This window comes from Lycorma delicatula, chromosome 1 (assembly GCF_047948215.1).
Source record: "Lycorma delicatula isolate Av1 chromosome 1, ASM4794821v1, whole genome shotgun sequence".
Lineage (NCBI taxonomy): Eukaryota > Metazoa > Arthropoda > Insecta > Hemiptera > Fulgoridae > Lycorma > Lycorma delicatula.
The window spans coordinates 304,841,714-304,913,802 of NC_134455.1; positions in this window are offsets into that span (position 1 = coordinate 304,841,714).

A 72,089-nucleotide genomic window follows, 5' to 3' on the forward strand; every position below is an offset into this window, starting at 1 on the left:
GCAGGTTGCATGGGTATGCACCCAGTGGGCGGGGATGTTAGACTTCACCTATGCCATAAGATGCGGCGTCTGCTTAGCAGACGCCGCATCAGCCTTCCCCCCCCCCCCACCCGACATCCCATCGTCAATGATTGGCCGGGGAATGGCTTTGCAGCACATTCGGGGAGAGAATGTAAGACCGTTGCCCCAGTGGGGCATCCCTTTGAGGGTTCCTCATTAGAGGCAGGGGGTAAAGACCGGAGACCGCCCCATTGGGGGGTCCCCCAATGGGGCGTGGCACGCAAATAAAGACCGTGTCCCGGCTACCTGGGTGGGACTTTGTTTCTACCGACGTAGCTTGAGGCGATGGTATCCCCGCAGCTGAGTTTATGCTTGGTTGCTGATCCGGTTGTGAGGGGGGAAAATAGATGTAAGAAAAAGAGGTTTTACTGGCATATCTCAAAATCCAGTAGTTATGAAATAATTTCCTTAATATTACAACAAATATCTTATATTCCACCAAACTCTAAGAAAATTAACATGCTCATATAACAAATTGAAACGGGAGTAGGAGAGAAGATGAGTCTAAACTACAACCCGCTAATGTGTCAGGGTACTCTATTAGGCAATCTCTACTGTACCTCTATTATTTAAAAGATTAAGAGCATTCATATCTGAATTTCTGGAATAGTTGCACGTTTTCAATCTAGAAAATACTAACCCTAAATTAATTGGAGTAAATCCTATTTAAATTTAAGGATTATGTTTTATCGGTTTAAGAAAAGTTAAAATAATTTCTGGTTTTTCTTGTTGGTGATTTTTACATAAACTCATTGCCTGAAATAATGTCATAATATACACATAAGAATATACTTTTCTATGTTTGTATTCTTTACTTATTTAACAATTATTAAAATATTTCTATTTTATAAAATCATTTTCGGTTACAACTTTTTAGTGTTTCGTTTTTAAAACCATTTTCCCCTTTCGAACAAGCATAAATATGACAAAATATTTCCATACTGTAAGTCATTGCTTTTAAAAATTTAACAATTTTTCCAAAAAAACTTTACTTTTAGGTCAAAACTTTATTTTTTATTTTACATTGATATCTCTTACAAAGTAAATCCTTCAATTTGGATTGTAAAGATATTACGCCTTTTAAACAGAATTATCTTTTCGGTTATAGTCCAATCAATAATATATTTAAAAAACAATATATGCAAATTTTTAGATAATCTTAGTTTTATTTTGTTGATTAATTAATCCCTTTTTATATTTATAAAATCATTTTAAGATTTTTGAAAAATTAAATTTAAAAATATTTTAATTTTTCAGTTATTATAATTCAAACCGAAAAACAATTGTGTTTTCCGTCACTAAATTTTCTGTTTTACGTTTGGTATTGTCGAGTGTTTGCGGCTCGATCAGGATATGGAGAGATTGACAATTTAAAATGTTTATATAATTACAATTTATTAGTTTAAGAACATAAATAAAATAAGACATATCAATAATAACAATGTCAATAAAAAAACAACTCACAATAATCATCAGGATAATAACAGTAATGACAATGGAAAACACTAATAATAATAAATGTTAATAATAAACAAATAGTAACAGTGATTACAACATCAACAACAACAGTAACAATTATAGTAATAACAGACAGTGATTACGTACAAAACAGAATTAAAAGTAATCGTTAGGATTTATTCACAGGTAGTTAAAGATTGAAAAGCAGAATTCAATTCCACAGACAAAAGACCTTATCATGATCGCTAGTCTTAACACTTTTAACGAAAAGTCTTGTATTAACAACAAAATAGTACAATAGATAAGCCAAGTATAAATTTCTTACACTTCAAATACCTTCGCTGTTCACCAATAAAAGTACTCTTATAATTTATGAATGAAATTAAATTACATATTTCTTATAGTCTAACAGTAACTCACCGAACCATTTCTTGTTTTCGTGTACTAGAATTTCTCATGATGTCACCTTAATCGCGTCGAACTTAATTCACTAGAAATTTGCTCTTTCACTGACCTCTTCGCAGGATACTCTCGCTTCAAACTCGCATAATAATTCCTCGCGTTTAGAACTCTCTCGTAGCACTCTCTCTCAGACTTTCCTCGCAGACTGACATCTCACAGACTGATATCATAAAATCTCGCTAAGACTGATTGTCAACTGGTCTTCCTCGGAGTATTTATACTCCTATCCTCTTTATCTGCAGGACCGGACCCAACTCGAAGCGTAAGAATATCGTCCGCCCCCACATTTTCCTATAAAATTCCAAACTTGGGTTCGGTAAGTCTTCTCACGGATCAACATCTGTTTAGGTTTTTCAGTGCGCATTATTACAAAAGACGATTGGTAAACGGATCTTTTACCTTTACTAAAAGGATTTCTTTTAAACGATTACTGGATACCTTCCATTATTATATTTTCTACTCTTTCTTTTTAATTGGTAGGAATTCGTTACTCAGGTCCGTTTTATCGGTCTTGTTTAAATATCATGGAAACTCTAGAGATTTAGTTCTAGAAACTGTTTTATTCGATTTTTTAAGTTAAAAAATATAAGAAATCATTAAGTTTACTCTTTATATAACACCTTAAAGATAGATTTCAATATTGCCTTATTTCACCGGGGGAACTGAATGAAATCCTGACGAAATTTTTCGTTAGTCGTAACTCATGTACTAATTTTTCGCGCATATATATTACTGAACCTTTTCCTTATTTTAAGCTCTAAAATCAGTTTAAAAATTATTTTCCTTTCCTCTTGAATCATTCTCTATATATTACTCGAGATTGTTTTATGAAGATTGTTAAACTTAATTATACCTACATATAGCTGCCAGATGGAAATGCAAACTAATTTGACCATTTGCAAATTTTTTTAAATAAAATTTTTTTGTGCGAATTTGTTCATTACAGTACATTATTTTATCTCAACAATCATCTCATGTTTACGTTTCATTTTGTGTTTAAGTTTTTAAGTATTTAAATATTTAAGTTCCGATCCAGTTTATTAAATTTTTAACGACAATTCTTTATCTATGATTGTTGTTATTATTTTTAAGCCATTTGTTTTTATCGAAGATTATTTTTACATGAAAGTTATTTTAACCACTGGAAATGTTCAATCCGTAGAAAATTATTAATTTCTCCTTAATAACATACAGAAATATTAATCTCAGATCTGTACATATGGTTTCATTTGCCGAAGTTGAAAATCTCATCAACCACATGGACTAAAACAAATACAAACACTAACGCAAGTTCAATATTAATTATTTCTTATTATAAGTAGAAATTAAATTGTTATAATAGCTTGTCCGTCATGATAGTATATATTACTATATTATCAGGCTGCTGTACCAATAATGATAAAAGATCTATTGAGAATATCCTGGCAGAAGCTTCATCCTTGTCTTAGAGTAATCAATCATTATGAAATATATTCATAACCGTTTTTAAATGTGGTCATTACAGTGTATAAAATGTATGTAAAACCCATTAGTTTGGTTTAACAAATGACTCACAGAATAGGTTTTTAGTTCAAATCATTGGTTACAATCACCCACGACCCAAAATTATCTTTTTTAATATTATTTACTACTACTATCTTCATAGAATAATACAAAGAATAAAGCTACAAAATAAATAAGGTATAATTTTAGTGTTCGTTTTAACATACCTCTTTACCACTTATATAAATATATATATATATTTTATGCAAAATTCTACATGAACGGATGTGTATCCAGTTATTTTTTAGTGAAGGGAAGTTTTAGTTTCTTTTTCATTCTACAAGATCGCCTACATTATTCTTTTCTATTATAAACTATTTACCGATTATGAAATATCATATGAATTAGAATACACAATAGTTTTTTCCTTACACTAGAAAACAAATATCCCACAAAAATCACAAGAAAAATTATTTAGAAAAATTGTAATATCGTGGAAGTTGAATTGCTTTATTAAAAAAAAAAATTGATTATTCAATGAAATAATAATTATTAATAAAATGTTTCTCATTTAATTACTGCTTTATTGTCATGTTATTTTAATCTTAATGAAGATCCATTTCTAATAAGTTTTGTTTTTTTCTAAAAAAAATACCATTTATTACTATACTAATATTTCATAATTGTAACAAAAATTTATGGATTTAAAAAATCTAATTTAAAAATTATCACTGTTTACTGTTCATTCATACAGCACATGTCCATGAACAACCGTTATTTTAACTACATTGGACTGATTTTACTAAAAATTAAAATGGAAGGGTACTAAATAAAAACAATTTAATCTGGCTATACTTTTTTCTTTATTTTAACCTCCGGAACCACCGTTAGGTATTACTTCAGAAAATGAGATGAATGATTTGTAGCGTGTGAAATCGTCATGCCTGACTGGGATTTGAACCCGGGACTTTCGGATGAAACGCTACCACTCCGCCAAGGAGATCAGCTTGCATCATTTGATGAACAGTAGTAAATAAATTTTACTTACCATTAACATAATCATACATTTTTTAATTATAGGGTTTTAAATTGAAGTTTTATGACTTTCATCAGTTCTTACAAAAAAGAAAAATAAATCCAATATTTAAGAAATGGATAAAAAATACAGTTTGTGTTAGTATTTTGTTTATATAAAAAAAACTCTCCCTTCTAGTCACGTTTGTTTTTATTCACACCTTTGAATGTAAAATAAAGTTCATCAATACTATGAAAATTACGTAATAAAACACTAATGGTAAACCATTATGTACGTAATTTATCCATAGTGATATTAAAATATGGAAACGGCTTCATATATCAAAACTGACAGATAGCAGGCGATAGAAACAAGTACGGATTTACATAGTTACAAAAGTACATAGTTACCAAGTTTACATTATTACTACTTTATTGAGTGTTTGAATGTTTGTCCACCATTTTGAATAACAATTTTTTTTTTTAAATACATGGCTATTTAACATAAACGTAGCTGTAAATTTTAGTGATTAGAAAGTTTTCCGTCCAAGTTTATTTTTTTCATTATAGTATCACAAAGTCGACAGAACGATTAAAATCTTCTTCAGAAGGTTCTTTTACAAGGTGTAGTTTATAAGGGTTGAATGAGGGTAGTCAACAAAAATCTGCAAAACATATAACGATTTTGGATCGTTAGTGGCAGTTTTTGGTCTCCCGGTGCGTAGACGATTGTTTACAGTACCGGTTTTTTTCAAATCGTTTTACTGTCTTGCTTACAGTTGATTCATTTACTGGTTCTTTGTTTTGAGATCTATTATTAAATAAATCACATATCTCTTGTAAAGACCGTACTCTATCATAGTAACGTTCATTATCAACAGAATTATTTTTTTGGCTTCACTTAAAATAATACATTTTTTTTTGTTGGCAAAATTAAATGAATATACGAAGTTAATAATAATAATTTTTAATTTTAATTTTATTTTATTTGCTTTGTTTGTGCAACAGAACAGTTATACAAAACCTTTGAATGTTGCACAATATCACATAAAGTCACAAAAGAACAGCCACAAGTCAACAACCCACATACAAATTAAAAATACAATATTCAAAACACAATAATAATAACAAGAATAAAAATAATAATAACAATTATACAGTCAAATACAAAAAAATAATAATTAGAACTTTAAAAACGGTAGCTATGGAGTGATAATAAAAACACATAGACGAAAACATACAAAAACAAAAACACAGTATTACTAATACATACCAAAATAAACAAGTTATAAGCAATAATCCTTAAAAAAACAACAATAATTTTAAAATCATGAAAGTGAGCATTACACCAAGGACAATAATCCATCGCCACGTAACCCTCTCAAATTTTTAATGAAGGTTCTCTCATCTTCCCAAAAGCTTAGCTTATCCTGGAACTCCACTGCAACACTGGTACACCGCTCAATCGGAGACACGGTGAAACCAACCGGCGTCACAAATTGCCTAAAAGACCTCACCGACCTAGCCTGGTTCCGCAAGACATCATGGTAACGCGTCGGAAGTTTATTGTGCAGAGCTCTATAAAAGAAAACCAAGTCAAAGTACGTTCTTCTATCAGATAACCTGGAAAGGTCTAATCGCCTCAACATATCCTCTTTACTAGCGCCAACAAAACAATCTCCAAACTTAAAACGCATCCAGTTCAAGAACCTATTCTGAACACCCTCAACCAGATCAGAGGCAAAACTCTTAAATGATAATAACTTAATAATAATAATAATAATAATAATAATAATAATAATAAATAATAATAATAAAATTTACACTTGGGAACAAAAATTTGAACCACAACCTAATTTTCTAATACGAATTAATTTATAGAAAATCAAATACTGATGTTTGTTGAAGTAATAAGCCAAAATGAGAAGTTAATTTACATTGTAAAGTAACAATTGATATATTAAACTAATTTGTAATGCATTTCAAATTACAAAATCTTTTACATTGTTTGAACGTTTTTTCAAAACTTGTTGTATTAAGAAATTTAGGATCAAAAACATTTAACTAAATTTTAAAATTGAATATTGCGATAAAGAATGTAAATGTTAGTTAGCCTAACCACTTAATTTTTAGTAGTGTTGAAAATTATTAATTATTACTAGCATTATTATTATTTTGAAGGCTGTTGTTATTAGTGTCAGGGCCATTAATTCCAACATTAATTGATTAAAGTTTATTATAGGATGTAATCTGAAGATAACAAGAAATATAAATGTTACTACGGTTCGTTTTACTTCGTTTTATTCTGATTGCTTATAACCCAAAGATGAAGGTCTTTCTCGAGAAATGGTTTTCTCTATCGTTTTCCTCGTAAAGGTTTTTATTAAAATCATATATCACATGTCCACTTTCCTATTTAAAAAAAAAAAAATTGATTAAATATGGTGAATCCAAGATAGTGGACAAAAAATTTAAACAAAACATAAAGTAGTAATTTTGTAAATAAGCAGATCTGTACTTTTTCTACTTCCTAGTATCCTTCAGTTTTGAAATATGAAGCCGTTTCATACTTTAATATCATTCTTGTCTATAAATTACCTATTTTTAAACTAAGTAGATTATTGATCACTATTATCATTTTGTTCAATGGAACAACTTCGCTTTTATTACTTTTTACTTGGGAAAGAAAGCAAAATTTTTTCAGTTGCACATTAATAAAATTTTCTTTGAATTTTATTAAAATGTGAGAATCAATTGTAATTTTAACAAAAAAAAAAAAAAAAAAAACAATCAAAAGTAGTACACACCTGTTTCCGATTTTGCCACAATCTTTTCATATTTCAGATTTTCAAGAATTCAACAAGAACTGGTCAAATGAAGAAATTTTAACGGAAATGAACCATGGAAAAAGAATTTATTGTTTCTTGGGATTTTATTTACAGAACTTTGTTGAAGGGGAAAGTTCAGCTTCTGCAAGCAGTGAACTCATTTTTACTTAGTCTGATGAAGAAGAATCTCACTGATAAATACATAAAAATATACAATAATTAACAGAGATTAAAAATTTTGACTTATCATTTATCATACATACTGTAAAAGAGAAGCGACGAAATCGAAACTTGGCTATTTGCAGTACTTCATTCTTAAAGATATGTTGATTCGTTTGTCTGGCTAATAGTCAGACATGTGTGTTTTCTAATAAGAAAAAAAATGTTTTATATAATTCTCTTCATGTGCGGGTGGTGTAATTTTCTTTCACTAGATTAAAAATATAAAAAATTCCTTTTTATATTCATTTTTGTTTAAAGATATGATTTTAACATGTCAGGAACGGTGTTTATAGCTACCAGTTAATAAAAGTCAAACTGTATCTCAAATCCATCGATTTTCTTGTGATAATGTTATAATAATTCACACTTCCTGGCGGACCAAGAAGTGTTAATGACAATGTATAAAACACACATTAAATCAGTTCTGGAGTACGGAAGTGAGGTAACAGTCACTGCCGGCTCCACAAATGAAAATAAGATGAATCTTGTTCAAAACATTCTCAGACTAATAAACGGTGCTGCTAAATCCACCCCGGTGGCAGCTGCGGAGGCTCAGATACAAATGGAGTCTATTCATGTCCACCGTGAAAGAAGTACACTGCGGTTCTGGGAAGTTTCAAGAACGGTGTATAAGCAAAAGTCGGACAGTTACCAGCCAGCAACAAGCAGAATCAAAACCCAAACTGTAGCGCTCACTGCATATAACAACCTATATGAGAACTACGGTCTGACATCTGTAGATATAACACCTCTTAAAATCTATCAAGATTCTTCGACCACCTGCCGCAAGCCAAATGTAACTTAAAATATCATCAACTGCCAAAACACGCCTCTTATGAGGCGGAATTAAAACAGTCTACGCTCCAAACCATTCATGAAGATTCTCGGGAACAGGAATAGTTACACATTTATACAGACGGATCATCAATACCGAGAATAGGAGAAACAGGAGCCACGTACTAATGCCGCCACTTCCAGGGGCATCTCGCAGTTGGCGCTCCACAGAGCAAATATGACGGAGAGGTTACCGCGATTCAAACAGCTGCCACCCAACTTGAAATCCTTTCCACACGGGAAGCAGTTTTCTTTGTCGATTCGCAAGCAGCCATCCGGAACTTCTCATGTAATACTATAACTGACTGCACAAGAACTTTGGCGTGCAGGAAGACCTTGAACGAACCTTGGGATATCAAGGCTGGCAGTTGAAATTCCAATGGGTTCGCAGCCATGTTAATATATTTGGTAATGAAATGGCTGACAAATTAGCAAAGATGGGAACCTCTCTGCCTCAGCCATCCAGCACTCCTCTTGACTCAGCCAAAGCGCAAATAAACTGTTCAGTCAATATATGGATTGGCAAAAACAGCAAAGAATCAGCGGCAGGCAAGAAGGGGGAGAGTCTTGTCACACATGGCCCTATAAGATATAGTCTTCCTCGACCAGTCAGTGTTGCTGAATTTAGATTAAAAGCCGGACATGACTATCTGACCTCGCACCTGCATTGCATACGGGTTCTGACCTCTCCCCAGTATGCCAACTTTGAGGCCACGAAACTATGGATGCTGACCATCTGGGAACATGCAGAGCTCTGGACCAGACTCGCAGAGGGATGATGAAGGTCCCGTTTATACAGAAGCCCGTCTATACTGATCAGCGACGCGCTGATCAGTAACGCGCTGATAAGCGCTGATCATTTTGTGACGCACAAAATGGCTCAACAGCCAAGAGTGGGCGTTAGCTAGTAAGTAAATAAGTAATTTTTAATTAATATGTTTTTTTTCTTCTTTACGAAATAAACTCCTTATCTGTTTTTTTTGTTTTATTTTAAAGAATTATGTAATAAATTTTTTTTCCAAATAAGTTCATGATTTTTCTTATAAAATAACTTACGTATATTTTACGAGAAAATAAATTTTCTCGTAAAATATACGTAAGTTAAATATTTTTTTACGGATTGTAATAATGTTAGGCTGTTTACTTCGGTTATTAGTAAATAAAAACAATGTTAAGAAAACAAAAAAAAATCCATACGTATTTTCTGTAAGTTTAAAGTTATTTTCATTCTTAGCATATTAAATAAATAAAAGACAGCATAAATTACGCTGAAAAAAAAAAAAAATAGTTATAATACAAAAATAAAATCAAAATAATACAAGAATTCTCAAGGTTTAATGTAACTGTCGGTAAAAAAGCTAGCGTTACTTAAATCTATTCGGGAAAGTTTCTACTTATGCTTAACTTATTATATGGATATGCACACGATTTTTGAGATGTGCAGTCGGGCTTGCACGGTTTTAATTGATATTTTCGTCTTAAATCTTCCTGGATAAGTTATTCCTATCACTTAATATGATTTCAAAATTATTCAGTTAAGTTTGTGCTGCTCTAATCATTCCAATGGTACTAAACTTAAAGCAAAAAAAGCCATATGTCCAAAAATGCAAATCTTCATGGGCATTTAAAAAAAAACAAGTTTTATTAATCGAAATCCATTTTGAGGTAATAAATAGAAAATAATTAGATAAAGCACTTTCTTTAAAACTTACACATTTTTGTCTTCCGGATAAAATTCTATAGTCTCCTAAATTTAACTTACCTGAAAATCATAATATTAGCAGCAGAATTGTGCAGCACAGCATAACTGCTGTGCTGTATCTATATCACGTACCATAACTTATGTATAGATAGTAATATGAGGTCATCTTATTCTTGTTTTTGACAGCAGATATGCCAATGAAATTTGTTATATCGTTTCAAATATTATAAATAAGTATATCCACAATAACTATCCTTAGAGATGAAGATAGTTAAATGTCTTTTAATTTAAATATTTATTATAAATTCAATAAAAATGAAGGTTTCACTGGTAGTATTTAGAGGAGTTTTTAAATAATTTACAAATAAGTTGTGGGAAAGAGCTCTATTCAAATTTATTTTAGTATGAAGTGCTTTATTTTAGTACCAAATTAAATTACAAAAGATTGGAAATTTTGAAATTAAATTTTATTAATAATTTATTTTAATAATTAGATTTTAGTAAACCTTATGTTCAGGTTGGTTTAGAATGACTTTAATAAGCTTAAAATACATTTTCATGTATCAGATCAGTAAGTATTTTAATTTTTACTATAAATTTACCATAGATATAATATAAATAAAGATAAATATGATAATAAATAAAGAATAAAATAAAGAAATAAAGAAGGACAGATAACATAAGATTAGAGAAATGAAATACATTAAAGTACATATAAAGAACGATTCAGATCTCAGATAACCATTACAAATGATTTACAATTTTATGTTTTGCACAGCTTGTGTTTATTCAGGGTAGTAGAATACATGGTCATCGACTACTGTGCTTTGTTTAGAGACACAACTGTTCTCTGTCCAGGTAGGTTTAAACACCGAGAATTCTTTGAAAGCATTTTATTTTTATTTTTTTGTAGGGCATTGAAAAATGTTAGGGTGGCAATGAATTCTTGACTGGGGGGCTTTAGTTTTTGTGGTAAACAACATGTCATAGATCTCTGGTATGAGGAACCTCCTACTGTGTGCGCCCCTCGGTCAGTAATGAGGCGGCAAACGAACAGGAGCCTCACAAAACTACAGGTGTTCCTAGAATTACCTGAAAGTTGAAATGTATATATTCAAAAACTAGTAATAATAATAATTTACTAAGTTAATGGTAAATTTCTTTGTTAAGTAGGAAATATATTGTCTTTTTAAGCAGCATTCTTTTATTAAATAGTAAAACTTATTTCTGAATTTTTATTATAAATACTATTAACGTAAAGATTCTCTTTAACATAAAAGCAAATAAAAGTTTCAATGCGGCAAAAGAAACCGATTAAAGATCATAAATTCCATTATATAAGGATGAAATTTCTGATCTTAAATGGGTTAATATTTATGTTAAAAAATAATATCGGTAATTTATGAATACTGTTTGTATTTTAATGAATACTTTTTGTCTTAATTTTTTTTGTGTGTGGAGGGGATTCATGTCCTCTCCATAACCGGAATAACTTACTCAGATGAAAATCTAAATTAATTCATAAGTTATATTATGAATTTATCATAAAATTTTATATTATTATAACCATTATAAAAAGGAAATAATGTTATTGCAGCTCTGCTTAGATAAATACTGTCGTATGAATGTATAAAATAACAATTTTATATGAAGAAATTTATTATTTATATTTTTCAATTTCTTTAGCTTTGAATACCCTACATATTATACTTGTATTACGATCTAGATATCTAGTTGCAGAAGATGATATGGTGGGGGGGGTACTATTATAGTTAAATGATTACGATTTTAAAATTAATAAAATATTCTGTATCTATACCACGTACGTATTTATGTATAAACAGTAATGTAAGCTCATCTTAATCTTGATTTTTCTATGAAAATTAACCATTATGTGTTTTTGACAACAGATATGCCAAAATTTTCACATCTATTCCAATTATAGTTTTTTTGTAATTTGTTTTTTAAAGATTTCTTTTCAAATTATTAAAGCGCAATTTTAATAATTATACTCCACAACAAAGGTATGCAAGAGTATAGGTTTACGTCTGCAACAATCAAACAATTTTTGAAATACAACGAGAATTTCGATGTCACCATGTCTCAACTGCTCAAACTATAGATAGGGACTACTTTTGATCGGAGGGATGTAGAAAACTGAAGAAAACGCATCAGAAACATCTTTAATGGGCTACTCTCGACATTTAGGTATAAAAGATCGTTTCTACACCGAATAATGTAAAACGGGATTTATATTATTTATTCTTTTATAACATACAAATTATTCGCAAAATGAATCCGGCAGATAATAAAATATGACTTACTTATTGTGATTTGTTATGAAATCTTAATACTGAAATCTTTTTCAAATTTCTGATGTTAGATGAAGCTTTCCTTGAGCTGAAAGGTGAAAAAACAAAATGAAATGGTGGTTTTGAGAAAATGAAAAACACAAGAAAATTTATTCGATACCATTGTACCACCACCATAATTTTGGTGTCGAGTCATGTTCCAATCTATCATAGATCCATGTTACTTTAAAGATGGCCGAGGAAAACCTGTTACAGATTATAATGAACAATTCAAAGTAATGATACAAAACTCTTAACATATAGTTCCAACAGGATAGTGTCACGGCCCAACACAGCTTTCATAAAAACGGATACGTTGAAAGAAGTTTTCCGAAACCGCATAATTTTGAAGTAGAGGAGTTTAAATTGGATGATACGTTCACTAGATTCTGAAGGCCCCTGACTTTTTTATTTGAGGTTATCTAAATCAAAAGCGCAGATCAACAAGCTAACTACCCTTCATGACCTTAAACAAAACATTAGATCTAAAGTAGCCCATCTATCAGAAGAAATTCTTCGTAAAGTTATGGCAAATTTTACAGAAAAAAGTTCCGTTCTGTCAATAGATTAAATGGTTACAAATGTGGTATTATTATTCCATATTATAAAAAAAAACCTATTGAGATAAACATTATTCCTTCAAGAGAATAGTTTCTTTTTTTATGTTCATTACTTCAAAAGGTGTAATATAAATAAAAACAAGTAGACTGGTTCATTTAAAGACTCTTACGTTTATTTTAATTCACACACAGATGAAAACAACAGGGATTTACAAATAACTGTTGTCAAAGAATAATTTTTATAAAAAAGCAATTTCAGCTAGTTTATGATAAACATATTATTATAACTAGAAACCTTAAACAACGAAGGTGGCAGCCAGTTTTTTCTAATTCAAAACTACTGAATTAAATATTCAGCGGAAAGTTGGGCTGAATATTTAAAAATATTTTAGCGGAAAGTGTCTTTACTACAGATACGCGTTATGTTGAAAAATTGGTTATTTCTATTATTCGTCAAAGTTTAGAAGCTCAATTGACGATCAGGAATAAATTGCTGGACCGCCAATTGGCTTTTTATTACTTTCGATGTTCTGTCAAGGTACACTATCACCTCTGCTGTACTATTGGTAGCGCCAACATTATTTCAAATGCCCCAATAGAAACTACTGCGTTTATGGTTTCTAAATTTTTATAGAGTGATACTTATGGACAACAAACTCATTTTTTTCGTTTGAATTGTTTAAAGATTAAAAAATTATTGAATTTTTCGTTGCCTAATCTACGTTGAAAGATATTTATGCTTTTTTATTCCAGACATTATGAAAAATTGACAAAGAAGCAAAGTTAAATTGGATATTCAATAAAGACTTTTGTGACGTAAGTAATTTACTATATTACGAATACATCATATTAGGGGTTCAGTTAATCCAAAAGATATTTGCAACCATATTATATAATTAATTATTAATCAATATTATGCGGTTAATATTTATATTTATAGTTTTGTAAGATACGATTGGCTTAAAAACTGTACTTTAATACTAACTGTTAGTATGAGGAGTTTCTGCCATGGAATTAAATCCTATTATACAAATATTACCTCTGCTTTAACATTTATGTTTTTTTTTCATTCACTTATATGAATATATTACATGTTTGTAACATATATTTATTGATTTGTTAATTAACATATTAATCAAACACAAAAGTGTTCATATTATCCCGAAAAGGGATAGATAACTAATAATAAAATCTATTTAAAGATTAATCAATAAAAGATTTTAATCAATTTTCAGATAGCATGAAAATTGACATGCTAACAAAAGTATCGATAGGATATTTATTAAAAATAATTCTACTTGTATTTTTATTTTCTATTATTTTAAGGACTTTATTCCCTACTTCTACAGGAAAAATTAAAATTGTTTATAAATAAAGTTACACATGAAACAGATGGAAAATGACCAAGCTTTCAGGCTTGAAAGAAGAGGACTGTTTCGGTAGAGATAACTTCTGAAGAATAATTTACAGTATACTCGTAAAACTTCTTGTGACATTGAAAAAACGTCAGGAGGAAAATGACCAGATGAGCAAAAACGAAGCAATACTAAAAAAAATAGAAACTCATGGAAGAAGAGAAAAGAAGCTAGAAAGAATACTTGAATAGTTTTAAGTTGGCCTTTTCGCATAAAAAAAAATTTATGAACCATTTTTTTTTTTGAGATGACGTATGACTGCTTTGGTCATTTTGGCCTATGAGAATGGAAATTTGTAACGTATGAAAAATACCATGCCTGACCAGGATTGGAACCTAGGACCTCCGGTTGAAGAACGGTTTAGACGCTTCCATTCCGTCGAAGAGATCGGCGTTAATAGATATAAGAATTATGTTTTTTTGTAATATGAAATTAAAATTCACTCTTTTATCTGAGCATGACAAAGAGAAATTCTTGTTCTCTATATTATATTAACAAAATTTTAAATCTAAACCTTTAAGCAGTAAACATTTAATAAACCATTTAAATATTGAATGTCAGAAAAAGTATAATACATACGAAAGACTCTGGATATAAAAATAAAAAGGAAACTGTCATATAAATAATTACTATTTAAAATCCTTTTAAAACTTAAAGAGCTGTCATTTTCTATTTTATTATTTAATCCATTAACCTCATTAAGAACTACCTAGTAGAACTTCCAGAACTAACGACTTCTGAAAATTTCCTGCCTTTCATATACCATACTACTGAAAGGTAAGATTTAAATAATTGCGTGTAATAAATAAAGCAAATAAAGAAAATGTTTTCTTGTACGAAGTTAAAATGAGATTTTCCTTGCAATTTCACGAAGAAAGCTCTATTAAGGAACAACTAAATTTAAAACGAAATCAAAAATGTAATTTTTATTAAAAATTTGAGGTGAACGTATAGACATTTTTGTTTAAAAATATCGTAACTTTTAATTGTATACTAATCCACAAAAAAAATTAAAGAAAAATTTATTTCTACTTTGTTTTTATAATTAGATTAAATTTATAAGAAAATCCTATTTAGCAAAATAAAGCTAATGTATGGTTATTTTACATATTTAAAGGTTTGGGTCAGCTAAATTCTTATTAGAAAAGTTAACTAATAATAGCTTTTGTGAAGAGGAGTAAATTGAGTTTTAGTTTTTATTTATTTTTCAAAAAAGATGCGATAAAGTTTTTGATTAAGTAAAATAAGGAAACATGTTTCCAAATAGATGTTCAAAATATACTTTAAAATCAGTTTCACAATTATACTAACTATAAAATCCAGACAATAAACTCACACAAACACAATCACGCGCGTGCGTGCACACACGCATATACTCACACACAAAACAAGATTGTTAGATGGAAGGAAGAATGTAGCGGCACATTAATAGAGGACGCCACCGGTTAATTACACTCCCTTTTCCATCTCCATATTCATAATACATTTACAGGCCATAAAAACATTTAGCGCATTATTCTCCAGCAATAGACAGGAGAAGACCATCAAATATACATCATAATACAGGCAGGGCTCCACACGCCACGATTTATGCCTACACGCCTGTCTCACCGATCACCGCTCAAATTAGATTTTCAAATATATCTTCCTACCTGGTGCGCAACGTAATCACCATTATGTATTTTGTAAGCTCACCAATTTCCCTCAACATTACGGCATTCTATTCCGAAGAAACGGCCCGTAAACTAACAGCCTTAATATGAATTTATAACTATGCAATAGTCGCTTTAATTGTTCGTCGAGTATCTTTGAAAACATGCCACACACGTATACAAGCAAGAAAATATATTCTAACCCTTTCTATAATATTCTTTAGTGTAAAAAAAAAATTATATTCATGCAAAAACAAGTTTGTGTGTATGCTCTCGGTTTTGATCAGGTCATTAGCGATTTATGTTTTATGATTTAACTACTTGTATTATTGTAATTTTTGTTTCGTTGTTTCACAATGACATTACCGTTAATAACTGAAAAATATTTACCTTTACAATTATATATTTGATGCCGTAAAAAAAATAAATTGCAAATATTGAAAAATTTGGTACCATGCTGTTTTATCTTTTAATTCAAATAAAATATAAAAAACGTTTAACAATAAATTATATTTTCAAAAGAAAAAAATAGATAAAATATATGGATAAAATTTTTAAAAACATCTAGCTAAATTTTTGTATGAAAAATTATTTACATGCAAAGCTCCTAGTAATATATTACTAATGCTATTGTTATAAGTTAAAATTTATTTCATTAAAACAGAATAAAATTGTTAATAGGAACAGTATTAAATAAGCTGATGACACAGTTGTAGGACTTTCCCATCACACGGCTTTTTTCTGATGCACGGCTTATACAGACATATACACACTCAATTTAAAGTATTTATCATTGTATTTAAATATAATTTTTTTTAAATGTAATTCAATGTTTCTAACTAAAGCCCGCGTGCATACCGTATTTCATTCTAACGCTCCTTGTCTCCACAAGGAGCGTTAGCCTAGCACTGTAATCTTCAGTCTAGTTACTCTAATCTCGAGATACTGAAGTTGACTTTGGTGTACAGCCTCACCCCCTTGACCTCTTAAGTTGAAAATTTGACGGCAATATTGCCCCATGTATAGACTGACCAAGTTTGGTCAAAATAGGTCCAATAGTTCTGGAGATATAAGTTATATTTTCGTATGTACGTATGTGTACTACGAAGTTTCCATCCGCTTTTTTGGTTCGTTAAGTGTCAAAACGTGAAGATCCGATAAAAACCGAATATAACCAAATTGGATTACAATAATTTATTTCCATTCTAAATCTATAGGTCTGCTATAGCGTTAGACGGAAGGTATAAATCGGCTTTTAGTAAAAAACTGAAATTAAGTAACATTTAGTTGAAAATTGCCTAACTAGGTAATGGTGGACGAAGGTGACTTTTTCTGATGCACGGCTTATACAGACATACACACTCAATTTAAAATATTTATCATTGTATTTAAATATAAATTTATCTTTACCTTCGTCCACTCCATTTACATCATACTTATTTCAAAATCATGTAGTTGGTTCTCAGGGAACCATCTGAAAAACCCTTTCAAGCATATAATTATGGAATAAATAGATAGGTATTTAACCTTAAAAAACGTTGTTTTTGTAGACCTAGTAGGGATATTATTAAGTAACTGATTAATAGTAAACCTTAAATTGTTTAATAATTTTGTCTTTTAACACACATGTTCCTTAATGTTTTGTTGCAATTATAATACATTAAATTACACCGTAAATTTAAGTCGGTTAAATGAAAACATGTAAAGATAGCTTAAAATTTGAGTTTTCATCCAATAGCCGAACAGCGAATGGAATGGATTAATAAGTAACATTTTTATAATATTGTTACATTGTTTTCTTATATATTATTGAAAGGAAAATATAATTTTTTCTAAACGTTCAGTACTATTAATTAGAAATATTCAGTTCTTGTAAGAAAAATATGTTTGAATAATTTATAATCGTAATTTTTTAGCTCCTCCACCACCCCTTACCTTAGGGGGGGCCATCCTTACCACCCTAGGGGGACAAAAGATGGCAAGTAACAGTAAGTAACGGAAGGAATTTACATACCGTATACATCCCAACCCCGTTGGGGAAGAAGACACTCACCTTGTGACGCTTCCGGTCGTCACACCCCCCTTCCCTTATCATAGAGTATACAGCCGAAGCCAATAGTACTGCATGGTAAGAATAAAAAAAGAAAGAAGAGCAAGGGATCACCTTAAAATTATGCGACGCGATCAAACGACAAGCAGAGTCGAAGTTAGAATTAGATTCGCTTTAGATTAGATGTAACATGGTAGCGCATCGTTGAATTCTCTTCTCGCAGATAAAAACGGTTACTTATATTGGAGTCAAATATCATCGACTCCAATAATAAATATCAATGAAGTTAATGACTTAACTCGAATTTATGGTGCAGAATGATACAAAATTATTCTGGAAGACTTCAAGAAACACATCGGTGGAGACGCACGTTCTATACCAGGATGTTGTAACGTACTCTACATGATATCTTACATGCACTTTGTACATAAGAAAATATTTGCAAATCTCTTGGATGGGTCTGGATATCCATTTTATAAGTTCAAGATTTCGCTCAGGTTTATTAACGATATCAGTAATGTGATTATTCATATATAGTTCAGAGTCAAGAAGAATGCCGAGATTGCGAACAAGCCTTTCTCTTCTTATAACAAGGAAATATATGGTATAATTGAAGACAAGTGGGTTTGTCTTTCGTGAGTATGTGATACAAAAAATTTTGTCGATGTTCAATGGCATATAATTCAGCTGTGACCATCTGAAAACATCGTCAGTATTGTTGTGGAGATGATGATGATCATAATCAGAGCAGATGTGATCTTTAAGTCAACGGCGTACAGTTCAAAATCAAAACGATGACTACCGAAATACTATTTGTAAAGAGCGGAAACTCCAAGGGGTCCAGATTTGACCTCTGCGGAACTCCAACCGCATAAAGTTTTAGGGTCGGAAACGCTTTTACCGTCAATCACTAGAGAGACTAAATATTAGGCGACGTGTAATTAGAAACGTAGTACCAAACGTTTGATGGTTTGATCGACAGATTTTTTCTTGTTGACAGATATCATTATTTTTTTTCACGTTGGATTAAATTCTTCACTTTACGACGAAGATCAGAGAAAATATCGTAATTAGATAATAACTGAGACTGTTTATATAGACAGTGTGTTTTTCTTTCTGTTTTGACGGCGGATATTAGTTATTGGCAAAACCAGTTTGGAAATTTTGAATTCTTTTGCTAATAATGTAACGTTTTTCTTAAAATCATTAGAAGACTCATTTTGCAAATTCTCTATATCCTCATCAAAAGTAGAACACAAAGGATAATACGCCAAGGTGCGCAACAAATATCTTCATAAAAGGACAGAAAGTTTGCTTTTTAAAATTAAATCAAAATGAATTAAAACTACGGCACACTCAAAATTCTCGATCAGTAATAGAAGGATAGGCAATTTGGTTTAATAAGACCAGGTATTAGCCTAGAATAAATAGCCCCGTTTGTTAGAATCAGGTACACTTGCATTCCATAGAAATGTAATTTTTGTAATAAACGAAATTAAAATCTCATTCGCTTTACACTTAACGTAAGAGTGAATTTTCGGTAAAAAAAATTCTTGAAGACCATAAAGCCTGATCATTGAAATCTTCAACCATCAAAAAAAAAAATATTTCAAAGGATCAATAAGGTGCTGCGTTGATCAAAATATTTTTTTAAGCTGATGGAATTCACAAAAGGTTTTCTCCTTTTATGTAGAAGTAAGTAATGATTTCCGATAAGAAAATTTCGACCACCAACAAGCGGTGTTTCCAACCATAGGATCATAATAATAATAATAGAAAAAAACATAATAATATATAACTATTATTTTATATTAAATTGATACCTTGCTTTAATATACATTAATTACATGTATACAATACATATCATGATTAAATCTATAGATGTTTATATATACTATTATGTTAAGAGAAAAGGGTTTTTGTTTATTCCGGATAAATAAAAAAAATTACTAGTTCAATCGCCACCAAATTTTTACCCATGTTTCATGGCATAACTAAGAAAGTTTCTAGATATATTTCATCTCGAAAGTCTCGAAAAAACATGTGTATATGCATATACAATTGGTTTAATCCATATAAAGTGTAAGTAATATATATATACATATATATAACTTACATAAGCAGTATAAATTTAAATTAAATAATGTTACATTTCATTCTGTCTTTCTATTTTCTTTGCGTAGAAATATTACATAAGTAACTAAATAAAATCATAAGTTTATTGATATAATATACTAATTTTAACCAAGATGAATTCAGTTAAAACTGAAATGAATTCACTTGAATTAAACAAAAAAGAAGAAATTAATATATGTTAATAAATTACATTAAAATATTAAGTCACTTTAATAAAATAATTACATATTTTTAAATATGATATCAATTACGCGTTAAAAATTAAATTAACTTTAAAAATAAAATAATTAGAAAAATAAGGTAAGCGTCATTTCATTTACTTTGTAATTCTGTGCTTGGGTTTTCAAGTATTCAAGTTGGTTTTTGATTATAAAAAAATACAGTGTGTACACACACACACACACACACACACACACACACACACACACACACACACACACACACACACACATACACTAACAACAAAGTTTTATACTTTCTTGGCATTGGTTATTTATTCTTAGATAATGGAAAAATAATGATACATGAAAATTTAAAAAAAAATCGAAAACTATTAATAACAAAAAAAATTACAAACGACGTTAATAATTGAAAAAATCAATTTTTTTGAAAAGGGTAGAATGTTGGGGCAATTTTTTTTTTAAACGGTAAGATACACATGTACGCATGTACTGAGCTTAAAGTGGGGTTACATTTACTAATAACGAGCGGTTATATATTTGAAATTTTGAGTTAGTTGGCCCTAAAGAAACTATATACTCTACCCCTGATAATATTGAACCGACAGATTTCCTCATATGAACGAGCCTCTGAGCCAAATTTTATCAAAATCGGTTTATCCAATCAAAAGTTAAGCTTTAAGTATGCCAACACATGTACATTACCCCCACGTTTTTTTTTGTTTTTTTTTGAAGTCCCTGGGTCATAAACCATCTAGAAATGCAAAAAATCCATACCCTATGTTTTGACTGATTACCTTTCTTGCAGCAGAGCTCTAGAACTATGATACCAAGAAAGTAATATAAATTGAATATTATTAAAAAAATAATAATAAATCAATTAGTAATTTTATAATCCAAACCTTATTCAACAATAGGTAACTGTTGAGAATACCTTTGGACTGTAATTTTAATATATATTCGTGAATTAATTTTACAATGTAGATTTTATTTTATCACTAATTCTTCATTTTTTCGCTATTAATTTTATTTTTTGATGTGGGCAAATGAGAAAAAAAAGGAAAGACTAAGAGGCAGATTGTGCATAAAAGGTGAACCACAAGGAAGACTTAGAGAGAGAAAATGAATTTCATTACTTATATTTCGTTGACAAGATAAATTTATAAATTTAGGTAATTTAAAGCGTGACGTTTTGATGCAGCGGTATCTTTTTGAGTCTCTGCCCCGCGGGGCTACTGTTAACCGCCCACCCGAGTTTCCTGCTGACAGTTCCCTAAATGACAAATGCTAAAGTAGCTCTCAGAAAAAACCTCTGGTTTTGCCATTCTATTTGTAATTTCGGTTAGGTTGTAATGAGCTAACCGTAAAGCCTACCTGATCTCACCTTTTCATACCTGAAATACCCCATTTATGTTGATTTATGATAGATAGTTCGATTACAAAAATTAACTTATATTATATAATTTAATTTAATGGAAATATTATTCCATTTAAAGAACGGAAAATACTTATTCGGAAGAAGTGGGTAGAATTGTATGAATTATTTAGTAAATCTGAAATTTTATTTAGAAATGATATAAAATATGAGTAAATATGAATCAAAAAATTATAAAGTTTAAATAAATAACCTTCTATTTATTTCACAAAAATTATTGTATTAATGAACTAATTAACGTACGTGTGTATGTAGGAATTTAATTTTCCAATATATACTATTTATTAGTGAATTGGAAGGATAGAAAATTAATGAAGATATGTACCTAAATTAGAAAAACAGCTATGAAAATAAAAGTTTCTCAAGCTGCTTCGTTTGACCAGAGAATACCAAGGGAAGAGTATTACCAAATTCCAACGTTTTTAATATGTGAATTGAAAATATTAATCGAAATTTTCTAGAAGAAAATGAAGTAATCAGGTTAGAAAAAAAAATTTTAAAGTTTGAGGATGAGATAGTGTTTTTAGGTGATGACGTGTAGAATATTCAAAAGATGATTTTAAAACTGAATGACATTGTGACACAATATGGCATGAAAATGAATGTTCTCATGAGTGTCTCTTCAAAAGAACAAAGAAACGATCAACTTCTTATATTAAGAAACATATTAACAGACGATTGTAAAAATGAAAACGAAATAAAAGCAACATCTAGTAAAAACAGTTTTTATTAGGTTACATGTACTTGAAAAAATGTTTTGTAAATTGTTGTTTTTAAAGCGGTCTTCTGTATATTTATGAAAAATAGGCAATAAAAAAATTAATAAATGAAAGACTGGAAAAATTTAAGATATTGGTATAAATGATATTGGAAAAGATTAAGTGGGCAGTGATAACAAATGAATTAATAAGGCAGCTAAAAGAAAATAGAAGCTTAATCAGTACAATTCAGAATAGCAAAACAAACTGGTTCTACATGTTATGAGAGAAGAAGGATTAATCAAAACAATGCTAAAGATATTAGTAAAAAATGTAAAAAAGAGATGCAGAAAAAGTGAAAATTATAGTCGATCTAAAAATATGCTTTTAGGCACTCTGGCTGGTAATAAAGAAGAATTTAGATGGACAAAGTGCAAAATATTTATTTCAGAAAAGACAAAAAATTAATTATAATTTGTAGATTATTTTTATTATTGTATTTTTTTGTACCCTTTTAGAGATTTTATTTAACTTTATAGTAAAAAAAAAGGCTTTTCTTACTGCAGAAAAGAAGATATAATAATTACGATACTTATAACTAAGAACTTGTAGGTGACATAACAATACTTTTAAATAAACTTTCAACAATTTTCCTTTTTTTATGTTTAATTCACGTTATATACTCGAAGCTTGTGCATGGAAATATGAAATGGAAATTTTGTAGCGTCTGAAAAATATCATACCTGACCGGGATTCAAACCCCTTGACCTTCGGAGAAAGGCCGAGAAGCTAGCACTCCACCACGGAAATCGGCATTAAATTTTAATTAAATTAAATAAAATTTTCGTAATAAGGTTTTGATTTTAGTGTACCATAAGACTTTTTTAATGTAAAAACTTTATTATTAAAGATTTTATGATTGTAAGCAGTAAACCTGTTATATGTATCCTCATGCAGACCAATAAGCCTGTTGCCTACTTTTTCGAAGGTATTTGAGAGGTTATTTCTTCGGTGAGTGTGGCCTATTTTAAAGCAGAGTCTCGTTATTTCTGATCATCAGTTCGGTTTTTGTAGTGGGCACTCCATTATTGAGTAAATGATCAGACGTTTAACATCATCAGCAGGAGTTTAGAGGAGAAGGATACTGTGAGGCCTTTGAAAAAGTCTCACCTGAATGTCAACCTGAATGGGCGTTTCTCCCAGGTAAAATATAAACAAAAATTATCTGCGTTTTTCAACACTAAGTCGGGGATTCCGCAAGACTTTCTTTTCGGACCTGTCTTATACTTTAGTTGCAATACTAACCTTACGGTTGAGAATGGATCACATAACTATGCCGATGACATAACTATTCTAGTTGTTGATATCAACCTAACTGTGGCCTCAATTAATCTACAATCTGTATTAAATCTAACAAGCAGGTGGCTGGACACACGGAAAACATGAGTTTATCATTATGATAAACCCAGAAGATATTCATGGAAGATGCGGCTAAGTCGAACCGTTTCACATTCTCAATGAGGAGACGAGATTGCCTTCGGATCCATTTTTATGACATTTTAGTCCCGCATACTGAAAATGTAAGAGGTACCTGGGTCTTCACCTGGATCCTTATTTGACTCAGAAGGTACACGTAAGGGAGAAGAGAAAGCACCTTAACGTGTAGTTCATGGGAATTCACTGGTTGTCGGGCAGGAGATGAGTTATCTTTGTCTCATAAGCTAGCTACTTTTATACTCAGCAAATTTGAAATCAATATGGACATATGGCATCCAATTATGGGGCAAAACAAATGTTGAAATCATACAGCGGTTTCAGAACAAGTTAGCAAGGTGAGGCACCGAGGTTTGCTAAAAACACTGAAATCCACGAATATTTGGGTCTACGTTATGTCAAGGAAGAAATACAACGTTTCAGTTTGAAATCTGAACTTCGGCTAAATGACAACATTAAGCGCTTGGCAGTAAACCATCTAAACAATGCTAAGGATGTTAGAAAACTCAAGCGACTGCACGTTCTGGACCTTAGTAACTCTATAGTGTAATTACTCGCTGAATATTGTGCATTAATCAACCCATCAGTCTCTGTTTCTGTTGTGATTTTCATTCTTCTTTTTTGTTTTATTTTTTCTTTTTTAAAGTGTTTTATCAATCTGTTATTTTTATAATTTTGGTTACCGTTATTGTTTTCTCCAGTACTATTAGTAGTATAGTTCTTCAAGACTACCTTCAGTACGTTCTATATATTGCTAGTATGTATTCTTAGTGGAATTTCAATGGGGATCCCTTTTTAATGTGAATATGTATGATATAATTTATTTATGATTTCTACAAAAAAGTAACTGACTGTAAATATAATTTCAACCATATAAGTTCGTATAAATTTTTTCCGTTTCCTTAGAGTTTTACTGATATGTTTCAAGTGATACATTATTATACAGTACGTTAACTTTTGTAGATTAGCCAATTCTGTTTAACAGAAATTATTTTTAAATTGTTGAAAAGCAACTAATGTAATGTATTAATAATTTATGTACGCATGTTTTTTTTTCTATTGTTTCTACACATAACCAAGAAATAGACAAGTTAAAAAATGTTTATACGTTGATTTCTTCCAAAGCTTAAAATTGCTAATAGAAATTCGTAAAATAAAGTGAAATATAAGAAAGAAAAACTTCTTTAATTATATTAGAAATGTCACTTTTTGAGAATTCCTTCAGGTAAGGTAAGTTAACTTAAGGAAGATTGTGTGCTTTAATATCATAATTTTTATGTACTTGATTAGTAATAAAGAGTGTGTAGAAGGAGAAAAGAAGAGAAAGAAAAATGTTAAAATTCATCAAAAAAATAATTGAAGGTGTAGGTTATAATAAATAATTTGAGATTAAAATTTGAAACAATAAAATAAAATCAAACGAAAAAGAGTATCATTATTTATCGATGTTTCAGAAAAAAAATCAGTCCAATTAAGCATTAAAAGAAATTATTCTTACGTCGTTAGCTTTATGAAGAAAAAGTTTAATTTAATTCAAGAAACTAATTTCATTTAAACATTTTTTTTAAAATTATTCCAATTCCATTACGTTAATTAAAATTTAATAATGTAATGAAGAAGCTAAGCACACTAACTGACTAAAAAAAGAATAATTTTTCGAAGTGTGTTAAGTGCACTTGTTAGCAAAGTTGTTACATAAATGTATGTAACATGTTTGTTCAGTGATTTAGATTAATATCCCGAAAACATAGAAAACTTTCCATTTCGGCTTATAATACCATTTATACATATATGCATGTAATATATAATTTTTCAGTTTTACGTTAAATAAAAATAATTACAATTTTTTCTGCTTTTCAAGATAACTGAATTTTATTATCATGAAAAAAGTGTTGTTATTATTTAATAACAATTAATGTTCTTAATTTTCCATAAAAAGGCCAAATTTTCACCTCATATTAAGATGTAAACAAAACGTTTTTTAAATGTTTTAAATTAATTTTAGATACAAATTAGCCAAAAGATAGTTGTTAAATTTAAAATAAAAAATAATAATTAAGATTAGATACGTTATTGATTAATAAAAAAAAATTAAAAATATAACTTATTAAAATACCCACCCATTTAACACATTTATTTTTATTAGATTTTTACCGTTTTTCTTAAAAATAAAATTATCCTATTCGTGTTAAATAATACAGCACTTTAAAAAGTCAGTTGTAAAATATAGATAAAGCAATTTAATGTGTAGGTGGGTACCTAATGGTCGGATGATTTAGTCGATGAGGGGGATAACATCCAGGTTAAAACAATACCTGTGTCCAGGCGAGAAAAAGCTTGTAGGACAAATTTACTGCAAGCGCTTCCAGACCAGACTAAGGTATCAGATGTTCAAAAGATCTGGGTGGCCTGACACCTCCCAGGCGACCACACATCATACCGGTTGACTGCATGGTGTAAATGTGTTTTATGTGTGTACGAATGCGTGCGTGTATGTGTGTGTTTGTGTAGTTTATGTGTAGGTATAAATGTATATTTATTTGTTTTACTTACTCTATATATTAAATGATGGCTGAGGCTGACTATTTTATAAAATTGATAACGTTAAATTGATATGATATTACTATCCGCAAGTGTAAAATACACCATCTTGTTACGTAGTGTTAAATCACATCTATTCATATGGCAGTTCTAATTTCATTTTACACTTACTCTTCGTATAAACTATTTCGCCTTATTTGACAGAAGAATTAAATTAAAAAGTATTATATTACTTTTTTGCGCTAAATAAAATAAGGTAACATTTCTGCAAATTTGTAAGAATATATACTCAGTCGATTTGTTACAGACCTTGACTATTAATTTCCTTAAAATCAGTCAAAAAAATGATAAATTTTTATTTTATTCAGATCAGTAAATAATGAATCATTAAGATAATCTCAGGGATGGGTAAGAATAGAATACTACTCCGCCAGCATTAACCTGGACGGATACGAAAAGCATGATAAAACATCGATTGGAAAAGGGTTCAAATTATAACATTTAGTGGTATAAAATTCAAAGTAGTTAAACACTATATTACCTGGAAATGTTATCAAATAAATATACGTAATAAAGAATTTAATTTGTAAAAATATTTTTAACCTACTTCAAAAAGAAGGGGATTCTCAGTTTTATCCGTACGTATTTTTTTTTTTGCCCTGGCGTAACTCTTCACCAAGTGAGTCAATTTGGAAAAAAAATCAGAATTTTACCATCCCATGCCATTACCAAGTGATGCCGAACCATTTATTACAAAAACGTATTGGAGGAAACTCTCGGAATTAAGCAGTAGAACGTATTTATTACTTTTAGAAAATCTTCTACATGGAATACATGCTTTATATTACTAAATATTTGATGGATTCACTGTAAAAGAATATGTCTTTCATCGGCCCTTTCGTTTCGCAAGTTTTTAATATCGACAATATCTTACAACAATCGATGTGAAGAACGTTCTCCAGGTGCTTCATACAGATAAATTTATGAATTAACGAAAAACGGTATGATCTTTGTTTTTCAGTCTCATTCGAAAGGCGCTTACGAAGCAAATTATGTCGACTTTTTTTTAGTACTTCGTTTATTTTTTTAAGTTATTTTTCACTTGTTAAATTATAAACAGCCTCTGATCATGTACCATATGACTCTTGACTCCAAATTCTACGCATCACTTTTCCTCCAATTTTTAAGTTATGTTAAAGCCTATTTTATTTCAAGAGAACTTCCTTTTTTCTTATGAACAGATTCATTTGTAGGTCTGTATATATTTTCGCTTCAAAGATGATACAAAAATAATAAGATTAGAATAAATTTTGAAAAAAAAATTGAACTTACTGAAAAAAATTTCACTAAGAAAGGAAAAATAATTTTTCAATACAATTTTCCAATCTTTGTAGTTATTTTTTTCAAGTCAGTGTAAAATTTTATAAAGCATTAATTCATATAAATTACGTAATTCGTTTCTTGTTCGCGCAAATAATTCATTTAAAACTTGGAGCCGGCTTCAAAAAATAAGTTTCAAATATTGTTTTAGGGAGTAATGGATAAACTATTTTTCCTTTTCAGTGCAATATTTTATCTTTAATTTTAATTTTTATCTTTTCTCGAATCTATTAAATCTTTTTCAAAATTTTTTTATCAATATAAGTAGCAGGTCTAATAAATATTTAAGTTTAACAGAAGTTATTTTTGATTACGTACCTAAATATACCTAAAAATAGGATACAGAAAATTTAAGATTTATTTTAAAGTACTATTTTAATAATTAAAAAATTTATGAAAAGAATAATTATTGGTATAGCATAAAAATTGTTTAATTTAATTTTTTTTTGTTTAATAAAAAGGTGTAGTAACGTCATTTTAAACGTATTAATAAACTAATAATAAGGTACTAATTAAAAAACTACGGTAGTTTAACTCTCATTTACTTCATTATAGTATCAAATAAGAATACATAATACAGAATTTAAAATGATAATATAGAATTTAGTGACAAGAATTATTAAATGGTTCGGGTCGGTCATTTCCTACAAATAGCAAAGGAAATGACATAATAAAATTTGATCTAGTAAGTTCATATATTGTGCTGCTATCTAGATATTATTATTCGTCTAAAGAATTATTAAGGCTTGTCTAAAGGATGTAAGTATTTTTTTAATGAAAAAAATTATGTTTCTAATTAATTACAAACATAAAAAGTTTGAAATTTAGTCTCAAACTGCAGATTTAGAGAAATAAAATGAAAATTATCATTTTTCCCAATATTGCTCATAGTGATAAGTGACTCGGTAAAGTTATCAAGAAAGAAAGAACAGAAAACCAAATTTTCAACTGAAACATCTGCAGCTTTGTTTCCCAATCTTTAGCAGTTTACAAACTGTTAAACAAGTTATTTGAACTGTTTTTATTAGCCATTTATTTTCATTATTCTCACGTTCACTAAAAGAAAATAGATGTAAGTATGCTACGCTAATCATTTTAACAAAAAAACTTTTTCTGCACTTACCTGTTATATTTTTCTGTTTCTTTAGATTTAACCGATTTTTTTACAGTTTTGAGAGTAAGAACAAGAAAGAAGTTTTTTCTACTAATTGAAATAAATTGATGAGCATTTTTCATTGATATGATGGTTTAAATTTTCAGACATATACAATTTTCATCTTACTTGATTCTGTACTCATTAATAGCTACGTCCTTAAATTATATAGCGTTTTCACTGTGTATTATTACACTGATGGACCACCAAATCAGAATATATAATTAATTAAAATCCAACGACCGAATGGTATTTGGGTACTGTATTGAAAAGCTGTTAACATTAAAATATACTGCCATGTAAATTCAATCTCCTAGTGTGTGAATTTTTTTTTATAACTAATAAATCTTCTAAATAAAAAAATGTAAAAGTAAAATGAAAATTAATGAAACTTTCATAATCCCATAAAATCGGGATTAGTCAAGAAATAATTTTAAATACTATAAACACCTAGAGCTTCCGTCTGTTTGTGATTTTATGGAACAATACAGTATTAAATAACAACGGCGTTTAGAAAATCACGTGTCAGCCTCCTCGCAATCAATCTTGCTTGATAACAGGGAGGACGTCTGGAGGTTAAAACGTCTGTACGTGCTAGAACTGGGGAATACAGGATGACAGATTACAATTATTATCACTGATAATTTAATTATTTTTGTTTAGTTCTTTATGGTTTTGTTAATTTTTACTTGTTATATTGTTTTTATTACTATCTACATTGTTTTATGTTTATTGTCTCACTAACGGGATTTGTTGAGCTTACCTATTTACATACGTGTTTATTCTTATTATTTGATTTTTATTGATTATTTTTGTATACCACGACGTGAATTTAGATATATTCTTGTACTTAAGAACTCTGCCTATTGTAAATTTAGTTATTATTTAGTTACTGATCGAATTATTATGGGAGTTCATTAATAACCCCGAATCAAGTGATAAAATTTTACGATTTACTTGTAGTTCCACTTTAAAAAAACCAATTTAGTTTAATCTCAGGTTCAAATCCTAATTAAGGAACTACCTTTAAAACTTAAAAAACCTTTAAAACTACCTTTAAAAAAGGAACTACCTTCCTCCAAATAAAAGTAACTACTTTTATTCGGATTTGAATACTTGATCGTGGATACCGGTGTTCTTTGGTGACTGGGTTTCAATTAACCTCACGTTTCAGGTGTAGTCGACCTGAGTTTGTTCAAGACTACAGATTTACGGTACAGTTACATTACACTGATAAGTCGCTAATGACTTTAATTGCTGATGAGACTATAAATAAAATTATTAAAAAAATTTGAATAAACTAGTTGTAAAACAAAAAATATATTACCATAAACAGGGAAAGAAATAAAATTTGTTCGTGTAAAAACTATTAAAACAACTTTACATCACATACTACAAAAAATTGGATTCATATCATTTTCATGGAGAATCTATGACTAATTAAATTTAGACGTAATTATGTCAAAAAGGAGTTAAAGCAATAATAAAAAAATATTAGAATTACAAAACTGTCAGAATGATTATTTAATTATTTCACATTTTTAATTTAACAGGAAATATGTTCAATAATTAAGATAACTTTAAAGAACAAATTATTGGATTTGCAACATATTTTATGAAACAATACGGTTATTACTGGCTCGAACGGGATCTAATGGGGTTTTGTGAATTGAGAAAAATGTGAATTTGCACGTGCGTTGCATCTTGCAAACATCACGACATTCACCGTTGCGAAGCCGATTTCAAAATGTTTGTACCAAATAACAAGATAAACGAAGAATTTCTCTCTTGTTATTTAGAAAGCATAACAACCTTTATAGTAATTACAAAAAAAAAATCATTTGCATAATTTATTAAAACGTATGGTATTTATTTCTGCTTTCGGAATGTTAGATATTAGTTATTAGAGTGATTTTTAGTTTACCAACTTTTGTTTATATTACAGAAGGTAATTACTGCTATAAGTAATCACCACTTTGTATTTTTGTATTTCTGGAATTTTGAGCAAAAAATAAATTCACAAAGTTTATAAAATTCTTAGGACATTAAATTCAGTGAGTATTTACGTATGTACGCGTATTTGACATAGATTTATAAATCAGGAATGGCTTGGCATAAAATAATGAATGAAATCTGTTACCAGTTTGTGTATTCTTAGAAAAAATAACTTAAATTAAAAAAAATTAAAATTAAAATATGTAAAATTCACACAATAAAATTAATTATATAACAATTAATTGTCATTTTGTAATGTTAAAGTAACTACGTCCGTTTAATATGAGTACTGCAGTTTATCTAGTTATAGATAACAATTGTGACACTCTTATAAAACGGACGTATTTGACTTTAACATTACAAAATGACGATCATTGTTATATAATTAATATTATGTGAATTTTACATTTTGATATATTTTAATTATAAATTACTCCTGAAGATAGCAGAATAGCTGAAAGTGCTTCTGGAATTCAAATGGAGTTTTGGTAAGCTGTTCTTAAAATTATGTATAATAGTTATTTTACCAACGGTACCATGTTTGAAAACTTAAAAACATTTAGTAAAACTGTTTAAAATCTACTGATGATAAAAAACATTAATTTTTGAGAAAACTTAATATTGTTTCAAATAATAATTGTTAATTGTTGTCTCTTAATAATTGTTTCAGTGTTGTTAATCGTTTCGTTTTATTAAAAAAATATAATCATAGATTAAATATTAAATTTCTTGATTAAAGTAAAGATGTTGTGAAATATGGACGTTTATTGATTCCACCTTGATCCTGCTCGTTACTAAAAATACTTTGGTCCATGCAGAATTAATCCTAACCAGATGTTATTTCTATAAAAGTATAAAATAATAAGTTTATTATCAATTATAAATTAGTTAATTAATAATTAAATGAGTGATGACCTTTTGGTCCTTCAGGTAAATTATTTAAATAAACTGAAGCATTATAAGGATCTTTTTTATAGTCTAATTTATTATAATATGAAAATTAAAAAAAAAATAATTTTATTAGAGAAAAAATTTATATACAAACAAATATGTAAATGTTTAAATTTTTAATGAATTAAAATTGGTCTACATGAATCCTCGAATGGTATTTAGAATGGAAAGGAAATTCAAAAATGATCTTTCCCTGTAAATTAAATTTACACGGTTATCTGATCGTATAATTAATTTACTATATTAATCTCCATTAAGTAATTAGAAATGATGATACAAAGGAAGTTTAGAAACGGTTACTCAAAATTGGAAGGCGGTCTTGGTACGCTTGTAGATCAATTAGATTATAGATCAACTGATGATTAGTATAACCTATAAAATGGAAACCAAATAATGAAGATTAAATACTCGATGATCTCAAATATTAGGTTTTAAATACTTAGTTTCAAAGTATTTAAACGTATAAAGTTATAAAAAATGTTGCAATAATTCTTTTCAATTACTGCCATTTCAATGTGACATCTAAATTTCTGATTGCGTTATTTTTATAGGCAATAATTTTCTGGACTTGGTAAAAATTAGAACCGGAAACAGATAATTCGAACATCAAGAAACTTTAATAACATTAGTGTTTTCTGTAAAAGGAAATATCATGCCAAGACGGACATTCGGTTAAAGGTGTGGCGAGATGGGACTTGCCCGATAGCAGTTTAAGACACATAGGTATTTTGTTAGTCGCAAGGAACAACGGTAAAATCTACAACGCAATAAATTTTAGAACTACATTTAAAAGAGATTTTAAAGGAAGTATATGGTTGAAAATATTTTATAGGAAGAATAATTTTACATCGGATTATCCGACTGGTTTTTAAACTACAACAGAATTTTATTCACACTATTTAAATTAAGAATTTGATATCGGAGAAATAATTACTACAACTGGATAAACCCGTTCCTATTAGAAAAACAAAGAAATTTTTATTCACCAGCAATTTGTTACTAATATTAATAATACATAAATTACAATATTAATACAGTTTAAGGAATCTCTATACAGTTAGAAAATCAGATAATTATCTTAGAATTAAAGTTTACATTGGTATGCTCGTAGTATTATAAAAAAATGATTAAATTCATATTGTGCGGTTAACTCAAGACTGAACGATTATACGTATCCCAATTTACTAATAACATGCTACTTAACTGTCAGTAAGCGAACTAATACCGATCTCCGTGGACGAGTGGTAGCGTCTCGGTCTTTCATCCGGAGGTCTCCGGTATGTATCCCGGTCAGGAATGGCATTTTTCATACGCTAAAAAATTCCATTTCCACTACACTTGTAGTGGATTTTCACCTTTTTTGCTGTATGGTAATACCATGAAAAAAAACAAATTCGAGATGTAAACGCTAATAAATTTCCACTAAAAAAGAGAAAAAAGATACATACGTATGTATAAAAGGCAATGTATTGAGAAAATTTGTATATATATATATATATATATATATATATAAAAAAAAACATTTATTAATGGAAGTTAACATTTATGGATTTTAAGCAGGAAAATAAACTGAAAATTACAACAATATATTTTTAATTTCGTTCAACAAATAAAAAAAAAGAAAACATCCAAAAAGTTTAAAATTATATTCATCCTTTAGAAATCTAAAGTAAGAAATTAAATTTAATATGAATGTTATAGTAAGTAATAAGTTTCAATGATTGATAATCATCCTATAAATCTTCTTAATTTTTAAATAAAATAAAACTCAAATTATTTTCTGTTTACCCGTACAATAATCCTGTAATCAAAAAAATTATCAGTGATCTACCATAAGATGCAAATCACTTATAAAAACTGTAGTCACGTTCAAGAACAACATGTTTGAAGCATACTTGGGAAACTGAGACGTATAATAATACTTACGACCTCGTTATTACCATTAACGAGGAGTTTCTCGCTGAGGAATTCATTTCTAGCGCTTCAAGTTAATAACTGTTTTGACTTTTCATTAAATCTTAGTAAAAGTTTACACTGTTTTGTACTATATATGTTAAAAAATATTATAGTAATAGAAAGATGAAATTATAAAAGAGAATATATGAAAAAATAAAAATAAATAAAAGCATACAAAGTGATGTTACAAAATTAACTAAGGTAAATTTTTAATTAAATGTAATGAATAAATTACCGTTACAACTTAATTTGAACTAATTCATCGGTACAACGTAGTTTTGATGGAATATTAGAGAGTTAATCGGTTATAGTTAAATGTAAATAAAATCTTATATTAGTGTTATGAAGTGCGGTATTATTAAATAAATTAAATAAAAAATGGTTTCAGAAACCTTAAATACATGGTATTAAATATGTTCTTTTAAGGCATCATGAACACAATTATATTTTAAATTGATAAAATAATCATTTTAGAAATAATTAGTTTAATACATTTTATCTTAACAACAGAATATAACAGTTCTATAAAAATTTGTTTGAAAATTATTTCACTTATTACTTTTCAAATATTAATTAAGGTAAATAAAAATAAATAATCAGGTAAACTGAGTATTTTGCAGATGTCTCTAGTTTTTTTCAGAACTTTTATGGTAGATTAATTAAAAACGTAATTAAACATTTAAAATAAAGATAGGCTTTTCCCATTCAACGAAATAAAATTAATTATTTTTCTAAGCTATCTCAATAATTTTAAATATTTTAATTATATTTTTACTTCCCGGCAGTTGCTACTATTTAGCAGCTATAGCTAAAAAAAATGATAGAGAAAAAAAATTTAAATAAAAAAATAAATGAGTTTTTAGGGAATTTTACGACTACCTAGGAAAAAATTAAAAAAAAGCAAAGGAAATTTAATTTTCGCCAGTTACAATTCTCTAATTTTTATAAAATGAGTACTTTCATCGTAGAAAATCGAGATTTTCTACGATGAAAGTACTTATTAAATCATTTAAAATTCCAAAATTATAATTCAATCAAAATTAGGGCGGAAGTTAACTGTTAAACCTGTGTCTGATTTAGGACATCAACGTAAACAAAAATGTTCATCTGAAGAAATCCTTTATCTTATTTTATTTTCCCTCTGCCTATAATTTTTTTCCGGCAATAGATGCACAGAGTGTCCTAGGGGGTATCTGGCAAGAGAAGTTTCTATAAATCAAAATACACAAAATCTTCATGTAGATAAACGACCTATCAAATTGTATTTTCCCTTTATGCTCCATTTTCTTTTATTTTCTCTCAATAAAAATGTATATCTTAACGGATTGAGATATTTTAATCATTAAGGCATACTGAAATTTTTAAGGCTTTATATATGGGGTAAACTTGATGGTTTATTATGTTTATTGACCAGAGTAATCGAATAGAATATGTCCCAGAACTGTATCTCCCGTGGTTTTCATGACATCAATGTAAAAAAGAAAAATTCAGTGAAGGAAACAACCTGTGTTTTAGGTTTAAAGTACAATAACTGAAAAATTAAAATATTTTTACTTTACAGTGTTTTTAACACATTTAAATGCGTTTCGTTAACGAAATTTTCAAGAACTGTAAGAAATTCATTGCTTAAAAATTCCAGATAATTTCTTTCCGCGACACGTTGTTCTTGTACGAAAGGGCCAGTTATTTGATTGTCGACCATGCCACATCAAAAGTTCAACGAAAATCGTTGTAGGAAATTTGATTCAACTACAGCATATAGGTTTTCTTCAGACTACTGATTGAATCCCTTGTGTTGTTTATGCCATTATGCGTAAAAATAACTTCATCCAAATAAAGTATGAACGAAATTAGGTGGTAATTGTTGTTACCTCATTGACAAAACTGTAGTTGTCTGGCATAGTCACTAAGTTGATGGTGTTGAACTTTCTAAAAATAATAAGGACGCAATCCGTGAGCAGTAATGTCCACCATTCTGTACATTATGGATTGTTGAGTGGTGTGCCTCTGATCGTGAAAATGACTTAACCTCTGATCGTGGAAGACTCACAGGAATCGCTGATCAAGAATTCCAGAATCTCCTGCAAGCCATCCCATCATATATCAAGTAACCCGAAGAACTTACTCAGGTAAGCAGAAAATTTGTTAGCCTTCTCTCCAAGCCTTCTCTCCATCGCTTGGAGTCCATGACCTATCCAACGTTGTCAAAAGAGGAAATGAGATTGGAGGCAGTTCAAGATTCTTGGTGGCTCTACATATGAAATAACTATCTCTACTCAAAGAAGAAAGATTCTCGAGATAATCTTTAAATGTTTCATTTTTAATAGACCTCCGTAATTGTTTCAACCTACAAGCAGCCCTGTTCAAAGATGTCTTATCCTCTGTTCTTGTGAAACATTGCCATCCCCTGCTAAGCCTCCTTTTATCAATAATAAGTCCATCACCTCCTTCGAGTAGTTCATGCCTTCCCGGCTGATATGTCCAGTTTCAGGTGTTCAGGGCCTGGCAGCTTTATCCAAGACTGAGGTCAAATATTGCGTCACATTGTCGATGTCAGCGGACTATTTCAATGGTACAGGCACAACCAGTTCGATCTCTACATAATTTCAATACGAGCCCGAATCGGTCCTGCTTTTATGGACAGGCGTTTTCCTTTTTCTTATCACCATCGCAAGAATGGTAAGCACGACAGGGGAATGTTCAGACTTGGAATTGTAGCTGTTTCTAACCTCAGTGTATAGTGATGAAATTCCTGAAGTCAAAAACTCCAACAAATTTGCGATCTTTTTTTTGATCCGACGGCCAGAAAATTGAGGTATTATTGTATTCAATAAATTCATTGCTAATTGTTTACCATTTGAAATAGTTCATCGGAAGAGGCCATTTGTAATTTCTGGTCATTCTATTAATGATGGACTAATTTTGTGTAGTTAAGTATATTCTTTTCAAATATAAAACATTATTTATGAGTTAATGAATTTATACATTTTTTTTTTTGTTTAATTTTTCCGCGATGAAAAAGAAGTATATAAATAGCCTCATGACAGAAATTATGAAGATATAAAAAAAATAGCAATTTAAAAATATTACAGAATTATACTTAAAATATTTTAAGATTTCGGTCTTTTTAAATATTACTTCAATTAATTCATTTATTTACCAATTGTAATATTTCGGGTTTGTAACAGTAAATAAAAGAGGTTTATTTATAAACCACTTTTCTCCATTATCTCATTTTGTATAAGTTCCTTAAAAAAGGGAAGCAGTAAGTAAGTTTATGATGATTGGCAAAAAATAACCGACTTCCTTTCTGCAACAATATTTTCTTTAATGTGATCGGAGACTAGAGGAATATTATGATTATAGTTACTTAGAAGATAGGTTGTTGGTGTTTTTAAGAGGACAAAGACGAAAGGGGCGGTACAAGATATTGTAGATTTAGGGTTTCAGTAGAGTTCAAATATTTTTTGTCCCTGTATTAATTTCAAATGAGGTTTTTTTTTGGGCGGAGATGAAAGACACCTTATAAGGCGGGCGGTACCGGCTACCTGTCCCTCCGTATCGAGCTACTTGCCCCCTTGTTTTACAGGTCCACTAATAATGGTCTTCTGCAGAGAATCCGCTTCGAACTAAAATAACACTTTTATGACGGTTAGTAATTAGGCTTTCGCAAGTCGAAATTGTGCCTTTTTATGGCCTTAAAGCATCTACAATGTCATTTTGCGGCATCTAAGACTATCTCATAATTATCGTCTATATATTTCAACAAATTTCTTTCTAATGTTTCATCGGTAGTTTAAGTTAATTTAATAGATCTGAAAGCTAATATAGATTCTTTTAGAAAAATATAACAAAGTTATAAAATAAATCATTTAACATACAAATCGATACAATATTATCTTTGACAAAGAACGACCGATAGTACGAAATTATTGACCGCAAAATATAATTTCTGAAATGTAATGAAATTTTAAATTACAAAAAATTAAAGATGGATTAAGAAAGAAAACTATGATTTAAAAAAAAAATTGTATCAAGTTGAGGAAAATCTTTATAAAGCAGTAGGTAGAAATATTTTAAATTTCTCGGCACAGAAGAAATAAATAATCTGGACATGATGAAACATTACATGGCTCGAATTAGAAACGTGGAAAAAATAATTACTTTTAAACAAACTATATTACGTTTAATCGTAATCATAAATAGAAGACTAAAAGTTAAAAAAATCGTAGAAGAATTTACTTTAATATATATTGATAAAATGGTACATTTAAAGCATAAGAAATTAGACACGGAAATTATTTTTAAAGCAATAAAATAAAAGTAATATTTTTAATCAATCTACCACTGAGGTCATTAGCCTTAACTAATGATCTTACTGGTTCTAAACTACAATATGTTTAGATGGTTGAGGTATTTACACGTATTCTATCGCATTTTAATTTTTCACATCCAAGAAAAAACCGGGAATATTTAGTGCAATAGGCATTCTAACTTCTATCTGCAGCAATGAAAAAATCGGTAAAAAGTTACATCTATTATTATTATTATTTTTTTTATAATTAAAAGTAATAAAAATTATACATCAGACAACTTACATAGAAAAAAAAAACTCTCAAAGTATTTGTGACTGAGAAGAGTTTTAAGAAGATTTAATTAATATTTAAAATGAGGTAGAATATCAATAACATAAAAATGCAAAAAAAAAAAAACAAAAAAAAATAGAATATTTCTTACAAACGATTATCTTCAGATAATTTGACAATAAATATTACTTTCTTAAGTTTTCAATGTTTTACTTTCATTTAATCATATGCATACGTTGCGGGATAGTTCAAATTTTATACAGATAGTTTAGTACAATTTTCTAGACTTATTAGAGGCAGTGCACACAATGAATATTTCATAAGAGAGAAATTTCATTAATTATTAATTTACTATTGCTAACTAATTTTTACTTCCTTGTACGAAGTAAAGAATGTATTCCTATCACGAAAAATTTCGGTTACCACATTTCAAGGGACATGTCCATTTTGACCATCCCTGAATCCATTATGACTAGTTTCGGCGTGACGTCTGTACGTACGTATGCACGTATGTATCTAGCATAACTCGAAAAAATTTTGGATTTAGGATTGTTGTAATATCTTGTTGTGCTACTTCCCTTTTGATTGTAATTAAAGGCAACAAAATTATCCAAAAAAGCCCAAAATCCAAAAACAAAATGGGGATTTTGGACTTTTTCTTAACTGCAGTAATAAGTTCTCATGGCGATTTTCAACGTTATATCGTAAGTGGTACTTATTTTCACTGGTTCTAGAGTTATAGCCAGATAAATTTTAATTAATGAAATATTTGGATCTTACAAGGGGAAGGCACATCAATTAGAATTCGACTTCGAAAAAAGTTCCCTTTTTTTAACTTTTTTTTAAATTTAAATAATTATTAACCTCTGATTGTAAAAAAAATTACAATATATAATAATTCAATAGTAATAATTATAATAATAATAATAATAATAATAATAATAATAATAATAATAATAATAATAATAATAATAATTATTATTATTATTTTTTTTATTTGCTTTGTTTGTGCAACAGAACAGTTACAAAACCTTTGTATGCCGCACAATATAATAATAATAATAATAATAAAAAATATCAGAAATTTATTAATGAAATAAAATTTTATGTACTTTTCATTTAAAAAAAAAGTGCATATGTAATTTTTTTTAATGGGCGTACAAGGAAGTCATGTGGTGTCCACATCAGATTTTTATTTTATGCGATTGTGAAAGAACCTTAGGTTCAAGAAGAATAAATCAGTATATTATTTTGCAGTAATAGTGATGTTCACTATACTGTCAGACCATGCAATGAACAGTGTATTATTGCTTGGAAGGCTGACGAATTTCCCACGAATTTCGTGGTCCCACGAATTTCTATACGTTAAGCAAGCTAATGTGTCAAAAAAATACATTCAGTCCAATGAAAAGAACATGCGTACGGAAAGTAGCTGTTTACTGGAATTATGAAACTGTAATGTCGAACCTTTTTTAGTTATCAGTTTGTACTTTTATTTCATTATTTTACAGAAACGGATATTGCAATAAGTGGAATAGTTTACAAAATGTGTTGAAAATTACCTGCTCCAACATCAATACAACACTGCGCAGTATCAATTTGTTTTCAGACACATTAACCAGTTGATAAACTGGAATGTCTTGTACGTATGCCGTTGTACGGTTTTTAGACCAATCGTGCGTGGTCTGTTGCGATATAATGCTTGTTCCGCTACTCCCCGCAAAAGTAATCTAGGGGAGTCCGATCGGGCATTCGAGCAGGTCACAAACTTCTCGAAATGATTCGTTCACCGAAGACATTTCATAAGAACGTCATTGGTTAATAGCTATGTGTAATGTGGCGCCATATTTTTGGAACTAACCGTGGTTGATTTCCACTTCTGTTAATTGACTAATGAAGTTTGTTAAAACAGCACAATAATGATTACAATTAACTTTATTTAAAAAAAAATTGAACCCACAATGCGCGTTCTAATCACACCGACCTAGACTCCAGTTTTTGCTTCGTGTAATTGATGGGGGATAATTGTTGACTACCGTCGTGTATATTGTGAATTAATTCTCCCTCTCAGATAAAGCTCACTCCATCTGTAAAACAAATATGATGTTGAGGATACTTACGGAATTTTGGTCAATAAAATATTTAAACCATTGACAATAATTTAGCTTTTTGGCATGATCTGTAGGTTTCAGTTCTTTTCTTACACCTTTACGTGCGGTAGCAACTCCGATATCTAGCTGCTGTGTTAACTTACGCAGTGACTTTGATAGACTTTCAACTTTAGCATCCAAACAAGCAGGTTCTTTTCGTTTAGTTTAGGTGGTCTTCCATTTTGATTAGGAACTTCAACAAAGTCTGTTGCCCGAAATTATTTTGATAAGAGTTCAAAATACATGCGGTGAAGAACAGGAGTATTTGGAAATTTTTCAGAAAACTTGTGCTTCACTAAATCTGTATACTTATCACTTCACGAAAGACGTGTTCAACGAAAAAAATTCGTTCATTTCCCGAAGGAACAATTACGTTTTTTGCAAATATTGATTCCGATAAACAAAACAACACGAAACGAAATGAAGAACGTTCAATCACAACTCAACAATTGACTTCTTAGTTTATTACTGAGCAACGCCCAACGATCCCACAGGGCAGCTAATCTAACGCCAAAATAACAGCATGTACCATAATTCTAAAGCATATTGCACAGCGACTTTCCAAACGCACTGTATAACGGATGAATATCTGATATTTCATCCTGAATTACATCTGGAATAGGATGGTTATGTGATCAAGGATATGACATTTATAGGAATGAAATCTTATTTTTGTAGATTTTTTTTTCAGACGACATATAATGAAACACTATACGACATATAAGGAAACGGTTTTCCTTAACAAATTGTTGTTTAGTAATACTTTGATAATTAAAAAAAAACGCAGTTTTCTGAAGTGTAAGGTTGGTCAACACAAGATCGATAATCAGTAATTCTCTGGTCACGTCGTGTGTAATACACTACGTAGCATATACACTAATTTCTTAAGGCGTAATGAGAGAAGTCGTTACCTGCTAAATAGAGGAGCCTAGAAGTACTCATTTAAGTGTGAATATTTCTCTTGTCTAACAGTTCTTTGGATGGCAGATCAATTTTTTTATAATCTATACCTCTTTTTAATTTTTTCTATCAAGATCTGTTACTTTGGTACTGGGTGGTAGCCAAATGGATCTGTGCGAAAATTTTGAGAGTTGTAAAATTACTGCGTTTTTTGTGTTTGTGTGGTTGATAAAGGTGGATGATTCTGCCTCTTTTAATATTTTCCTTCAATTTTACTTTATATTCGGTGGCTAAACAAAACACCCAACATCTGTTGAGTTGCTCATTGGGAAATTAGGGTCATAATCATGTCTTTTGTGTATTTACAGAAGACATATATTTACTTGAATAAATATTTAAAGAGTTCATAATCTCTTCTAACATGTAAATGTCTGTGAATATAAGAGGCGTATAATATGACTTGTATATTTACTTGTGTATATCTGATCACAAATAAAAAATAGTACATTTGCTTTAAAATAAATTTTATAAACATGGTAATAATTGAAAGCAGATCGCGATTTATTTTTCATCAATCCACTGAATGATTTTCGAGCTACATGTAAGAATATATATTGACGATAATAAAAAAAAACAACTGTTTTAGTTTAGCACAACAACTAAGTTTACTTTAAATTGTAATAAAATAGTTGTAATAATTTGATTCTGTTTAGATCGATATAGCATACATTAGAAATGGATAATGAAATTGGCTGTTGAATAATTTTCAGTAACGTGTAAAGGCATATTCTACAAACAGACTTTCAGACAATTTATCTTGGTAAATCGTCCGCTGTTTTATACATTTGTGACACTAAAGATGTAAAGCGAGTGCGAAGGTTAAAAAACGTTTTGAAAAGAGAAGAGGAAATTTAAAACTTCGCTTGGAAATTTAAAACTACCTTTGTATATTTATATCAGTTTCATAAAAAAGAGAAAAAAAATATCTTGTATAATTTTAGAATTCTCTTGATTATTTTATAAAAATATCTATCTCTCTGGTTGAATGTTTAAAATTTCAACTCTCTGGTCTTGTAATTTATTTTCTTGTTCCTTTAAGAACTAATTCTTCTTTGTGAATCGGGGAAAATTTAAGAAATGAATTTTTATATTACATTTTAAATATAATAATTAATATGATAAAACTTCCAGTGAAGATCTTAGGCTAATTATATAGACCCAATAAAATTAACTAACAAACCAATAATTACCTCTGTTTTTACTTTTATTTTTCTGTCAATACTGAAGACTTACCATTGGGTTTATTTCTTCAGAAACATAATTGGTTATGAAAAACTATTCATAATCAAATTTATTTTAATCAAATATTAATCAATATTCATATTGGTCATATTTACTCAAATATCAGAGTTATCCTAGTTTCTGGTAGTGTTATTTGAAGTGTAAATGAAAAAAAAAAAAAAAAATTAAATTGTAAATTAAACAAATTAGCTTTGTATAGTGGTATTTGAGAATTCTATCGCTAGAGTTTTTTCCTTTAAAGCACGGGAATTTTAATTATTTTTTTTATTATAATTCTGGTTTGGTTTTGGTGTTTCTCGAGCTACTTTAAAAAGTGACTAACAATAAAAAAACGAGGAATATTTTACTTAAATTTACATATTGCGTACCCTTTAAAACTTGAAGAGGAAATAATGAGTGAATTTATTCCGGATAATAAAGTAACTGTGGGGGTTAACAATAATGACCCAGATATATTAGTTGTTACATTTATAGAAAAAGTTTTCATAATTTTCATTTTGTCTCCTACACACTAATTTCTACAATCGAATATAAAAAATAATTGTTTGTGTTTGTCATTTATTTTATAAGATTACTTCATAAAAGTTTTGTAATTTTATTCTAAGAAAAAATTACAAGAATACCATTTAAAATAAGATGGAGAGTTAACAAAAATATTACATGTTTAGAATTAATGTCATAATAATCTTTATTTAAATTTTTGTCTGTTTATAGTATAAATTTAATGAAAAACCAATAATTGAAGGATCAGTGCTTTTACTTCCATTAAATGAAATACAAAGAATGAAAAGCGGAAAAATACTTTCATAAAATTATCTTAATCTAGAACTTAAACTAAATAAATAAATGTGCTTCATTCACAACATATTCATTTTTTCTACTGTATTTTCTTCCAAAATTCTAGTATTCAATTTTTTTTGTATGATTTCGGCTTAAGGGAATTTTACTCAACTATTTTACGAAAAATTGGTTTGTTAGAAAAGGTAAATTGATTTCTTATTGAATTTTTGTTATTTAATATTTTTTATGCTTTTCTTTCTCATCTCTCTCTCTCTCTCTCTATATATATATATATATATATATATGTATATATATATTTTTTTTCTTTAATCTATTATTTGAATTTGAGCCAACTAGTTCGTAGATACTAAATTCATAGATAGTTTTCTTCTGTAGCAATTATATTTGTTATCATAACGATGAAACTATTCACAGATGTTAAAACTAAATTAAACATTGATTTGTAAATTTGTAAATCAACATCGGTAAATTTTAACAGAAGTCAAGTAGTTTAATTAATGAACTATTGTAATACTTCTTTTTCTAAATTATAGTTTTCAAATCAGCCTTAATCGATTGAGTTAGTTAATTATAGTTCGGCAGTCCTATTTGATTAGTCTACGGCTGATTATTCGTTAGATAGTGTGCGTTATACCTTTCACAAAATCGTAACGAATGTTACGAGTACTAAAAAAAATGTAACACTTCTCTATACATAAACAGAGTTTTAAATAGTGTGTTACCGTTATAACATTTTTTTTTTAATTAAAACGAAAAAAAATCCAAATTTTCTGAAACGTTTACCCAACTTTGACATCGGTGCGGTTTAATTACCGGGAGTTTAATAAAATAGAAATAGATCGGGAATTGTGCCCGCAGACCACGCCGGCGGCGCTTTGCTGCCCTATCCGCCCCCCAGTCCTTTTTCCCTTCTGGGCGCCCGGTTGTAATTATGGATCAAGGTCGGGTCAGCTTCTACAACGAAAAATCATACACTGTGTTATTTTGTACAATGATTTTTTGTCTGCGGAGGCGGGTTGTTTCACAACATTTTATAAGCTCAAATAATACGTTACATTTTAAAGACTGCCCTCTGTTAAATGTGGGTTGGTTTACAAAGTTGCTGTTAATGTGGGAACCTGATATATACTCTTCCTACAGATCCGCATGGTGGGAGCCTCTAAAGTCGGTAACGTCTTCGACAGAGCAATGAACCCTTCTCGGTAACGGTCGTCTATTACAATGTCACGGAGGAATGCACAATTTTACAACAAAAATAAAATCGAACAATTTTATGGTAAAAAATAAACAACTATTTAAATGGTAGTCGGCAATTTTAAAGAAATTTAGAAAGCAATTTACGATTATAAACTGTAATTCTATATTTTTTCTAATATCATGTTAAATTTTACTCGACGATAAGCTTGTTAAACGATTGGAATTGTTTCTTCTCTTAAAACCTATAAAACAACTTATAATATATCAGTCAAAATACATAGGTGTTACTACAAAATTTTCTTTAAGAAAGCTTCCATTGCTTTCATTTTAAATTTTTTCTGCCGTTCTTATAATCTGAAAGATGTGTAAAATTTATTGACTCTGTAGGCTGGTTCCTTAACTGATAGAGATCTAGCAAAAGTATCTCTTGAATGTAATCAGTTATTTTAAAATGACTGTCATTGCTCCTCTCTGTTCTTCATTTAAAAAAAGGCTCTAGATACATCTTACTCGGTGTTTTAATTGAAATTGTTTTAATATACAGGATAGTTTTTCTTTTGATAGAGATAGTGTATAATCATTAATACGTCATTCATTAGATTGAGAAATTATGCAGTTAAATGTATATATTACTATTTACAAATATAATTATTTAATTATTATTTATTACTCAGTGTCAATAATCTGCCAACAATAAAATGGTAAATTAATTTTATCACAGTTGACAGATTTGTAATTAACTTTCAATCAAAATATCCTATTTTTAGTTATTCGCTATTCTAAATTTTTATGTTAGTATTCGAATTCTATCGAAAATTTATATTAAATACATTTCTATAAAATAGCGAAATGACTGCTTACAACTGTCGTCTAGAATTGCGATCAGTTATGTTGGACAAATTTAATAATTAATGGTGTTCAACTTACATTAGAAATAATCATAGTTGGTAAATGGATGGAAGGAATTTATTCTAATTCTTACATATGCTTTTAAGGTAGTGTTATAAATTACTAATGGAACGTCGATTTAAAGTAAACAAAATAGAATAAATAAAACTTTCAATGGTGAATTTGACAGTATTAGTAGCTGATAATTTTATTTTAGTTCCGAATCTTAGGCAACTGAAAGTAAAAAAAAAAATAAATAAGTTAATCTATTAATACAATATTGAATAGATAATATCCATAAGGATTCTATTTAACAGTAATGATATATTCTGCATCATTACTATTAACAATAGCTCTTCATGAGCAAAAAATTAAATATAACTAATACATTAAAATTATAGATGTAAATTTAACAAATAGCATTTAAAATAAACAACAGATTTAGGATTACACAAAATGCTGCAAGTACAATTAGTTTTAATCTATTAAATGAATTTTAAACACAAAAAATTTAAAATCAATACTATACACTTAGTTATTACGGTATTTTAATTAATATATATTTTCGTCTTACAAGTATCACAAAGTAAATTTCAATTGGAAACAGTCTTGAAATAAGAAAGTGGAAAATAACTTTAATAAAAGAAGTATGAGAAAATTTACTTAGCAGACATAACCAGTTAATTAAAATTAATATACGAGTACATAATTTATCCACCGGATTTAAAATAAAGCAATTAATATTATACTGGGTATTTGTTTTAAAATGCAACCCAATCCCAATACTTTCTACAAAATTTAATGCAATAATTTCCGATGAAGTGGTTGGCAGCACTACCTATTGTTGTTATTTTATAATCAGTTTATATAATTTTCTATTATTTTATTTATGAAACGATATTTATATCTGGTTACTTGTGTTTTTTATTAAGAAGAAATGGTTTTGAACTCTGAAGAAAGGATTTTTATTGCGAAAATTATTTAAAAACTAAATTTTTGTTTTGTATCAACAGGCGTTTCAATTGCAGTTCCCGCCTAAGAATGTACCAAATTTTCAGTTCATTGTTTGATAAGGAAATATAAAGGAACTGGTACTGTTTGCTATCAGAGACATAGCCGGAATCTTTCAGTAGGCCTACTTAATGAAAAGTAATTGGAAGATTTTAGGGTAAGATTCTAAACTCACCAAAAAAATCATTATGAAAACTTCCGTAACAAAAATAATATCTTTATAAAGTACCTTTAAAGCTACCCGGTTGCTTAACTTAAAGCAATACCGTATTTATGTATCACATGAATTACACCCACTTGATTATTGCTAGCCTTCACTACCGTCAATGGTTTAATCAGTTTTTTCGGAAGAGCATTAGTGTGTTGGATAATATACCTTTTATAGATGATGCTTGGTTTCATTTGAGTGGTTACGTTTACAGTCGGAAAATTCGTCAATGGAGTCCAAAATTCCTCAAATCATCCTGTACACCCACAGAACCTCTACATCCACAGAAATAACCTCTACACCCACAGAAATTTGGTATGTGGTGTACAATTTACCGGTAAAGAATAATTGGCCCCATATTTTTGAAAACACTCTTAATGCAGACCTCTACCAAGAAATTTTAATACAGTTTATTGCAAATCTAGAATTAAGTGAGACAGATCCGTGGTTTCAACAACGTGGGGCCACATGTCACAAGGAAAGAGCAACAATAGAACTTTTGAAAAATTTCTTTGTTGAAAGAATAATATCGACTGGCTTATGGCAAGCTAGGTTTCCTGATCTTTCCTCCGCAGATTTTTTTCTGTGCGAATGTTCAAAAATAATCCACACACCATTCAAAAAATCCAAATAATTAGAAGAAGTACATTTCGAATGGTTGCACGTAAAAATGAAAAAGAGGGTAATAGCTTACATTGATGAAAATGGGAACTCTTATAAAAAAATTTGCTCTCAGTGTTTTGCACAAATAATTATAATATTCATAACTAATCGCATTAAATAAATCGCACTATTTTTCTTTAAATTATGTTGTTTTTTGGATTACGTTTTAAATCGAACAATCTATATTAAAAATTTTATTAAAAAATTTTACAGACTACACTAAATTTATTAAATACATATTATATCATCTACATTGAACATAAATAGCTGCTTAATCAAAACAATTCAGGACAGAAAATTCAACTAGTTGGGACGTACTATAAAAAAAGAGTAAAATAGATTAAAACCCTTTTTTTTAATTATGCTAATCCCAGAAGGATCAGTAGGAAATATAAAAGAATATAATGAAAAAAAGCACAAATTTTAGACGATCTGATTTGCAAGTGGGACCAACCCGGAAATCCAGAGTATAGTTGGAAGTACAAAATAATGGAGACCGACAAAAGGCAAAGAACCCATTCATGTTTGGTATAAATATTATCATGTTGATATATATAGACAAATAAATGTTACAAAACAAAATTCCTTGACATTAAAATTCGGATTACCACAATTCTAGTCTGCAGATATACAAATTAAATATTTTATTTATTTATTCTTCTTTTCTATTGGGGTTAAGTTACATAATAGTTTTCAGATTTTCCAAAGTAAAAAATAAGAACTGATCCTGGTACTATCCTCCATAAATTAATTTTCGTTTAACATACGCATCATCCACAATCGTTTTAAAAAAATCGTTATAAAGTAAACTTGTTATAAACATGAGTTGTTAAAAATTTACTAGTAAAACAAAATTATTGTTTCTGTCTAATTATTGTTAATTAATGTTCAAATTCGCTTCTTTTAGGAAAGAAATCTAGATTTAAAAAATCTTTTCAATTCCAAAAAAAACCATTAATAATAGTATTATTTATTGAAAATGTATTATGTATTGAAAAACGTTTATTTTAATTATAATTAAAATAAACCTAGAACGATAAATGTCTCATAAGAAATTTGTTAAGAAATATAACAAACTGTTTCGACCCGACAAAATAAAATGTAAATAATTTTAATCTGACTTTAATTCAATAAAATTAGAATCAAATTAAGAAATAAGTTACAGATCTAGTATTATCTATCGATTAAAAAACAATCTAAGTACATTTATCAAAAATGAAATACCAATTAATAGTTTAGTGTTTAAAATATAATACTAATCTACATCGGTTGTAAAAATAAGTTATCTGTTACAAAACTGCGTGAATTAATTTAGAGATATTGATAAAATGAAAAAAAAGTTATGAAATGTGAAAATTAAATTCTGTTGTTAGATAATTTTTAAGAATTTTTAATCAGTAAACTTTGGGCGGGATTTAAGCCACGTATATAGGATATAATAAATTATTTTTTTATTTTAATTGTTGGTTATATATTTTTTTAAAGGGAGGGGGTAGTGTTATACTGAAATGATACGTAGGCAGTATAGTGGGAAATTTCCCTGCAAAGGAGATAGTACGGGAATGCGGGGGTGGGAGGTCCTCTTGTGAGGAGGGTGCCCGCGGCAGGTTCTCACGATGAGCGCGTGCGGCCTCCATAGTGCACCTTCATCAGGACATAACTCTCCTTCTTCTTCTTACTCTTCTTCACCCTCTTCTTTAAAACAATTGCTATCCTCGAGCAATAGTTTTGTCTCGCAGGATCTATAAGCTCAATGAACTACGAACTCGACCTAAGCATCTTCAGTAGAACCAAGGTTAACAAAAGAACTGACTACCCGATCGTTCATTTTTAACTGATGGGAACCCGGGTCATCAAGAATGATATCTACCGTGATAACTCTAAAAGAAGGAAATTAGATAGTGCCAGAGCTTACCGTAAAAATTTTACTTACACCACTTTATCATCTCATCCACTTTAAACAAAATACAACTTCTGCATTAAGTTTTTTGATATATAGATATTTTCTGATTATTTTAATTTACTTAAGAAAATTAAAAAAAAAATAAACAAAATGTTCCTTTAGAGTCTAAAGAAAGAAGCTATGGATTAAATAAATATTGGATCATTTTTTTTAGGCAATGTTTAATTTACAACCGGTGCCAATTTTCCGGAACCGTAAGTGAATTTGAGTACAAAAAAACGACATTCAGAGAGAGGTTTCCATTGAAATCAGTCAATGTACTGTATTGTGTGCATATATATCTTATACTGTACACATAAATCTATAATTAATGTAAATAAGTACATTCAAAGATCAGTCCAAAGAACACTGACAAAGTTCAGAACATAAAAAGCAAAGAAAATATTAAATAATAGTCTTATAAATTACACAAAGGATAACTAATCAAACAAAGAAACATTGAAATAGATAAAAGAATCAACAAAAGTGGCGAAATTAAATGAAGAATATTACCGATGCACAACACCCAAGAGTAGCTGACTCACCTCAGATCTCGGAGAAATTACAAATCTATATATGCAGTCGCTTTAGGTGTCTAACATCCTCGCTGTTATCCAGGAGGTTAAAAGCGAGGCGGTTCACATGTTTGTTCAGTCTCATTTTGTATCTTGCACCAAGTCGTCGTATCTTGAACGGTTCGTATCTCTTGAACGGTTGGCAATTACAAATAATCGTGTTTTTCATAAAATACGGCGCTTCTGTTATATTTCTCAATAGTTTGTTCTGGAATCGCTGTACGAGTTTGATGTTACTCTCGCTTGTCGTACCCCAACGTTGGATTCCGTAGGTTCAAATCAGTTTCAGGTTCGAGTAGTCATGTTGTTTGTTGCTTGCTGGATAATGATAATTATGAACCCCTGCTTAGCAACCAGACATCTTCCTGAAAGTTAGATCATGTTAAACAACATTAAGTGAAAAATTTACAGTTATATACATATACAGGTAAAATTTATAAAATAAAATCTCACTTAAAAAGGGGAAAACTTAAAATTTTCAAATAAAAGCAAGAAAGAATATGCAGATTTATTTTTTTGGCTAAAATTAAATAATGTCTGCGCATTTTATCTATCATAACCAAATAATTTGATGCCAGTCATTGCCAAACATAACAAATAACTTGTCAGGATTACAAAAGGAAAGAGGATGAAAGTCACCTGAAATTAGAGTTTAAGTCTAACCTTGGGAACTAAGCCACTAAGAATAACAAGCAACTTATTTTTGGAGGAAGGGAAGAAATTTTGAGAGGAATTTTTTTTGGTTGTTTTCTAAATAGAGCTGGATATATTGTTAAGCCCATCGAAATCCACGGGATATTTATTTCTGGACGTGACACTATCACAAGTTTTGGCCTTTCAATGAAAATCATTAATTTCAAAATATAAAATGCCTTAAATTAGTACTACGTTTGAACTTCTGGAACTTTACACATCTTACCGATATCCATACAATTGGAAAATATAGAGTAAAGCAACAAATGTATGAGCTTCTTTCTGTAATAAAATAATTTATTTCATGGATTTTTCAATTCATCGGGCGAAATTTATTCATAAAAATTACTGAATTAAGAGTAAGTACAAAGTTACTCCAGTTTAAGTATAATAAACACATGCTATTTTTAATTAGGGTACGAATAGGCTTATCTTATCCATCAGTTTTATAGGCTTATCTTTATGCGATCCAAAAACAGGATTTTATAATCATGCTCTTTTTCAACAAATGATGTTAATCTATTTTTATTAATTATGTAACGTCATTTATTAGATTAATGCAGCAATTTTCAATATAAAATTCCATATTCTATTTATTTAGAGAAAAACAGGCATTTCTGTAATGTTCAAGGAGAAAATTATAAAACTTTGTTGCCACTTTTCTTTATAATTACCTTAAAACAGTTGCTTGTAAAATAGACGATTTCAAAGTTTAATATTTTTTCATACTCATACATATTTTTTCCCCAAAATATTATATTTTTCTCTTTTTTCCTTCAACGATTTATCTATTTAATTTACGGACATTATTGTAGACTGTAATAATATTGTTTTAACATTATTATTCATTAAAATAAAAGGAAATAACTTCTTTAGAAAAAATAAAAGATAAAAAAATTAAAAATTAATTGTTCTTTCTAATTAATATTTGGGATTTGAAACCAGATTAATTTATAAAAATAATAGCTAAGTTTCATAGTTAGAAAGAATTTCTAATGGATGAGGAGAGTTAATTAAAATATAGCTGGAATATATACAAAATTTACAATATTAGCTCGAGATTATTAATTATTTCATTTCCATATTAACAAAATTACTTAATATTGTTTATGATAATTACATAGAAGCGTTAATTTACATACTGGGCTAAAGTAGACGAAGGAAGAGCATCTGATTGCAAAATCAGATATTTATATAATTTATTTTTTACTTTTCACTGCATTTTTATATTTGTTAATATATTATATTTTTTTGTTTAAAATTCTCAATTTGATTTAATTCTTATTTTTTACTTTTTAGAGGGGTTTTCTAATTTGTTTCCTTTTTTTATTAATGTTAATAATAATAATATTAGTTAAATAAAAGCATTTTTTAAATAATTTTTTATATGTAATCAAATATATTTTTGTTTTTTGTGTTTTTTTGTTTTTTTTACTTTTTAGTCTTAATGAACAATATAAACTTTTTACATCCAAAAAAAATATTCTTAATAATATTTATATCTGAATATTATTGTTTGTTCAAGTTTGTTTGTTTATTAAGATTAAAAAGTAAAAATATTTATTTTTATTTTTACACATCGAAGTTATGTACGTGTACCAAATTTCAATCATTTTCATACGATAGTTCATGAGAAATGAACATTTTCAACTAAATGCATGAATTTAGCGTAGGGGTAGCGCGTCGGGGCGTGGGAGTGGATCATATCAAATTCCGACATCGTAGTATTGTATTGTCATCGAAGTTACGTACGTGTACCAAATTTCATTGATTTTGATACGATAGATCAAAGATACGCAGTTGCAAGATTTGATTATAACTAAAGCAAGTTAAATAAAAGCTTATAATAAAACTTAATTATTTTTTTTTAATTCACAAATGGTAACAATTAAATCAATCGATGAGCGCTTGAAATATCTTTCCGGAAAATTCTCATTACTAAATTCTATCGTTAAAATAACATTTATTTTCTCTTACTCAAATGCGGTTATTTGTTTTGATTAGAAATGATGGAGGGGATCATGCAACCCCCTCTCGACTAACGTAATATCGGCCTAATGTAACATGACCGTTGTTCTCATGCAATAGAGTAAATCACACGGCCATTTGACTCCAACAAACTCTGAGTAATAATATAAATTAAACCGTCCGTCGTACTTGCTATTTTCTATAAAAAGTATTCAGAAGAAAAGAGCACGAAAGTAATACATTTTAAACGATTTCGAGTTTGTTAAAGTCTCAAGACACGAACGCTGGTGCTGCCCCGAGGCTTGTTGAACGTGAGAGCGAATCCGCTGTGCACGTGCGCGTCACGACGTACAGCGGTACAAGACTCAGCGGGTCCGAGAAGTTCGCGCCCTGGGACTACCCCGGGCGGCGGTTCTGTTTAGAGGGGAGAGCGAAGAAATAGTATGGAACCGTAAGTATCACAACCCGCTACGCCTTGAACATCTTTTTATACAGATAGGAATATGATTTACATAATTTGATCTCAAATAAGCGTAATATCTATAAGTTCTGTCAGCTGGACGTTTCCCAATTATATATGAATGAAACACTTTTATTACCGCGGTTACAGTAAATAAATTCACTGGAAAAATAATAACCGAGTCGGACAGAGCTAAGAATATTGCACGCATTTATAACAAGAGTTATCGCACGCTAACTTCAGGAGTTACGGAAAAAATTGCTCTATCATATTTAGTGATTTATTTCCGTTGACCTTTCTACACGGTACTTTTCCTACAAAAGTAATATTAATAAGTACAGTTCACAGGAATGATGTATAATTACATTTGCTTAACTGGAACTTCAGCAACTTGAGTATTTATAACTCAAATAAAATACTTTTATCCGATACGAAATAATAATAATTCATTTTTTACATCTAAAATAGGTAATACGTTATAATATTGAAATAGTATATATATATATATATATATATATTTTTTACATTTGCATGTTAAAATAAAATAAATTAACAATTAAGGAAAAGTTATTGAAGAATATAACTAATAAAATTAATATTTTTTGAATCCTACATATTTTTAATTTTGTTTTAAATATGTTTTTGTTAAATAAAAGTATAATTAAAAGTGGGGTAAACAAAAAGAAATAGGGCAAGAAAACATGAAAAATCAGAGAATGACTCAATGTTGTCCTTTCAATTTTTATCAAATAAAAAAAAATATCTATTCTACGTTCTCTTCAACTTCCTGTGTTGATTACCTGATAGAAATCTTGATATTGCTTGTAGTTTTTTTTTATATTTTCCAACATTAAGACAAAACTCCGGAAAATGCTTTTTAAATATCATAGTTATTTAGATATTGCATAATACGTTTAGAAACTCGTTTCTGGCATAAAATTGTGAGTTCGTTATTAGTCACTTATATATTGATGAACTAATCGCAAACGAGCTGCGTTCGATTGTTTATCATTTCTAAATACAATTTTCTAAATACATTTCTAAGTACACGTCAGAAATTTGTCAAGACTAGTGATGAACGTGTTATTAGTAGAGGACGTATTTTAAACAAGAATTTTGCTAATTACAGGGTTATCAAAAAATAGTGATTATATTTTGTGATATTTATTTGTAAATACGTATCTTTACAGTGAATTTATTAGACAGTGGTAAAGAGTATATGCCGAATATGCCAAATCGAAGTTTACTATTAAAATGATTGTAATTGAATGAGGTTTTTCAAATTTACATACTTGTCAATATAACTTGTATAAAACTTGTTATACTTGCCATTATATACCTACATTTTTTACAATACTGGAATGGAAAATAGTTATGTTATTAATATAAATAGACCATTTACAGGTTGTAGTAAAAACATGAAGGATTTATAGAATTTTTCTGGTTAAATTTTTTTTCTATTTACTGAAATAGTTTCATAGTTCTTTTAGAAATGCTTTGAATTAAGGTGGAATAATTGTTTCATTTATAATTGCACGTCTGCTATAGTAGTGAATGCGGGCAGTCGATGTTTTAGGTAAGAATTTTTTTTTTCAAATAATACAATGTAAATTTCAATTAAACTTTTTGTCATGCCTTAGGGTGCTACGGTAATATTTTGGATAGTTGGTTTTTACTTTCTCGGGTGTTAGAAAATCTAATAGGAAGCATTGTATACAGTAAAAAATGGCACCCTCAGTTTTATCTATTCTCATCTAATACTTAAGTTTGAATGTAGAATATATAGAATATATATGAAATATATATATATAGAATATATATTGTTAATATATAGAATAAATATATATTAACAATTACTCCGTTATAATTTCGGTGTAGTTGAACCTTTGCCTTATCATAAGAAAGATTCTGAGATCAAACCCAAGATCAGAATCTTATTTTTCTTATACTAAAAAAAAAACTGTTTTCATTTCCATACGTAATTTTTATCGAACATCGGTCTGGTTTTACGGAAGAAGATTAATATTGCTACAGTTATATGTATTACCATATAAGTTAATAGTTTAGCCGGTCCACGTGGCGCCAGTGGTAGCGTCTCGGCCTATCATCCGGAGGACTCGGGTTCGAATCCCTGTCAGGCATGGCATTTTCACACGCTACAAAAATTTTCATTCATGTCATCCTCTGAAGTAAATATCTAACGGCGGTCCAGGAGGTAAAAAAAAAAATAGTAGTTTAAGTATTACGGATACTAGTTTTTAATCAATTTGAAATTGTTGAACAAGAATATCGGAAGGTATATTAGGTTAGTGCTATTTTTTTGAATAAGGATGATGTATATTTTTAAATTTTATGAAACTTTTATATAGGTACATATTTTTAAACTTATAAAATAATAGACTAAAAATAGTTTTTAAACTTATAGAACTTAACTGAACTTTTTTTGAAAAAAAAAATTCATTAACTTTACAAATTTTTTATGGTCAAACCTATCAATTACTATTTAAAAATAGTTTTACTTTAAATGTATCTTTATTGTGAAGAAAATAATTTTCATTTTTTATCTCAACGGCAAAAGAAAAATCTACTAATTTTTCTAAAGATTAATTTACCTATGAAATGGTACGTTAAGGAAAGTACAATATGAGATAATGTTTTGTTTTATTTTTGTGTTAATTCTTTTAAAACCTACAATAAAGATAGCAGGCCTAAAAAAAATAAACTCCTGATAATAAAGAGCAAAATTTTTGATATATGTTTCAGGCTACATATACATCACAATTATCTAGGTAAATCACGCTCATTAAAAATCCCATACCCTATTTCTTACGTGCTCAAAAGATTGCTAATTTAACACCCATTTTCCAGGTATATTTTTGCTTATTTAATATAATAGAAAGTGAAAATTTTTTTCTTAACTATTAACTATGTCTTAGTTATTAAATTTTTAACTATTATTTGAATTAAATATCTGGAACCTTTTTCTAGTACACGATTATTTTTCCCTTATCGTTTAAAGCAATTATATTTGATGATTTACAAGGAAATTTGTATTAATCAATAACTTTTATTGAAAAAATAATAACAGTAAATCGTTGTTGTGTTTAAAACTAACAAGTCAGACTAATTTCCCTTATAAATCATCTAATAAAATTAGATTGAACAACGCTGGTAAAAAATTGCACGCAAAAAGTGGTTTTTGTAAGTTAATTAAACCTTTTGATTGATTTAAAATATCGACCATCCATCATTTATTCCTTTTAAAACATCTTTCTTTCTCTTGAATTAATAATATTCTTGAAAACATTTAAAGTAAATAAAAATCATTAATATTTACTTTTCTTCACTATTTTACGAAATAATAATTAGTTAAATTTACTGATCCTTCAGTTAATTATTTAATAAGTTGCTTTTGTTTTGTCTGATTTTTTGCAAAAATCCTGTCAATATCAACAAACGTTATTAATTTTTTTTTTTAATCAGTATTTTTTGAAGATAACACGTTTTCCATATATGTTGATTGTGGATAAATATTTTGTGAGCAAAATCTTTCAACTGCTCGATGGAAAAGGTTTTGGGTATGGTCCGGTAAGGACTTGCCTACCTGCAGAAATTTTATTTATGCATAGGCAGGCTTAGATTTATTTTGTCAATTCGAATCCACAACAGAGTAGCGGTCGATAGATAACATTAAGATGAAACTGGTCAACGTCAGATCCAGAACAGTCAGCCTTCCGTACGTATAAGCGCTAACTCTCTTTATCATCCGAATACACGCTATTTTAATAAAAGTCTGATGTATTGTTTGAAATTTTATTTAGACTAGGGTAATGGAAATTTATATATTCTTACAAATAAACTAATACAGGGACTCAATTTTATCCAAAAAAAAATCGAATCTCCATGTAGTTTACGTTAAAATAAAGTATAGTTAGAAGTGTAATCCGGTTAAAATCGAGGGATCTAATAACTTAAATAAACGAATGACATAAAAGAATAAAAATTCTTAAATAAAAGAATGACAACTATCACCTTAAGCAGGCTCCATACTTACATTTCTATTTTTTCCCCACTTTTAACTATAATAAACCTAAAGGCGTTTATCTTCTTTCAGGTATCTAAATATTGCCGGCCTCCGTAGCGCGAGTGGTAGCGTCTCGGCCTTTCACCGGAGGTCCTGGATTCGAATCCCGGTCAAACATGAAATGACATTTTTCACACACGGTACAAAGCACTCATCTCATCCTCTGCGGAAAAAATGCTTAACTGTGGGCCCGGAGGTTAAACAAAAGAAAAAGTATCTAAATATTATTTTCTAGCTGAAAAACCTGATACACATGATACGGACAAGACAGCGATCAATACTGTTCTGATATTTCTAATAATATTTAATCGTACCAATAGAGAATGGCGCCGTCTGAAACCGTTTTACAATTTGAGTTGTAACAAACCGAAAGAGCAGGATGATACGCGCTTAATAGAGATTCAAGTTTGGTTTTACCATTATTCATACTAGATGTATGTGCGGTTGTTACATGAAGATAAAACTAATGCGTCATAACTACTGATATATATATCAAATCTTTGAAAAACCTCAATAAAGACAGTTTCCGTTGATCACCCGCAACGAAAATACTCATAACGAAGATTTTTGAAAAGTTATCCCCGTTTTCCCCGTCATTTTATAACCAATCCTGATCTAAGCACTGGATCATTCACTGCTAAATTTCAAGTTACGTAGAAAAAACTATTTTGCTGATTTTGAATAGAATATTCACTCAATCTTTATACTAATATATAGTATAGTATTGTGGTTTACAAATAAAATAAAATACCAGAACTTACTATTACTAATTGTTTTTATTTTTTATTTATTTTTCATTAGTAACATCTTTAGTTTTATACACTTTAAGTTCTAGTCTCAAAAATCTCTGAAAAAAAATATTTTTACACCCGTTTCTTTAATCATCTTTTATTATCCAAATTTTTATTTAAATGTACAGTTTTTCCTAAAAGTATAATAACTACTCCCAGTTACTGTGACAGGGCTAGGGAACGACATAGCCGGACCTCCGCCTCAGTGATTTGAGGCAGGCGAATGAGGTGAATAGCATAAAAGATCCGCCTTCCTGGGTTGAGTATTGCTTGAATGTCGATTGGATCCAGGGGAGCAGGAGAAAAAAAAGAAAGTATAATAGGTACATATTTTTATCAGTTCAAAAGATGATTAGATTTCATTAATAATGTAACTTTTATATAACTGTAATTTAAATAAACAAGATTTTTTTAAATATTACACACACACACACACAAATATATATATATTTATACAGAGTGATTTCGAATTGTACGGCAATCTCTAGGCAGATGATTCTATAGCCAAAAATAACAAAAAGTTCAAATAAACGTAGGTCAGAAAACGGTTCGTTAGCGAGTTTCGGCTATCGAAATATTTAGCCCTGTTTTCTGTTCCCTCTTTGAAATTAAACCGTACTAAAATTCTTGGGGGAAAAGTCGAGGGGTAAATTTAAGACTTTCTCATGATTTTTTATGTAAAAAATTGAATAAAAATATTTCCAGGTCTCTCTATCTCGCATAGGTTGTAAGAAAAACTGGCAAAAATACGAAACTTTTGTCAGAAAATACACTTTTGTAGGTTTGGAATAAAATAACTTTGTTATTTTACCAATAAAAAATAAAAATTTGTAATTTACTTTGTAAAAAATCAAATTCCAAGGAAATTGATGAAAATAACATCTGTTAAAATATAAAAAAATGTTTATAAGTTTAGCTTCTCAAAACACACAAACTGGAACGGAAAAGTGATACGATCTTAAACAGAACAATCTTTATCAATTTTACAACATAATGTAAATGAAAACAAATAGAAAATTTATCAATAACAGAAAAATGAATAAAAAATAGATTTAAAAAATAAAAATCACCTTTTTTGGTTTGCTCAATATGGCCACCATTCCCTTCAATGCATACTTCAGCTCGGTAAATACGTGCTAGTCGGGCACCTGCCCGGCCATATCTATTAGCCGGGCACGTCTAATAGCATTATTAGTATTCCTTATAGTAACTCCAGCTTCTATTTACAATGTCTCAATTCTTCTTCGGTACCAATTCGAGCGAATAGACTAACGATATCATCCAATCTCAAAGGAAGAAATCTATTGGCGTAGGATCGGGAAATCGAGGTAGCCATTTTACTGGTCCGTTTCGACCGATCGATATACTAAATGTGTTAGTTATATGATTTGTTACATCAAGACAGTAGCAAGCAGGTGCCCCGCTATTGAAAAACACATCTGCACTCTATCTGCAAGCGGAATATCTTTATAGACTTCCATCAGATTTGTTTGATATTTGCAAATATCGCTCTCCATTGAGCTTTGGCGGTAAGAAACAAATGGCTGGTTAAGAGATTATCATCACGAAGTCTACACCGCTTGAATTAACATGTATGACTTTAACATGTATTAAACAAAAAACAAAAAAAACATTGCGTTGCAAATAACTTGTAATCCCATGGGGTGTTTCCTCTGACCAAGTGCGAGTGCTTTGATAATTTACAGTACCATTTATTGTAAAACAGGATTTATCAGTAATTAGAAAATTACTTGGGAAATAGGGGTATGAAATTCACTGATTAACCGTCGGTAAAATTTCATCCGTTTATCAAAATCAGATGGTAATAATTCTTGTACATATGTTGTATGGAATGTTGTATTGTTGCTCACGTAACGTTCACCTTCACGACACGCTTAATTGCGAAACATGAAAGCGATATGACAACCTTCTGGTGCTTGAAGTGGGAGATACTTGTACGGTATTCAATATTGCTTCTTCAGCGTTGGCATTTCTCACAAAACGTTCACGATCAGATTCGAGTAGTTGTGGTTTATGTATACTTGTTTCTCGAACTCGCCTCTCCAAAACCTCAGCTATTTTACGATCTGGTACTCTTCTAACTGGGTAATTTTCCTGGTATTCAGGCAGAGCAGCCGATTGATTTTTATTTACTTTACCATAAAATAACATGTCCGTAAGCTTTCCAAATGAAAAAAACAATTGTGGTATCACCCACTGTGAATGACTGACCGAACAATAACACCACAAACATCACTAAAATTGTAGTTAAAACAAACGTAAACCTAACCTAAAAGTGTATTTTTCCCACAAACCTCTTCGTATTCTACTCCTTATTCTTAAAACCTGAGTGAGATAGAGACCACTTTTATTGGGACCACTTTTATTCAATTTCTTAGATCAAACTCCATAAGGAAACATCAAATTTACTCCTCGTTTTTTATCCCAAGAATTTTAGTATCGTTTAATTTCAAAGAGGAAACAGAAAACAGGGCTAAATATTTCGATAGCCGAAACTCGTTAAACAACCATTTTCTGACCTTTGTTTTTACGAACGTTTTTCTTGTTTTTAGCTGTGGAATCATCTCCCGAGAGATTGTCGAGCAATTTGGAATCACTCTGTGTATATATACAGAGTGATATGTATGAGTATGAGAGATATGACTGTATATATATATATATATATATACACGTAATACTTTATGTCATCATATTCCAATAGACATTGTCAATAATATATAATATATAACTATAATACTATGTCTTCAAAATTATCACCGAATATGAAATATAAATAAAGCTTTCTTCAGCAAAAAGAAAAAAAAATGGAAAATAGGATACGCTCAATTCTCTCAGCTTGAAGTGAACAAGAAGGCACATTAAACAAATAAATTATGTATTACTAGCAGTAAATGTTAAAAAGCTAAATAAAATTTATAGGAATGAATAACTTATTACTATAGTCACGGAAGCAAATTTTGATTCTATAACACTTTATATTCAAGTGTAGTAACTTCGATAACATTATGTACTTCCAGTTTTCTTGTCACCAGTTAGTTGCATTGCCAAGATCCTGATTATCATAAATATTTATGTTATTATTCAAATAGTCTGCAAATAATTCACATTATCATCAATTTGTATTTAATTTTAATACGGATAATATTATAAGAATAAAATCGCACATAGAATTTAATATAACTAAGTTCATTTATGATTTAAAAAAAGTAAATAAAATATTATAAACTCTGGCTCAAATTTGAGTACAGACTGTTGTTATGATTATGTTGTTGAAGTATAGTTGATTACTTAGTATAACGTATAAATTCAGTTAATTACAGTTTAAATTTGAGTAATTAAAAAAAATTAAATGGAGATATATATTTAATTTACATCATCAGAAATGTTAATATTAAAATTAAAAGATATAAATAATTATTAAAAATTAAAAAACTCGACTTCCAAAAAGACATTTCTGACAAACATTGCTTTTTAATATAGAACGTGCGGATGACAATTTTGTATATAATTTTTTTTCAAATTTTTTTTAATGAAATATATTAATTTATTTAAATAAATAAATAAATATGTATAGGCTACAACGCTTTAGGATTCCATCGCGGGGAAACACGTCTAAATCGGTTCAGCCGTTGTGCTGCTCCGGTGAAAAAACATATATACGCCCTAAATATGTTAAATTCCGTTTTGGGCAGACGTGTAATAAAGGGTTTGTAATAAATTTCATACCTTTCAATCTAATTCAAACTTTCAAAATTTTTTAAATATAAAAGCTTGAAACGAATTTCATTTATTTGTTACTATTATTATTATTACTTTTTTTTATAAGTTGTTTGACTAGTCTTTTAATGCAGATGTACTCTGTTTTTTCATGTTGATCAGTATATTCTAAAATCGTTCATTTTTAATATTACGATTAAATAACTAAAATACTATTTAAAATTATTAATAGAAATTAAGTTTACCAATGTAATTTAAAATGACTTTCGGGCATATATTTTTTATGCGGATAAGAAAACAGCATTTATAAACAAGTACCCTATAAATACATAAATATAATCAAACAAAAATTCTGCGCATATATAATGATGTAGTGTTTATTCATATAGTTCTCTTTCTCGATTGTATTACGAGAAAGTACTTGCTGATAAAATTGTTGTAATGGGAGCGTAAGTACATTTACCACTAACGACATGATAACTTATGTATATTACACGGGCAGGAAGAGGTGTGTCCAGGAATAGATAAGCCTCATCCACCTACAAGCCTACAAGCTTGTCAAGTCATATACCCCACACATTGTGAGCATTACTCGGTTTTAAAACATCAGTATTAATACAATACCGCTTACACTTTTTTTATTTCAATTATTATAATAGAACAACATAAAAAAAGATTTAATATAAAACTAACTCGTTTTGATGTGATTTTAAATATAGTAACAACATTTTCCTGGTTTTATAACGTAACATTTTATGATCTAGATAGTAATTTCCCAATTCACAGATTAATTATTATGTTTTATATTTTATTATATTTTGAATCCGATATTCTTTCTTATTAAATAGTGACAAAATTTATTAATCGTGTTAAACAGAGACTAAAGTTTTACTTAATTTCTATATCAGTTGATTTCAGCATTAATAAGTTCATAATTTTCTAATATCATAACAAAATAACTTGCCTCTTCAGCTTACTTCATTTAATTTCTTTTTACGATGTAGTAGATTTTATAAAAAATCTTGGTATATATCCGTGTGTTCCACGAATAAACTTTACAGACCTTTTAATGAAGGATCTGAAAATATTCAATCTTCTAGGATTCAATCTATTCAAAATAATTTCAATCTTCTAGGATTTATAGGGACAAAATGGCGGCTTTCAAATAGAAACGTTAATTTCAGGATAACCACATTTTTTATTTATAATAAAGTAGCTTGTAAAAATTATTAAAAAGATGTTAATCAGAACTAGAATAATTAAAAATAGTTAGATAATTTTAGTCATGGTTGTGACTAATTATTAACTTGTTTTATTCAATTTGAACAGCTGTTTAACGATTCCTGTTTTTAATCATTTTTACCCTCTATTTTGTAATAGAGCCCATATCTCAGGAGTGGTCGACCTGAGACTGTACAAGACTATACTTCATTTAAATTTGTACATATTATCCTCATTTATCCTCTGAAACAATACCTTACGGTGGTTCCGGAGGCTAAACAGAAAAATAAAGAGTAAAATCTATTTTTTAATGAATAAAAAATGTGGTTCTGAAATTAATGTTTTTATTTGAAAGCCGCCATTTTTTATTTTACATTTAAAATATCTAAATTTTTATAACCTTCGTTAAAAGGTCTGTAAATTTGCAATAAAATCGGTGGGGGAATGGGCGAGTGATACTAAATCAAAAGCGTATACCTCTTCGTAGGACACACTATGAAGAGTGTATACGAAGGTATACACTCTTTAACTGCTTATTATCCTGTTAATAAGCAGACCGAGGGCGAATGGATTTGGAGTTAAAGAGAGAATACAGTTCCCAAAACTCCAAAAATTTTATCTTGCAGTACACAGTCGAGTAATGTTTAATGTAAATTTCGCGATGCAGTTGTTTTCATGAGTGACTTTACACAAACTTTTGACTTTACAAAAGGTTTTGTCATGAGTGACAAAACCTAAAAAAATCTCTTCTACTTTGTTCATTATTATTATTATTTTTTTTTTACAGAATTGATTTCCATCAACTACTACAATTTACATATACAGCTGAAAAAAAAAAAAAAAATACAATTAGTATTAACATAACGAGTAAATATATATATATATATATATATATATATATATATATATGTCGGAGAGGCGAGGAGATTTGTCAGGGATTCAACGTTTTGTGTTTCACTCACTTTTATTATTACAAGTGGAGAATATATAAGACTATAATAAAGCTCAACCAATAAAAATGAGTAGACAACTCGTACAATGAAACAATTACAAATGATAACTATCACCCATCAATAACTCAGCAGTACACGAATCATAATATAAGATTAATTTAATTTAGAACTCAAACAATACTAAAACAACTTGCGATAGACCGAGGCTCAGGGAAATAACGAATTCGCGATCACCAGGACGTCCGTTCGATCTGGGTTCCAAAGCAAGACTACCTTTTCTCAATATTCCCAAATAATATACCTACTGCATATTTCCTTTTCCTTATTAATTTTATGATACCCCTATCGTCCTGGGATCCCGACTACGTTGACAACCATGTGCCTACCTAGGCCTCAGCTTACCGCAATAAAACAATTTAAACCTTATTTTACAAAATATTACTAGTAATAGTACATTTCTTAAAACTACTAAAAATACAGATATTCTAAAGAATATTCTCATCGTTTTGTCGGAAGATACTCCACTGTACTTTATTCTCCGACACGGCCATTCTGACAATCACACGCCCTCGGGTGTATCTAAAACATTGAGTTACAGTGGTATTTTAATTTTTGTTTTCAACTGACCTCGGTCATTATAAAGCGTTTTACAATAGTTAAAGTACAAAAGATAGATTCAGAAGTCCTCTCGAGTAACAGAAATCCATTAATTATTCATTATCCTAAATAGTCATCGTACAGTACTCAAGAGATCGAAAAGCCATCAATCATTATTCCTTATCAGTTAACTGTCAAATAAGATTTTATTTCCTCCACCAATAGACCTCTGCACTATCTCTAGGCTACCCTGTATGCCACATACAGTATCATACATATTCTGTAGTTGCCACAACTACCTGCCCGACACATCATCAGGTGCCCATCGCGCCCTGATCAAACTAACATTAGCCACTAATTTAGTTTGCAGTTACGACTACACACTGATGCATGTGCGAAAAATAAAAATTCCAGGTCCACGACCTGCTGCCAGCCATTAGTGCATTGCGTCATTGGTGGTCTCTTTTTCAATCATTATTCCTTATCATTTAACTGTCAAATAAGATTTAATTTCCTCCACCAATAGACCTCTGCACTATCTCTAGGCTACCCTGTATGCCACATACAGTATCATACATATTCTGTAGTTGCCACAACTACCTGCCCGACACATCATCAGGTGCCCATCGCGCCCTGATCAAACTAACATTAGCCACTAATTTAGTTTGCAGTTACGACTACACACTGATGCATGTGCGAAAAATAAAAATTCCAGGTCCACGACCTGCTGCCAGCCATTAGTGCATTGCGTCATTGGTGGTCTCTTTTTAAACCATAATCCCTGTTTCAGGACCAACATCAACAGTCTCCTCGGCACAACTTTCATTGTCCGAGGAAACATCCAACTCATTAGGAATATAATTCTCAGGCATTTCTCTCAACTTATCATGACTATACTTATAACTTCTACTACTACTTAAAGATTTTAGTGTGTACCTTTCGGTACCAAGTAATTCTGTTACTACGAATGGACCTCTAAATTTCCTATCGAGTTTCGTTTGATTACGTTCTTCGTCCTTAATCAAAACGTGATCTCCTATTTTAAACTTATTAACCTGTTTTGGTAAATCGGACAAAGGGTTTCGAGAGAAGAAATCCGCGTGCGACATACGTTTGCCTTCTCTATAAACTATATCGAACTGAAAAGCCTGTAAATAAGCCCACCACCTATGGACTCTATCATTAAGATCAATCTTATTTTGAGAAGATTTCAATGAATTACAATCAGTTACAACAGTAAATTGTCGTCCATGCAAGTAATGCCGAAAAGGTTTAATAGATTTAACAACGGCCATAGTTTCGAGTTCGTAAGAATGATACCTGGACCCGGCTGGGCTTGTCCTTTTACTAAAGTATTCAATAACTTTATTTTTACCGTCTACTTTATGCATGAGTATTGCTCCGTACCCATCGGAACTAGCGTCGGTATGCAGTTCTATAGGGTAATCCGGGTCAAAGATAATTAAGACGGGTTCGTTGGTCAAAGTATGAATTACTTATTGTCGGGCGTTTTCATGTGTCTCAGTCCACTCAATATATTTTTTACCTGAGGTAAGAGCATATAATGGTTTCATGATTTGTGAAAACTTAGGGACAAACCGTCGGAAATAAGATGCAAGGCCAATAAACTGTCTAAGCTGAGTAACGGTCCTTGGAGCGGGTAACATTGTTAAAGAGTTTATTTTACGACGGTTTGGACGAACTTGTCCTTCTTGAATCTCATACCCAAGGTATGAAACAGATGTTTTGAGAAAAGAACATTTTGAAAAATTAAATGAGAATCCCGCATCTATAAGAATTTTAAATACCACTCGAAGTCTTTCAAACGCTTCTTCTATCGTATCTGCAATTATCAAAATTTATAATTTCGAATTTACTACATTCATTTACTACTTTAGATTTACAGATTTTAAAATTATTTTGAGAAATATTTACTTCAAAACCCAAGCTCAAAATTTCTCGACCAATTAAAATATTATAACTCAAATATTCATCTGGGACAACGTGAAAAAGAATCTCTAATGTAAACAAATCCATAATCACAATAGATAAAATTTGCATGCTACAATTTACTACAACATTTCCGATGCCTTTCAAAATTATTAATTCATTAATTCTACGTCCAGAAAACTTAATCGCTATCGATTCCTTTATTAATGAGCATTCCGCTCCTGAATCAAAACAATATGGAAGCGACTCACCAAGATGGTTTAGAATACCAGTAGGGGCTGCAACTGTGCAAAGATTCACACGGCGTTCGACGCTACCATTCTCCTTGTTGTTCCCTGGACCGCTACGGCTGCTGAACCTTCCAAAGCTTTGCTAAGCGCAGATATCAATTCACTGCCTTGAAGAGGATTTTCTAATAGACACAGTTCTGCTGCAGAGCACCAAGCAACAGAATCCGATCCCGCACTCTCTGGATTAAATCGTGGTAACGCAACACTTTTCTTTGTCGATAATGGCTTTTGCATACAACACTTCATAAACTCAAACAATGTATTCCACTGATCAGGTGATGGACCAGATGGAGACGATCCCACTTCTGATGTCGGAGAGGCGAGGAGATTTGTCAGGGATTCAACGTTTTGTGTTTCACTCACTTTTATTATTACAAGTGGAGAATATATAAGACTATAATAAAGCTCAACCAATAAAAATGAGTAGACAACTCGTACAATGAAACAATTACAAATGATAACTATCACCCATCAATAACTCAGCAGTACACGAATCATAATATAAGATTAATTTAATTTAGAACTCAAACAATACTAAAACAACTTGCGATAGACCGAGGCTCAGGGAAATAACGAATTCGCGATCACCAGGACGTCCGTTCGATCTGGGTTCCAAAGCAAGACTACCTTTTCTCAATATTCCCAAATAATATACCTACTGCATATTTCCTTTTCCTTATTAATTTTATGATACCCCTATCGTCCTGGGATCCCGACTACGTTGACAACCATGTGCCTACCTAGGCCTCAGCTTACCGCAATAAAACAATTTAAACCTTATTTTACAAAATATTACTAGTAATAGTACATTTCTTAAAACTACTAAAAATACAGATATTCTAAAGAATATTCTCATCGTTTTGTCGGAAGATACTCCACTGTACTTTATTCTCCGACATATATATATAAACTAGTAAATGAAAAATTAGTAATAATATAAAAATTCTTTTTTTAATTTAGTTTTAATAAATAAAATTCTTTACGTTTTATCTTTCGTTTAATACTATCTAAAAAAGGTACCGTAATCAAAATTCTCATATAAATTTAAAAAAAAAATTTTAATTAAAAACTTAAACGTAATAGGATCTTTTTATTTTATATAATTGTGTAACCTAAAATTCGTTGTTTTCATGAGCTAATGTAAGTATCATTTTAAAAACCTTAAAGTACACTCAAAAGTTAGATTTACTTTTTTTAACAGATTGAAATAGATTTAAGAGTCTTAAAATCATATAAATCATTCCAAATTCGCATAAAAGAAATATTAAATTACCATATTTTTATCTATAATGTGAAAAAAGTGGATGCATTATATATAAATTTTAATCTAAACAGATGTTAAAATTGTTTAATAAAATTCAGATTACTACCAATCCAGATTAATACGCAATATTTTGTATTGATGACTTCAGAGAATTCTGATGTATAATTATGTTTGCTCAGCACTAAACAAATGCAAAAAATTACGGTTAAGAAATTATACGGAACTTTCATCTATTTTTTAATGAATCAGATATCTAACTGGGTGTGATAAAATGTGATTTATACTTTTTTCAGGTTAGTGAATTCTTAGAGCTTAAACGTAGTTACATTTTACTTATTTTATAATTTGATAGGGATTTGTCAATTAACTATTATGTATAGTCGTGGAATATCTACAATTTAAAATGTTTTTTTTGGAACTTTAATATATTGTGAGGTTACTCCTAATCACTGTTTTCCGATTTAAGGTAAACTCAGAATTTTTAATTTTAGACTTCTTCTTCCTGTTTCTATCCGTTCCGGAAGTTGGCAAACATCTTGGCTGTGCTTCCTCTATCTTGAGTGGCGTGGAATAACTTTGCAGATGCCTGGCAGATCCAATCTGAAATGTGGGCGGTGATGGAGCGACAGCTCTGGAGGACGGATGGCAGGGTGCCCTTGCATTGTCGACATCGATGGCTCCCTGGGGACGCGGCTTTGCCTTCTGAGGTGGGAATCACTGTCAGGAGTTATGTGTATAGTGTATATATATTTTTGTAAGTAGAGTGTGAATGAGAGGTGTAAATATTTGTATGAATGTGAGGTGTGCCTGTGACGCGCGTGGAGCTGAGGTTATACCATCGGCGGGAATTCCAACACCACATTGCGTGAGGAATTGGGATTTTAGTGGGCAGTTTATTGTGAACCCCAGACATCCAGTATTTACGGGCTGCTGGACGTTTGGTTGAGGAAAACTTTTCCACTTCCGACCTAAAACAAAAAAAAGGTCCGCTTTCAAAGAATTTTTACCAGGAGATTCGTCTCATACCGTCACCTCTGCGGGCATCTTTCCCAGCAATATGATGGTATTTGATTCTGTTTCTTATAATGTGACCGAGGAATTGGAGTTTTCTTGTTTTCACAGTGCTCAAGACTTCTTTATTCTTTTTCATCTTGCGAAGGATGTCTGCGTTTGTGACACGATCTGTCCGTAGTCATCCTCAGCGTCCTTCGATATAGCCACATCTCAAAGGCTTCTAATTTTTTATTAAGCGTTTCAGTATCCGCGTTTCAACACCGTAATACAGAACAGAGAACACATAGCATGGAATGATTCGCATTTTTGTGGTGAATTTTTACTCACGGTTTATAAATATTTTCCCCGTTTTGTTAACTATTCTTGGCTTTAAAAATACCAGATTTCACTTCCTGAGAATTTTCCCACCGGTCAATAACAATGATTCCGAGATATGTGTACTTATGTACTCGTTAAGAGAGGTTCTAATGCACTACGGCCAACCTTTACTATTAAAGAACCTAAATAAGAGGATAAATTGAATGTCAGTATTAAGGAAAAACAGTATGGGTTTAGAAGAGGTGTTGGAACAAGAGACGCTATAGGGCTATTATGGGTAATAATGAGAGATAAATGGAAAGGAAGCGGAGAGTGTGTGTTGCATTTGTCTATCTAGAAAAGGCGTTTGGCAGAGTTAGATGGGATAAATTACTGATCATTTTGAAAAAGAAAGGAATTGACTGGAAAAAGAGGTGCCTGGTAAACGAGCTTTACTATAACATGAGAAAGAAGTGCGGGTAGGAGACGGAATCACAGGAGAATAGGAATTGGAAGGGAAGTGAGGCGAAGATGCTGCGTGTTTCCAGCACTGTTTAGTACATATCTGGAAAAAATAATTAAATGCTCTCTGAATGGGAAAAGAGGAGTACTGATCGGGTGAAAAAGAATAGAATGTATACGTTTTGCTAATGACATGGCGGAACTGAAATTAAACGATATCTTGATGATTTAAATGAAGCTTGCAAAATACAGGATATGAGGATCAACAAACTGAAGACCAAAATATATAGCATTAAGTGGAAAAGAGGAGAGGATTGAAATTAAGATAGGAAATGAAGTTTTAGAATAGGTGAAGAGATTTCAGTAGTCAGGGAGCTTTATAAATGATGACCCGACTTGGATAGTAGAAATTAAAACAAGAATATGAATAAGAAGGGAAGACTAATTTGTGGAAAGTTAAACTTAGCGTTATGGAAGAGATTAGTGAAATGTTTTATTTGCAGGGTTATGTTCTATGGAGTTGAAAGGTGAACGATGAGAAAAGCAGACAAGGAATGAATGAATTGTGGCATTTGAGATATAGGTGGGGTGCAGAAAGATAAATGTCAGATGGCAAGACTATGTAACACATAAAGAAGTATTAAGGAAAATCGGGGAGAACAAGAAAATGCTTAACGGGATTGAATATAGGGAAAGGAACTGGCTAGGACATTGTATGAAAGAAGGTGTTTATTAGTAGATGCGATAGAAGGCTTGGTGATTGGAAGGATAGAAAGAGGAAGGAAGATTTCAAATGATGGATGGGATTATGAAAAAGGGAAAATATGGGAAACAAAGAGGTTAGCAAAGAATAGAATAAGGTGACTATCAAAATAGATTCCTTGTGGTTTTTATATGCCGGTTATTCCATAACCAGTAATTAAAATAATGAAATAAAAAAATAGCTCTTGGAACTAGCACAATTATTTTCAAGATAGTAAACGTCTTATGACAGGTCTAATAAGAAAAGTAAGGAACTTAATATCTTGTGCACAGAGTCTAACGTATTATTGTTTATCGAAATGTCAAGGCTCCCAAAATGTAGGAGATTTTCAAGCTCTAAAAGCTCTACAAGAAACACTGTCTTCCTCTATGCTGTATATTGAACATCATTACCATTACTTTGAGAGAAAGTAACTTTGAGTAATGGTTGACGATATCCATATATTTTACAACAAATTATTGTACCCTTTCTGTCTATTAGCAATGCTTTATATGAAGAACCTTTACAGTAGCGAAACGTGTAGTAAATTGCTTTTAATGGAACATTAAATTCTTAAGTGTATTACGAATTAGGAAAGTATTTCCCTGCAGCTTTACTTTCCTTAATTTTAACAAATTCTAAGCTTTTAGAGCACACATTTATCGTTGTTATTAGTTCTTTATAATGCAATATTAAATAAATCTATTTGTCACAACTAAATAATCTGTAATAAATACTTTGAAAAATTATTTCCCTTAAAATTTTTCAGATTAATAAGTACGTCAAATGAAAAGACTGCCTAAATTTACACTACTTCAATCCTATGTAAAGAGTGAATATAAAGTTGAAGAGTCAGATGTTCAACATGCAATAAATATTATACCCGGTAAATTATCCAAAATTATTAATTTAATCATGCGATATATTTTATTTATTTATTTTTTTCTTTAACACAAATTACCTATGATTACCGCTGTTTTTTAAATACAAGGTGTTTGGGTATTATACGCATACATCCTTCTGAACCAATCTATTAGAATATATCAGCAGCAGATAACATAACTCAACCGTTTACTAATTAATCTTGTTACTTAACTTTGATGTTCATATAGGAATAAATCTACCAGTTATTCACCTTAGGTTGCTGAAACAAATAAAGACATTAAATTTTTCTGTCATATATAGCACGAATTCTATCTAACACATATTCTTAGTTTAATGTAAACTAAAAAAAAAAAAAAAAAAAAAAAATAAAAAAAAAAAAAAAATGTTTTTATACATATATATTTATTTTAAAATTACAGGCTAATTGCGCTGTCTACTTCTGAAGGGGA